Source organism: Ambystoma mexicanum, chromosome 9, assembly GCF_040938575.1.
Source record: "Ambystoma mexicanum isolate Mex_15411 chromosome 9, UKY_AmexF1_1, whole genome shotgun sequence".
NCBI classification, from domain to species: Eukaryota; Metazoa; Chordata; class Amphibia; order Caudata; family Ambystomatidae; genus Ambystoma; species Ambystoma mexicanum.
In genome coordinates, this window is record NC_090931.1 from 271,759,122 (window position 1) to 271,831,210 (window position 72,089).

The 72,089-nt window shown below is 45.5% G+C and overlaps 1 protein-coding gene across 1 annotated transcript; it reads right to left on the reverse strand.

Moving 5' to 3' along the window:
- Positions 1-12,584: 12,584 nt before the first annotated feature.
- On the reverse strand, positions 12,585-35,319 carry WSB1 (WD repeat and SOCS box containing 1). The gene is made up of 10 exons (XM_069614611.1): positions 35,193-35,319; positions 33,998-34,121; positions 28,995-29,163; positions 27,035-27,303; positions 21,822-21,953; positions 20,770-20,870; positions 16,632-16,804; positions 15,920-16,033; positions 14,069-14,176; positions 12,585-13,602 (listed from the first exon to the last, which is right to left on the reverse strand). Exons 2-10 carry the CDS (start codon positions 34,035-34,037, stop codon positions 13,440-13,442), a joined length of 1,269 nt encoding a protein of 422 aa, XP_069470712.1. The 5' UTR covers positions 34,038-34,121; positions 35,193-35,319; the 3' UTR covers positions 12,585-13,439.
- Between the last annotated feature and the right edge of the window lie 36,770 nt (positions 35,320-72,089).

A 72,089-nucleotide genomic window follows, 5' to 3' on the forward strand; every position in this document is an offset into this window, starting at 1 on the left:
ACCAGCGCCGAGCAACGGCGACAGAATCGCAAAGAAGTTATATCGAATGTATTGATTGTTTGTTCGGTCCGAGCAGACCCTTGTCAGGCTCGGCCTAATGTTGGGGCGACAGGTACTTCCAGTTGGGGTGGAGTATGGGGAGGGTACGAGGGAGTTTGTGTTTAGGACAGAGTTTATTTGTTTGGTTTGCTGCTCTAAGATCAATGCGCGCAATAGGCTGGGGTCGGGTTCCAGGGGGGCGGATAAGGGGCAATGCCCGGAGATACACACAACATTACCCGGCATGTCCGATTCCCGACCACCATGACTGACCACACCGCTGAAAGCAAGAACAGGTCTATTAAGATAATGACCTGGAATGTGAATGGGCTAGGCAGCAGTATCAAGAGACGCCTTGTACTCCAATATTTGAACCGTTATACGCCCGATGTAGCCTTCCTAACCGAAACGCACCTGGCGGGCACAAACTGCAACCTCTTCAAGCGAACTAATTACCGCATCGCGATACACTCAGGTTTCTCCATGGGAGCTAGGGGGGTGCTGATCCTCGTGCACAAACGACTTCCACTGACCCTCTCATCCGTCACACAGGACCCAGGAGGTAGATTCGTTCACATAACCGCGACTCTTTGGGAGCGGCCTATATCCATGCTAGCCGTATATGCACCACCTACCTTACTCACTGCACTACTTGAAGATATAACGCCAATGTTGGCGGCGGACTCCTCGAGCTTGATGGTGGTGGGGGGAGATTTCAACGAGGTCATGCACCCAGAACTTGACCGAACACACATCCGCTCGAGAAATCCAGCTACGCATACCAAACTAGCCACGTTCGCCGACGCAATAGGCCTGAAAGATGTGTGGAGACATTTGCATCCTGGCACGAGAGAATACTCTTTCCTCTCCGGAGCACACGCCTCATTATCTAGACTTGATTACTTTTTTCTCCCGATCTCCGAATTACATCTAGCAACCGATGCACACCTCCTACCCAGAGGTATATCGGACCACTCCCCGCTCGTAATGGTGCTCAATACACACAGGCCGATTCCCCCACCCACGTGGAGGCTAAACAATTATTATCTGGGCTTCCCCGACCTAGTCGAACATATCAAAAAAGGAACAGAATCATACTTTGAACTGAACACAACCTCAGTGGATAGCCCTGTAACATTGTGGGAGGCATACAAACCCGTACTGAGAGGGGAACTCATATCCCAGATCGCAGCCCATAGGAAAAAACACGCCGCGGCGATCCGGGCGGCCGAAAAGCGAGTACAAGAGGCAGAGGTAGCTCATCTATCCCAAGACCTCCCAGAATCCCATCGCGAATTACAGCTAGCACAAAAACAGTTTCAAAACGTCGCCCTGGACAATGCCAAACAGGCACACGCAGCGATGCGGACCAGAGTGTACGAAACCGGGGATAAGGCAGGCAAAATGTTGGCGTGGCTGGAGAGGCGTGACGAGGGGCTCCGACATGTTAGAGCGATCAGAACACAGGGGAATACACTAGTGACAGCGGACCGTGACATAGCGGAAGAGTTCGCAAGCTACTACAAGGAACTCTATGGACCGCCAATCTCCCCCATTGACACTACACCCATCTCGGGAATCACCCTTCCCTCCCTGACACCTGAACAAAGAGCCCTGCTAGAAACCGACATATCGGAGAATGAATTGTCTGCAGCCATAGCCGACCTTCAACCCGGGAAAGCCCCGGGACCCAACGGCCTTCCGGTCGAGGTATGGAAGAAAATAGGCACGAGCGTAATTACACCACACTTGCTGAAAATGTATGAAACCTCCCGAAACAAAGGGTCCCTCCCACAAGACCTGAGACAGGCCACCATAGTGGTCATACCCAAAGCGGACAAACCCCCAGAGTGCTGCAGTTCGTATAGGCCCATTTCCCTTATCAATACAGAAACCAAAATTTTAGCGAAAACCTTAGCCAATAGATTGCAGCAAGTTATACCCTCCTTGATCCACCCGGATCAGTGTGGTTTTATGCCGCAGAGATCCACGCGGATGAATATACATCGATTATTCATGGCGATGGAGAATGCGACCACCATCCGAGACCCGTTGGCCCTGTTGGCCGTAGACTTCGAGAAGGCCTTTGACTCTATCAGGTGGGATGCGATCTGGGAGATAATGCAAAGGATGGGATTCGGGCCCCAGTTTATGAGCTGGGTTAAATTATTGTACAAATCCCCGCTAGCAGTCACGAAAGTGAATGGTCACGTGTCAGGCCCCTTTGAAATCGGCACAGGAACCAGACAAGGATGCCCACTGTCGGCCATGATATTCGCAATAGCGATTGAACCACTCGCTATACTGTTAAGAACAAACGAAACATGGAAGGGATTTAGATGGTCAGAAGCCTGGGAAGATAAGGTGTCCCTATACGCGGACGACTTATTGGTTTACTTACAAGACCCGGTCAGATCCTGCCCCATAGTGACTGATTTACTGCAGAAATACGGCTCCTTCAGTGGCCTGAAAGTAAACTGGGACAAATCCACCTTATTCCCACTTAAACAAGAGGGAGACTCGATCCCGCCCCAATGTCCCTACCGGGTAGAAAGGGAACAATTCAAATACCTAGGTATTCTAATAACAAATAAGCTGACTGATTATGTGCCCAGAAACCTGTACCCAGTCATGACAAGATTTGCAGAGGATGCCCGTCACTGGTCATCCCTCCCGCTGACACTACTGGGTAGAGCTGCACTCTTCAAAATGATGACCCTACCCCGCCTACTCTACATATTACAAAATGCCCCATTACACATCCCTTCAAACATATTTAGGAAAATAGACCAGACACTCCGCAGACTGCTGTGGAATAACGGTCATCCACGCATAGCCCTAGCTACACTCCAAAGATCCATATGGGAGGGCGGAATAGGACTACCCCGAATGCAAACATACTATTGGGCCAGTCAATTGATGAAAGTGAATGACCAACTACACGGCGACACCGATGCACCACACAACAAATCTCTAGAGTCGGACACTCCTGGAAAACCCATCATGCTGTACCTTTATAAGAAAAGAGACCGCGCGGCTACTCCCAACATGCGCGCACAGCTAACACAAATCTGGACAGACGCACACAAGTTCGTGGGATGGGGCGACAAACTATCGCAGGCCCAACCTCTGTGGAACAACAAGAACCTTCCAGGTGTATACACGCTCCCCAGGTGGCCGAACTGGTCCCGGCAAGGTCCGCTCATCTTGGGAGACGTTGTGAAAGATAACACCATGGTCCCTTTTGCAGAGCTGGCTCTCCGACTTGGACTTCCCCAAACCGAACATTACCACTATGCTCAACTACAACACGCACTACGAAACATCCTCCCCGAAGTGAGCCCCCTACCGGACTTCACCCCCATTGAGAGAAATCTACTCCCGGAACCAATTACCCGGAGAGTGACATCGGTTCTATATAGTGCCATAAGTTCCTTTGGCACACCAGATCTACTGTCACTGCGGACCAAGTGGGAATCGGACGTGGGGGCCATACTGCCGGAGGAATGGGTCATGACATTGATGTTCCCTAGGGAGATAGCGATTTCATCAAGGCTTAGATTGGTTCAATTAAAGATATTACACAGAGTATACTATCCCAGGGTGGCCCTACACAGATGGGGAAGAATAGATGATCCGAACTGCCTGCGATGCAAAACGGAAGAGGGTACCTTTTTCCACATCATATGGGATTGCACACATATACAACCACTTTGGGAGGCATGCTGTGCGGAACTCTCTAGAGTTATGGGGAAAACAGTTCCCAGAAACCCTAAGCTACTACTATTGGGGATAGATGATGAAATTGACCTATCTAGATATGAAAAACTGCTCTTGTTCACCACCACCGCACTTTTGAAAAGGAACATTGCTCAAAAATGGGGCTCGGACCAAATACCGAGCTATGAACAATGGAGAACGGATGTGGATATCTGTGTCGCAACGGAATACAGAGTATACGCGGCCAGAGGATGCCCGGCAAAAGCCCTGAAAGTGTGGAGGAAATGGGAAGATGCCCAATGAGGATTATAAAACAACTGGACGCTGCCTGCGGGCTCAACTAAAGCTGTCCCCCCCCCCTTTTTTCCTTTGCAAACATATGTGTACAACATCTGAAACAGCCAGTAACCCTCTCCGGCAATGCGCATGTATTGATTGTTTACGTTGTTTATTTGTTTAACCTTGTTTTTTCCTAAAAACACCAATAAAATGTGTTATTAAAAAAAAAAATAAATCAATGACCGCCATATACTACATTTACCATGCCTGTTGTGCCTATACCCCTACCTGCCTGTATTACTAATGCTCTGTATGCCGTACCCGCACCTTTAAACTTGCCTATGCCCACACCTGACTGTAGCACTACTGCACGGTCTGCTATGATAGTACAGACTGATAAGCCTGTGCCCACACCGGATTGCTGTACTACGGCATGGTCTGCTATGATCACTCCGCTTGATGAGCCTGTGCTCACACCAGATTGCTGTACTACTGCATTGTCTGCTATGATAGCTCTGCTTGATAAGCCTGTGCCCACACCCGATTGCTGTACTACTGCATGGTCTGCTATGATAGCTCCGCTAGATAAGCTTGTGCCCACACCTGATGCCTGTAATACCTCTGGTGCCAAGCCAACCATTAATGATGTGCCCTTGTCACCACCTGCCTCGGCTGGTCCCACCATAACGAGCATAACACCACCATCTATGCCCACACCACCAGCCTGCCCGAGTAATGTCATATGCGTTGCAAGCTCCTCCTGCTGCTCCCAAGCCGCCACCACACCCCACTCTTAGGTGTGCACTGGTCAACGCACGCTCTTTACCCGCTCATGCCCTCGATATCCGCGACCTTATCATCAAAGACAACCTCGACCTCCTTATACTTACCGAAACCTGGCTTAACGAAAGTTCGGGACCAGCTCTATCTCTCGCCATCCCTGCAGAGTACACAATCTTCAGGAAAGATTGTGCTAACCACAGAAGTGGGGGCGTGGCCCTTATAGCTAGGGAAACCCTCAGTATTAGGGAAACTCAAGGACTACTTGGGCATAACGGACAACCTCCCGCTCAAAATTGACCTCTCCCACAACTGCACCATTACCATGCACTGAGTTCCAGGACTCCCTCATCCTCTCCCTGTCTAACATTAAAAAGACATCCCAAGTCATAATCCTGTGCAACTTGAACCTAGGCCTGAAAGACCTGAAGGATTGCCATGCCAAATCCCTCAACATAGCTCTATCCACCCTAGGATTCTCGCAAACTATCTCTGAACCCACTCACATCAAAGGACGTACATTGGATTGGATTAATCATCATAAACGCTCTATTCTAATCACCGCCAACACTCCAATTCCTTGGTCTGACCACCATTATATTCAATCTGGCCACCAAAAAAGGGCACTCGGTGCCTACCATCCCATGTCCAGCAGCCCTCGCTAGCAGCTCACGCAAAACGGACCGCCAAGAATCTTGCACCATTTCTAATGGAGCCCGCTCTGCAGGCCCCATCTTCTAATGACCCCGAAACTCTAGCCAACACCGTTAAACACATCGTCACCCAAGCTGTTGATGCCATCGCTCCACTTGCCTTAAAGAAAGCTAAAAAAGTCAAACATTCTAACGCTTGGTTCTCTAAGAAGCTGCTTGAACAACGCTCAGAGAAAAGGTCTGCTCTCTCTGCCTGGAAAGCCAATCCATCCGAAATTATGAGGAATGCCTTTAACCCTTTAAGTGCAATGGGTATTTCCCCCCAGTGCCAGGGCCTTTTTTGGCGATTTCGGTATGTGGCCATTCAAAGCCTTGTAACTTTGTTACACAAGATCTCGGCCAAATTCGGCTCCTTTTTTTCCCCACATGTAGGCGGTCGTAACGCCACCCAGGATTCCTAGGTTGCTGTAGGGGGGGGGGGGGTGGGAGCAAATAAGGAAAAAGGGGGAAATGTGTTTTTTCAAAAAATGCCAATAAAATGATGTACAAAGAAGCCTGTGGTTTTTTCCTTGTAAGAGCTAGGAACAAATCGTTTGCTGTGCTGAATTCCCCAATTTCCTGGCTTTCAAGAACAGGTTGAGTGGAAACAACGAAAAAAAAATATTTAGATGTGGTTATCAACTGTTTTGTGAGAGGTAGGCGATTTTGGGCATTTTTGCCAATTGGACTTGCATGGACGGAATGGAGGAAAAGGGTAGGAAAGCCGAATTGGATGACAGAAAAGCATATATTTCTGAAAAGTAGACAAAATTCCAAGTTTAGGAAGGGGTGATTTGCGTAGGTCAGGCAACAACTAGGTAGGGGAAAATGCCATAGATAGGGGGAAAAGCGGGAAATTGACTGGAAAAAAAGTATGTGTTGGACATGGTTGGCTTGGTATGGCTTCTATGAATTTTGAGAAAAGCAATGCTCTGCTACATTCCCCCGACTCTTGCAGTTAGGAAAGCACACATTTTTTGTAGTGTTTTACAAAACAAGCAATACCACAAGCCAAACACAGCCATGGTACGCAGGAGGTTTATGCTCACAGCCTGAACAGACGCACTTAGCATGTGTAAATCGGGAAAACCAATGTGGTGAGGAACGGCAAGCATCCATTTTTGTGACTTGTGCAGGTTACAAAAGTGAAAAGTGTATGGTGCATAAAGCAGCGACTAAATGTAGGCCACATTTGGGAAATGAAAGGGTTGTGTGACAAAGGGCACCAGAAAATGGGTCAAAACGTTATGAAAACCACACAAACAAAACAAATGTTATACCTTCCTGCTTTCCCACAGGTATCCCGATGAACTGTACCCCACATGTGTGGGTGCACCTACCTGGGCGCCAAGGGAAAAGCCTAAAACACAGGTAACCCCAAGTCTGTTTCGACACCTGAATTTGACACTTTCTCCAGACAAGTACAACATACAGATATGGGCCTCGGGTGTCCAAGCCACCAAGGAAAACAGGGAACCCCATGCATTTCCGAAAAGAGGACACCCGTAGGAATCCACAGAGGTATGATTTGTGCAAATCGGCCCAGAATTTATTACCCACCCCGCAAATTCAGAAATGTGTGAAAAAAAAAAAATAACACATTTTCCACACATTTCACTCTGCACACCCATCGAAACACGCTGCCAACACCACATGGCCTACTGTCCCGCATTCCCACAGGTGTCCCGATGAAAACGGTCCCTCACATGTCTCCCCTTTCCAATGACCTCCTTTCTGACAAAATCCGTGGTGGCTAGGGCCCCAAACCCCCTCTCCCTTCCCATCACATGTTTTTTTTAATTTTGCTTTTTTTGTTATGCCCCCACCCCTGGGGGCAGATGGTCACCTGTCTGCCCCCAGGGGTCATTCTATAGGTGCCACCCATAATTTGGGTGCCGGGGGGGTGAGGGCTGCTGCCCCCCCACGTCACAAACGTTTCCCTGGCGTCTAGTGAGCATTGCTGCCCGTGCATAGAGCGCCTTGCGCAGATCCGCGAGCAGCTATGCTGTCACACAGGGTATCGTTGGAAAGGGGTGGATCTCCCCTTTCCAACGATACCCACCTCGATCTCCAGCTTGAAATACAGCCAGCGATCGAGGGGGAGAAATGTGAAGACTCGCCTTATGTTTTCACTGCAGCAGCCTGAAACGGCTGCTGCGGTGAAAATTACTTTGTTTCACGCCGACATGCATTATGCACGCCGATGTGAAACTGAAGGTAATCCAGTCCCCTGGCAGTTAGGGGGGACCACCCCCTCACATAGCCCAGGGGTTGGATTACTGTTTTGTGTGATCCCTGCTTTGCAGGGATCACACAAAACAAGGTGCCAAAAAGGACGAGATCTCTCGTCCTTGACACTTAAGGGGTTAAGGCCATCTCCAAGTCATACAAAAACAATGTCACCAAGGCTAAAGCTGTATCATTTAACTCTAGGATAAATTATGCTAAATCAGGATTCAAAGAAGTTTTCTCCATCTTTAGAGAGCTGGAAAAACCATCCACCCCTCCCACCCACACTCCTCAAGGATGAAAGTTAGTTTAATAGCATCCAGTCAGCCATGCTAGACAAACTCAACACCCTGCAAACTAAAATCCTTGGCCATCAAAAAGCTCTCAAACTACTAATAGCCAACCAGCACAGCAAAGTGCCTTTAGCCTCTAAACCCAAGCCCTCCCCACCGTTTGACTTTAAAGATATTACTGAATCCGAGGTCATTACTGAATCAGAGGTTATCACCTTGCTTAAGTCCATCAGACCTTCGAATTGTAAGGGGATGCCTGACCAGCCCAACTCAAAGACCCGGCACACACCCTTGCACCCTTCTTTACCGCGTTCATTAACTCGTCCTTCCAGGCAGGTTAAGTTCCTATTGGACTCAAGGAAGCATGGGTACACCCTCTCCTTAAAAAAAAAAAATAAATAAAAAAAAAAAAACATCCCTTGACCCAACTTCCCGGGTAACTACAGGTCCATCACTACTGTCCCATTCCTTCTAAAAATATTGGACAAAGCAGCATACTTGCAAGTCCAAAAATTCTTGGAAGAGAAATGCCCTCCTCGGTTTGCAGCAATCTGGATTCCGCCCACGACATGGCACAGAAAAGGCCCTATTAGACCTAAAAAAAATCAAATGGACGATCTTCAAGATGCAGGCAAACCTGCGCTCCTTTTGATCCTTGATTTATCTGCTGCTTTCGACTTGGTCGATCACAACACCCTCTGCCACCATCTCGCAACCGCTGCCAACTTCTCCCCTAAAACTTGACTGGATTACCTCCTTTCTCCAAGAAAGGGCCATTAAAGTCTTCTCCGAGTCAGCCTGTGCCACCCCGAGCCACATCAAATGTGGAGTTCCACAAGGATCATGAATAGCACCCACGCTATATAACCTTCACAAGGCCTCTTTTCAGCATGCTTGACTCCCTGGGCATCTCGTATACTAATTAAGGGGATGACACAGGTGCTAATCCCACTCACGGGTGATTACGAGGCAGATATGACCAATCGCAACTTCATCTACTCGACGATCCAATCCTGGATGGCGGACAACTGGCAATGCCTCAATAGTGAAAAAACAAAACTTCTGCTGATCGGTTCGCCCACCACCCTGGGTAACCTATATCAGCATAACACCTCCTTCACTATTGACAATATTCCCGCCAAGGTATCTAATAACGTCAAAACACTTGGAGTCTACCTGTATACTGATCTTACCATGGACAGACAAGTGAATGCCATTGCCACCTTGTCAGCATATTACTCCAAAATTATCAACGCAGCCAGACCTTTCCTATCACGGCAGAATTGCCTTACCATTGCTAGGGCAATAATTGGATCAAGGCTTGACTATTGCAATGCCCTCCAAGCAGGGACCTCTTGCAAAAACTTGGCCAAACTCCAATTGGCTCAAAACGCCCTCAGGGCGGCTACTGGAACTTCAAGGCAAGATCACATCTCCAAAATTAGAAGGCAGGCTCACTGGCTCCCTGTCAAGGAGAGAATCATCTTCCAAACCCTCTCCCTCGCACATAAATGCCTCCATGATCTTGCACCCCCATACCTTGTCCAAAGAATTGTTAAACACACCGCCACAAGACCACTTAGGAGGGGGTACACCAACATGATTCTCATGCTCAAGACCAAAAGAATCTGCGCTGGGGATCTAGTTTTCTCACTATGGCCACCTCCCACTGGAACGCCCTTCCCACCCACCTAAGAATGATTGAGTCTCACCAAGCCTTCCGCAAAGCAATCAAAACTAAGCTCTTTATATGAATACTGCCGAATGCCCACTGTGTAATATTTGTATGTATACTAATGTACCTGTAACCAAGAGACCTCACGGTCGCATGTGAAACAACTGAATCTAAAAATTCTGCTAAAATTCATGTAACAGCACCTTGATGCCTCTGGGCTGCAAGTACGCTATACAAATGCAAATAAATATAAATTGGGGCCTCCATAGTCTTAGCCATTTCTTGCATACAGCTACAGCTGGCCACAAAACCATTTATGTTGGTGCCCATCCCTCTAAGTAATATGCAGGTCGGATTTCGCAGTCTCCCGGCCGAGGACACTCATTGCAACAGAAAGCAGAGATGCAAAGATCTTACTCTCTCCATGTCAAGCAGAGCTATGGGACAGTAGTTTGTACATGCAGATCTAGCCCCTCATTTGCAAATTGGGACCGTCTCTACTTCTGCCAAGAAGTCAGTATTAGTCTTTCCTGCATTAGGTTTTGATTCCATAATTGCAAGCTAGAGGCCCAAATTGGGGAGGGGGGACGGAGGGGTCATCCATTGTGTTACTTCTTCCGTTAGGCTAACGGAAGTAGTAACGCAATAATGAAGTAGACCGGCCAATTCAGGCCTCTATCTTGCATTTATTCTAACAAAACCTAATGGAAAAAATCTCATATTAAAGTCCGCCTCCAATTCTAGGGCAGGACTTTTCCAACCATTGCTGGCAGGAATGCACGTCACTTTGTGACTGCCATGTTGCCAAACCCTAAGGCAGCTGCTGGACAGCTCATCAAAGTCGCAACTGTGCACTAGGCTTTTTAAGCATTATGAGAGGGCTCTGGCAGAGGTTAGTCTGCTCACACAGAATACTGTAACAGTGAGGTAGCGGCATAATAGATGGTACCGGGCCATGGAAAATGTACGTGTGGGCAAAATGCGATCAGAGGCCCCCCAAGTGTATCCACGGCTATCGGGTGTATGCCAGAGGACCTGACCAACACTCTCCCCAACAGTCATGTCATGTGAAGGCCTGAAAGGGGACGGGAGAGATGCATGGACATACCTATAGTTCACTGTAAAGTTCCAGGGCACTACTGGTAGTCACATTGAACGAGGGGATATACAATACAACCAATCGAGTTTGGGTCGTTTGGCAAAAAATATTTAAAAAATGTGGTGAGAAGCAAGTCACAGCACTACTGCAAAGTACTTTATAAACCAGCTTAAGCCAAGTAACAGCTTGGAAGATTACTTAACTATAGCCAGGGAGGCACCCGAGTACTTCAGGAAGGGCTCAGCAAGATTAGCAGCTCTGCAGTGTCGCCACTGGGGTTAGGCATCAAGAGCACCATGTCCCAGTACACGCAATTTCAGGTTTCAGTCCCATCTAGCACACCATTTAGGCTTACAAAAGGGTACCTCACATTCACACCAGGTTTGCGATGCAGCTGAAGTAAGTTGCCCTACAGTTTAGGGGGCCCTTCCAATTACTGTTGCAAGGTGGTTAAGTCACTGCGATCCAGGTGAGTATGAACCTAAAGGTTTGCTCTAATGTAAGGGCTTCAAACCAATGATTTCCCTGAATGATGTAGGCGACTGAGTCCAGTACTTGCAGTCGAGGCATGGCTCCTAGGGACAACAACAAAAAAAGTTACAAAACACACTAGCCAGTCATAAGCAGTTGCAGCTCAAAACAGTTTGTGGTGGTGGCCTGACAAGCACGTGGAAAATATGTAAACCAATTGGGCACAGAGTCACAAGCTACTTAACTCTACCAAGCAGGGGACAGTACTTCAGGGGAGCCCTGTAGCATGTGATGAAAAAGTAGCTGGGTCTGAATCTATATGCTTATGGTTTGTCAGCTGGGCTTAGAAAGATGTTTCTGGAATTTAGAATATTTAATTGTGGCAGCTCACGAGCAGGGGCCAGATGGGATGAACATGCCTATGCAAAGTCTTTCAAATGATGAATCACGTTCACCGAGTTAGACATCAAAGACAATCGGATAACATTACCTGTGTTGCCCTGCAAAGCAATGTATATTGGTCTTTCATGTGCACCCGGGTAGCACACCAAGCAGGGCTTTAGATTAGTAGGATGCTGCAACCACAATCTGCCTAACAAGACTCCAGCAAAACTGGATATAATGTGGGTGATGTAGTGCAATTATGAACTGTGGTGCTATTTTTTTTCTTTTAAAATGTAACACATTCCAAATTAGAGATTGAATAAAATTCTAATTCAGTGCTCAATCGAACCAGAATTACATAGGATACAAGAAGTCGCAGTGTCTCAAACAAAGCAGATCCAACAAATAGGAGTTCAGTCTTGTAATAGTCAACATATCTTTCATAGAGTTTAAAAAAAAAATGATAATGCCCAGATCGAGGATGGACAGATTTTTACTTCAGGACCAGAGTGAAGAAGTTGTAGGGCACCCTAGATATCCTGAGATGAGACAACCATAGCCATACAACCACCCATCTAGTGTATCCCAAATTATACCTCGGTACCTATGGTTTCCAAGTAGTCGATTATAATCATTGCATCCTCTTGCTACTAGACTGGGGCCAGTAACAACTCCTGTGGAAGTACTCGCACACTTTATATTTCCTCCTTGCTATTCTCTGCTGTAAGGATGCATCATGCACTTGCTATGCTCTGCTGTAAGGATGTACGCAAAAAAACATTAACACACGGTAGACAAGGCAGATTTGTTTTTTCCATTTACCACAAGGGCTTTAATGGAGACAATTTACTCAAAACTGTGAAAGCCAAGCCTCTGACGTTTTACTTGGAACATGTATTTGAGTCCGAAAAATGCAATCAACACAGATCTAAAAAAAAGTTTATTTCTTACAAAATGAACACAAATAAAAAAGCATTTTATGCATGTTTATATTTTACAAATCTGCAAATGCAGATAAAAAGCAGACGGCAAGAGCAAACATGTTGCTCATCTTTGGCAGTTAACCAATGTTACCCCCTGAAAAAAAGACACGCTAGAAACAGCAAATATGTACAACGTGACGCTAACAAGAATTTTTCAAGTGATCAATTTTTCATGGATTGGACATTTATGGATAACTTCCAATCACCCCTGTGCCAGAATCCTTTCAAACCAACTGATCAAAATTACTACGTTTACACCAATAATAGAACCAAAATTGTGTGCAGGACCAACTGCAATTTATGCGGCATCATTGGCCAAGCTAAGTTCAATATACAATTTAAATTTGGAAATGAAAGTGTGAAGCACTCAAACGTTTGTGTAGATAAATAACAATTATGTCCAGTGTTCTCTAATGTGTTTACACGTCTAAGTGAAAATAAAGTTGCTGGTCTAGCTGTACAGAAAAGAAAATTTGTTACAGAACGATTTGTATGGTAACATTACATAAACCAGTTAAGCAAAAAATACAACTTCCAGCAGCTTACATACAATTATGTACAATTATGTACATGGTTTCACAGTTATACAACTATAGACAACCAGTCCGCATAAATTGGTAAGAGAATTTTGTTGCGTTTCAAATATACTCCCATAAATAAGGTTTTAAAGCTCAAAACACTCAATGTCGTTAAATACTGTATTTTTTTTTCCATACTTCAAATCTTTAATAATGTAACACTGTAGGCTTAAAGCTAACAATGCTGAGCAGGATAAAGATTATAATGTACTATTTGCTAAATTGTTTGGTAGGAAAGAAACTCCATCATTTTGACAGGGATGGGGAGCTCCTTCACTTTACTAGTCGTCATCACTCTTCTTATCGCCATGCGGCACAAATGCTGAAGGTTAGAAACATGCTTTGGAGTCGACCAAAAATACACATTCCCATCTTGAGTTCTGTAAAATAATGGAAACAACCTTAAAATGTATTCAATAGCCGCCTCGAATTGCAGCATTAATATATTCTAGTTATGCTAATTAGATTGTATACAGAACCAATCACAGTAGTAGTAGTCTTATAGCATCCTATGCTTATCCAAATAGCGGTTTATTGTGCCCGAGTTGTCAATGTACAGGTGAAAGGTTGGGGCGAGAGGGGGAATCTAGCGGCACATGGTGGCCATAAGTCAGGGCCCAAAGTTTGCACTGACCACTAGCCATTGGCAAGTGATCATTTACTTTACTGCAGCATTGATGTCCGGGAGCAAAGGCAATGGGTTCGCTAGTGGCGGCTGTGACAAACCTCCGGGATTTTAATTATGCATGTAGGCAACATAGTTTCGGCAAGCTGAACACTAACTACCAACAGGCTGTCCAACTACTCAGTGAATGTTAGACTAAGCATACATAGAATAATACATACCCAGCAGCTACAACGCTGCCATCAGTTGAAAAGGCACAACAGAGCCCGTTGCTGAGAGGTGCAACTTCTACAGGACGAGTTTCGTCAATTCTCCAGAATCTCAACATCCTGCCACAAATGAGGGGTAAAATATGGTTAGACACTGATTTTACTATCACCAAATGGTCCAGTTTGTAAGACACCATCGTCCCAGTCCTCGAATTCATGTATACAAATGTTGAACCCATCACCCCATCCTAAATCGAAGTGAACCAGTGCGGCTTGGAAGCATATATGTTAATCATGCAGAGTATCAATAAAACCTGAGTAAACACTTAAAATGCATCCCTGTGTTAACTAGAACACAGATCACGATTTAAAGTTGCATTGCAATAAGAATCTGCTCATTTAATCAATTTAAAAAGGTGAATGTGTTATGTAAACACATTCAATGTGGGCCATTGGCAATTAACAGTTAATAAATTGCGGCTTTGTAAAACGAAAAAAAGCTGTAAAAATTAAAACCTTTTGCTGCTCCCATTAGGTCAGAAAGAGGTACTCTTAGGCAAAGAGAAATCCACACAGGAACAACGCAAGGGCTTCAACTAAGATTGAGAGAGATGTTACTTTCTATTTGGGGCTTTGTGGGAAAGGGCGAAAAACTGCTCATTTCAGACTACTGTGGATTATCGCTTAAAAAAGCGATCGTTATCCTAACTTACAGTAGCCTCCAATACCTCCAAGTAAAATGCCACATCATATAGGATGACTTCACATCAGGTATCGGAGATAATATTCCTGGAATGTCCTCTAAGCAGAGAATGTGGCCTAAAGAGTTAGCCATGTTCAAGTTATTTTGCATTGCTTTACTGGGACCAAAATAAGCAGGTAGGACACCTCATCCGAAACCCTAGTTTCCCTGCCTGAGAAGGTAAAACTGCACTGGCTCAATGCATTTTATTTATCAGCTTCAGGTGCAAACTACGTTTCAGGACGGCACGAAATGTTAGCTATAGGTGACACTATTGAATAAAGAATGGTCAACAAAAAGAAAGGGTCCTGCCGAAGCAGAGACATAACAAAAATAGTGGTGTAAATGAGAAGCAGGCTGGTGCGAGATACTCACACGGAATGAAAATTGAAAACAAAAATCGCTAATTGTACAGTAGCATGTAAAACTTGCCATAACCGCAGCCATTCAGGAAAGGAAATCAAACACCTGTGGCACTAGCTAACTGTACTAAGCCATAAAAAATGAAGTAAATAGAATGTTAACTCATTTGATGGGAATTCGGTCAGGATTACAAGCGCATATAGCTTTATATACGTATGCCGCTATGTACGCCCCCTGTCCTGCTAACGTGCCTGGTCGCAGGCACTTTACTGATAACCACCAGATCACGCTCACTCTCCTATACACAGTCAACTAGAACACAGCTATACTATGACAAAATTCAGCCTGGCTGTTCTCATACTAATATGACCCCCCCCAAACTCCTCATCATCCTAATAAAACATAGCTAGCTGAGCACACATCGGCTAGTTTAGGCGTTCTCCTCAGGCCTAACGCAGCCAGAACTCCGGCGTCGACCCTCCAGACTGAACACATCCAACTGATTCCTCAGCACCACACCCACCACTAAGGAGCAGCTAACATGCAACAACCACACCAGCTGCACACATCCAGTGCACCCATGCACCATACGACACACTCTCTCTACTGACAAGAACTCCGGTTCCCGAGGGCGTTCAACCACCAGCGCTTTGAGGTCATACCAATATATAAGGCGCTATATAAATGCCTAGTAACATCAACTGCAGCCTCTAAATATACTTTTGTCTGGTGCAATTATGAAGGAAAACTGTACTTACTGGTCATCAGCAAGGCTTGCAATGTGCATGCCATCATGACTGAAGGAGACAGATTTCACCCAGTGTCCATTAGATCCTCCTGCAAATATTGGGGATGGAGGCGGAAAGAGATGCCTGCGAACAAATTAAGTTGTTAACGCACAACTCATGCAAAGATCTCCACACACACACACACACACATTAAAACTTCTACTGCTTACATCTTTCAAGTAATAGTGTTTGTTATCAAAAACCAGCCCAGTGGAAAGCATGCTTTCCAGAAAAGTAGTAACTCGCTTCAGCAGTGGGATGCACTTAAAATGCCACCATCAAACGTGTGCGTGAGGCTCCACAAATCCAGGAGTTAACTAAAATCCAAATGCCAAATGTGCTCAGGCAGGGCATAGATCCAGATTACCTTGGTCATCCTTACAACGCATAACTGGAGTCAACTAGAATTTCATTTGAACACTGTCCTCGATGTGAATGAGATTCAGTAACATTTCAGAAGGTGGAGGTTATACGGTTGAAAAATTGACAGATCCAAAGTCTCTTGCAAGCTCCCCTGGCCCACTCCCTAATCTAGTTAGGTGACAACGTTGTACATTTATCACGTCTCAACTAATGCACTGAATAAAGCAAATGGTCCTCACATGCACCGGTATTGGATAGCGAAACCAGTATTGTTAAAAGTAACCATTAGTATTGACTGACAATAACTGTAGTTACTCACCCAAATTCTAAGAGAACACATCCTGTATGTGGATCCCAGACAAACACTCTGGTGTCATAAGAGGCAGTAGCCAACAAGGCTCCATCAGGAGAGAACTCACAGGCCACTACATCATTGTGATGCCCCTCTAGTTTACGTATCAGAGTGTACTTGTCCATATCCCAAAGCAAAACCTGCAATGTAAAAGGTTTATGTTGGAGCATCAATCGGAATTTCAGGATCACAAACATTTAAGAATAGAAATTGTGAATTAACTACAAGAATTAAGGAATATGCTCAGTGTCATATCCAACATAATGGAAGAACTAACGTTATAAGCAGACACGTGCAAAGTAAGTTGTGCAAATGTTAATTCTATCAAATTAAAATTGAAGAAAAAAACATTTCGAATTTAGTCACGAAAACAAAACGTCATTTTTACAAGTCTAAATAGAAAAGTAATAGAAGCACCCTTCCACCCTCCCATTTGTAATTAAACTAAAAAGTAATAACTTTATTTCAGTTTGTACGGTAAAATGGTTACTCCAGCAGTATCCCCTTTGAGATATAAGTTCACTCGTTTATAGTAGGCTTGGGTCACCAGTGATTGTAGGAAGAAAGATATTGCAAGAAAAGATTTCACGGCCAGAAGCAGATACCTTTGGCATACAGCATACATTCCGATAAACTAGGATTTATACCAATCAGGATCTGAGAAAATGAACCTCTACGAAATACGGATTAAAAAATAAAGCACAATATGAAAATGGAAGAGCAGCTTCACGTTGCCATGTTCCACAAGATATTTAAGTGCAGTGCTTCTGGAAAGTTACAGGGTGATTAATGCTCCGATATAGAAATTAAAATGGAGCTCGTATTTAATATCTTAATCAGACCCTTCAATTCGGTTACTACCCAAAAAAGTTAGACCCAATAAATAAGTAGCATTGAAATTGTGATACTTGAAAAATAGGTTAAATAATAACTGCATTTAAAAAGAAAGTAAAAGCAGAAAGTGGACATCAACCAGCACCTGCGTACGTACAGTACACCTTGCCGCCGAATGCAAGGTTACTTCGTCCTATGGCAAAGCTCGTCCCCAGCCTGGTAGCCAGAGATGTCACTCTTTCTGCCCGGCTAACACCACTGTGCGCCAGTGCATGGTGCCAGCTTAACCTCAATCACACCCATTTTGCTGCCACCACCTGTGACAGGGAAAGCAAGAAGCTTATGGAAAACACACAGCCTGAAATATGAAATTAAACATCCAGAAAAAATATCTTGCCAATACGGTTTAAACTACACTAACGTAATATTTATAACTAAATAGCAACATTTTCACACAAAAATATCGAACATTTTACCTCTCAGTTAAAAAAGTAACAGGTTCCTACAACTAACAAAACAAAATTGAAACATTTGTCTTTTAAAATGTACTTGCCACCCAATTAACGCATCTGAAAATGCTGTGTTTTGAAATATGCACCCATGGCCACTTGACATTGTGTCTGCATTTTTCTACAAGCAGCCGTACCATCAAAAACCATCTATTCGATGTTCAGTCAGCAACAGACGTTTAACCCAGATTTGTATAAGTCTTAAGTTGAATCTCATGTACATTGGTGCACTAATGCCCAGGAACATGCTGCTCCCTGTATCGCCACAATGTTACTCCATCAACTTGTCATCTTTCTACACATTTTGTAACCCCTCCCAGTATAAAGCACCCATTTATAAGGAATGCATGGGGCTTTTGTAACTGCTAGAAGTATTCTTCCAACTCTCAAAATACAAATATTTAGGCAAGAAACGAAGGCAAACAAATTATGGATTTAAAATGCCAATCATATAGGGATCGCAGAGATGCCATTGCCAATACGTTTTGTCATGCCAAGTGGGCCATCCACTGTAGTAAATGGTAATACAAGCGTCACATCTAAGAACCCCTTGAATTTAAAGAGAAATCAGAAGAGCCAAGAGGATAGATGTCAGGTGGCAAAGTGAAATCTACCTTAGAAACTAAGTGGAATGCAGCCTAGCCACGGTAAAGCAGATGGAAAGCTAAAACACCAGTTAGGCTTGAATCGCACGCGATAAGGCTCAAATGATTTATAAACTAAGACTGCTACGATGAGATGGAGATCCGATTGCTCTCATATAGCGAAAAACATGCAACTTATTCTGTCAAATGGGGCTTAGGCAGGGATCGAAATTAAGATTGGATAAGCAGGAGCAAAAGGCCAGGAGCTACCACTGAGGCACAAGAAACGAGTACATAAAATCCTGCAAATCTGACTCCCACAGAAGATGCCATCCTAACTATTTGTCCATTATTTATGAACTCTTATGCTTTGAAGGAGTGTCCCAATGCTCTTTTATAGATAAGTCACAAATACACAGTGTCGTGCGTTTATTCAGCATCAGTTGACCTGGGGAGCCAAAAGGTAGAGCCTGGAAACAGTTTGCATCAAGCTATATAGGCTACAAGCTGCCCTCAACGTTGAACCCTGGGTTAAGGCCGTAGACTCCTGTCTTGCCAAAGTTCACATGGTACAGTTTCTAGAAAATAAGTTTGGCAAAGTGACTATTGTTGGTCAGGAAGAGTATCAGATTTTTTGGGTGGTCAAAAATATTCACAGTTCAATACCAAGAGGGTGCTTTTTGACAAGAAGACATTGCACCGGAGATTGCTATTATTGCCGTCTGGTTTGCCACAATGAGCTTCTTGGAATAAGCAGAATGGTGCTAGAACATAAGCTTTATTTGGGGAAATAAACGCAAGCACATCTTGGGGCGATCACAAGACTAATACGAACTATAGGGATATAACCCAACGAATTGTGGAGCATGGAACAATCAGTCAATTTAATATTCCACAAGAAATGTAGAAAAGACGAGGCACAATTTACAAATGCCTGGATATTAATAACCATACAAATCTGGTCACGGTCTACCGAGCTTTCAAACAAGATGAGAAACTGCCTAAACCAGTTAGCATTCACAAGAAATATTGTAGCATTGAGAAACTGGAGACATGTTTTAGTAAGAGAAAAGACTTGGCCAGCATCAAAATAATTCAGATGGTTAAAACACCTCTATGCAAAAAGAAGCTGTCTCAGACTGCCCTACAATTCTGCATTCACATGGGTAGAATTCAAATTAGACTGGGATGACAGTAAGATTTCCCAGGTCCATTGTATGAGGCCATTAGCAGATGAACTGAATGATCACTGCCTTTCCCCTTGAAGGGGAATTTAACAGTCCAGCGGTAATTAACCCACTGGACCATACGTTGTATAACCAACCATGAAGCTAGCAAGCTTATTTTGGTAAAGTGGTTTTTCCCAAGCAGAATTTTAAAGAATAAACAAACTTTTGTTTATTAAAACTCTGGGACTGAAAAAGGAGACAAATGAACGAGTACCCAGTCCACAATAAGATTGGTTGGTATCTAAGAGCAAGAGAAAATTATGTTATGCCATCAAGCAGAGGAAGCAATCATTTAATCAGTCATCAAAAGTTAAGGTCAATTACCAGACAAGTGCTGAAGAACCTGGGGTTTGGATATTACAACATTTACTAGAATAAAAGCTTTGGTAGTACTGCTGCTCGCAAAGTCGGAAAACCCAAAACAGAAAACTTAGGTTAAATATCCATTGTTGGGTCAGCCAAGAACCAATGCAAGGTCAAATGACAACTGCATAGGAATCAAAACGTGCCTTTTTAATGCATGCGCCAAAAAACAACATTCCCAAGATGCGTTTACATTTAAAAATTATAAAAACACTAGAGGCCAGTATTAAAGTCTAGCATGGACTAAATATGAACAAAGGCTACGGAAAGAGATTGCTTCCTGGCAATAGCAGGCAGCAAGGCACATGTCCTTTCCATGAAAAATATATATTTTTAAAAGTTCACAGAAAAGTGCTATAGCAACCGTAAATTTAATCCTTCTTGGGGACTAGTTTTGTCCAAAGTATTAATTACTAAGAGAAAATGACCCAGATTCCGAATTTAAGCAAAAACAAACATGTAGTCGAGTCATTTCTACCATGCAGCTTGCAGGCTAATATCCATGCCACTGAGCACACATGTCATACTGCGATTTCAAAGATTTACCCCATTTCAAAATGTACAAAAATAAAGCATGAACACCTACAGCTTTGCCAGCTCCGACGGAACACAGGATAGTCGAGTCAGGGGAAAAGGCACAGCAAAAGACCCAGTTCTGATGACCCCTCAATACTTTCATCATGTTTCCTGCAAGAAAACAAACAGAATCTAACCCTTGCATCCAACCATTACTTTGAGAGCATAAACACATAAATGTAAATCTGATTCCATATGCCAGCCCCTACCGAGGCCAGACATTTGAGGTCCCTGTAGCCATTAGCAACAAGATCGTCGTTTGCACCACTGCGAATGGCTACAAAAGGTATTGTAATACATTTACCAGTGAATCTAGCAGAGTCCGTGTTAAAATTCCCGATTATAAACGCCCAATCATATCACAAAAGAAAATAGATTTATACTTCTCTCGGCATGCAGTCACCTGCTAACAATCACTCGGCCTCAGTCCAATGAAAACATATGGAAGCAGTGATCGCTTGAAATGGAACAGCCGGTGCAAAGATACCATACTAGATAGTACCGAGAACATGCATGCTTTTCTTCAGTGCACACCAAAAAGGCGATACATCCGAGTATGGGATAAGAGTGGTCTAAAAATGAATAGGAATTGAAAAACGTATTCATATATTTTGAATGTATGGAGGACATGGTGTGCCAGAAACGTTGCACAGTAGATTTGACAGTCCTGCAAGCATCTTACAAAACTTTCAAGTAGTTAGTTGACAAACAAATAGCGATGGTGTGTGCAAGCAAGGGATATACAAGTCTAATGCATTGGTGGTAGGTATGGGTTCTCCAGGAGGGTGTTGTGGAGCTTGAGACCAAATTAGATGATACAATGTTGGCTGGGGTGTTTTTATGTCACGAGGAAGGCTTGAGTAGCGGGATATGGAGTTAAGTGGGGTGGTGGGAGGCAAGATATTAAGATGAGGAAAAACATGTAACGCACTTCACACATTTGCAGGTCACGTCAGTATTCCAAACATTACCCCTATGCCTACAGAAAAGTAATTGAAAGAAATCCTTTCAGAGGATCAAACATTACTGCTAAAAAATACAATGTATGACATTCATACCTACCGTCATCCTTCAGGTCCCAAACGCGTAGAGTCTTGTCTCTTGAAGCAGAGACTAAAATCAGGCTTCCATCAGGAGCAAAAGTTAAATCCCTGACGATTTCAGTGTGATCCATCAAGTTAAGGAGGAGTTTTCCTGCAAAAAATAGTTGAATTACTGATCTCGCTTAACCCAGACAACTCTGGCAAAGGCAAGCAATTTTCAAACCAGTGTCGAGGTCAATGCTTCTTTTCTATCAGATCACAAGGCAACCAAACAGCAATTTTAATTCCACCTTCCCAGAGGTACCCTCCTTTTCCTCACCGCCACCCCCACCCCCACCCATAAACTCAGTATCTCTAGAGCTGTGCTACTCTCTAGACTGGACTATTACAACAGCCTAAATCTACTATTCAACCCCTCCAACTAATCCAGAATAGGGATTCAAGACTTATCCTTGGCCTTTTGCCCAGAGACTCTCTCCAGCCCTAAAATCTCTCCACTGGCTCCTGGTTGCTGCAAGGATTAAATTCAAAGCCCTCTGCATCATCCATAAGGCTGTCTGGGAACTGGGACCACATGATCAAACTTGCCCTCACCAAATAATCTTGTTCCAGATCTCTCCGAACCTCAGGCTTCAACTCTGCTTGTCAAGTGCTTCTCTAAGCAACGAGCAGGAGGCTGATCACTTTCCTCGGCTGGCTCCCTCCTCTAGAACAGCCTCCCCCTTCCCCTCAGTCTTGCACCAGATCTCCTCAAATTCTGCAAGCTCCTCAAGACTCCTCTTCAACTCCCTCCTTCCTCCTCTCCCTCCCGTGTTAAACCCTTCAGTTGCTGAGATTGGGGGCCTGGGCCCTTGGTGTCCTGCCCTTCGGTCCAATTGCCTACAGCTTCAGCCCTGCACTTGCCTTTGGGCTCCCTCTGGCCGGTGTTGTCACACAGACCGGCACTTTGTGCTTGCAGGTGACTCCTCTCCTACCATAACAGTTGCCCTGCCACTGGGTCTATGGCACTACCCCCCTTTACTCCTCCCCCAACCCCCCATGTAACCTCTAGCTCTTACTGGGGCTTCTCTCTGCACTTGTACATTCCGAAAGTTCACAAGGCCTAGTAGGACCGCCTCTGCTTTTGCTCATCATTTTACTCCATTGTCTTTAGTTCCTCTTTTGTCCTGTGGGTGCTTTGAAACACAATGTATTGATGTACAAGCGCCTTAAAAATGCACAGTAAATAAAAATAAAGACGCCAGGCTGTGACCATTGTGGAACCCTTACAATTTTGAAAAGAGATGAGTGATTCCAAGTATCGTTTTTTTTCTCTTCACAAACATGCAAGAATAGAAATTGTGAACTACCTACAAGAATTAAGGAATATGCTCAGTGTCCTATCCAACATAATGGAACTAACGTTATAAGCAGACACGTGCAAAGTAAGTTGTGTTAATTCTATCAAATTAAAATCAAAGACAATCTCGGGAGTCTTTCAGGTTTTACATCTTTCTAGTGCAGAAGCTGAAAATGTACTCATTTTTTATGCCAAGAAGGCTTGGCTTTTGACAGTGTAAATTGGACCTTCTTGAATGTTACGCTTGGTGAATTGATGCTGTTGGGGCGTTACCATTAGATATTAGTGCTAGAGTTTGGGTAAATGGGTTACTGTGAGCTCCCTTCAAATTATTCAAAGGTACTAGTCAACAATGTCCTTTATCGCCTTACCTTTTTAACTTGGCTTTGGAACCGTTTTGGCTTTATATGCGAGAATCTCGGGAGTCTTTCAGGTTTTAGGATGGGTGACATTGAAGTTAAGGTGTTGGCTTATGTTGATATGATAATCCTTGGTAATTCTGAAACGGGCGGGAATATACTTCGAGATATGGTTGAGGAGGTGGGTAAGCTCTCAGGATACAGTATCAATTGGGAAAAAAACTATAGTATTCCCAGTCTGTGACACCTGTACGGGATCAATTATTAAACTGGAATTGGGAAAATAGTTCTGTGAAATATCTGGGTGTGTACCTTACTAGAGATATGAAGAGGATGGTTGGGTTCAACGTTGATAAAAATCATTGAAATTCTTAGGAAGGACATTCGCAAATGGGAAAGACTACCACTGTTGGTTTGGGCTTAAGTCATGCCACCAAGATTGTGCTCTTACCCAAGATTGTATACATCATTAAGTCTCTTCCATTGAGAGTTTCCCCCAAATAAATTATTGGTCGGGTGGATAAGGTATTTCAACAATTTTTATGGGGTGCTAGGAAAAGCCCAAGATACTGAGATATCTAATGATTCGAGGGACTTCAGAAGGTGGTTTTGGTTATCCTGTTGAGAATTATTTCAATGGCTTTTTATTAAAGAAATCGTCTGTTTACTTCTCTATGAATAGACCTGTGGTTCCGCTTGGGGCTAGAATTGAGGAAAATAGGTGGAGTCCTTTTCATGTGAAGTTTATACTTGTTTGGTAAGTTATCTCGGCAAGTTGCTAAATTGCAATCTGATGGTCACTAAAGATGCTATGGTCTCTTTGGTTTCTGGTGGTGGACGAGGATTTTTATTTATATGAGGAAGCTTCCATATGGAAAAATCCAGGTTTGCAGATTAATAGGATGTGGAGTTGGAGAAGCTGGATTAATAGGGGCATATTATTGTTGGGAGACATCTGGTATGATGGGAGTATGAAGTCTTGAGGATTTGAAGGTTATATTTGGTCTACATCAGAAGGAGTAGGGAAGATATAATTTGTTGGCAAGGAGTCAGATGTTTGACCTGCCTCCTAGAAATCCGTTAGCAGTGATTTTGAAATCTTCGAGTTGTGTGAGACATCTTGAATATCTGATGTTGTGTTGGATTGCTAAAGTCTTCTTAGTTGCTGTCAGACTGATATTGATTGCGAGTCTGGAAGACTAGGAAAAAGCCGTATGTGGAAGATTGGTTAGTTCAACTGCAAATTCCTTGTTTTGAGAAATTGAGTAGACTACACAAAGAGGATATTTATGATGAAGTGTAAAGTAAATTCAATGAGTTTTATGCCTGATGCTCTGTCAGAATATTTATATATATTTTTTTAATTCATCTATTGCTTATTTTCTTTGGGCGGTGGGAGGTGAGGGTTGATGTTTGTTGTGTCTTTGATGTATTCTTGTTAGTTAAGTGTAAGCAGCATTTAGGATAATTAATGGTGAATGGTCAATTAATGATTATAGTGTTTTTTTTCGCACTGTATTTGACTTCTGTTTATTACATTTTATATTTTGTTATGCTCTGCATGTTTAATTTATGATTGTCTGTTCTGAGTTGTAATTACTTTGAAATAACCTAAACAAAGATTAAAAATAAAACCATGGAAAAAAGGGCTACATTCAGATCTCTCCCAATTGTAAAATAGGTTATCCCCTTCCATCATGCCCCTTAAGTGAAGGCTCCCCTGGTAGTTGGATGGGCTCAGAATGGAGAAATGCCTCCATGAAAAATCATGCCCAGTTAGTGATTGATAGGACAATGGTCTTTGCCTACAACCAGTTTGATTAGATAATACAGTACAGTACAGAACAAGTCACTGCCGACTTTAAAAAATGCCATCCCGAGTTGCATTCAGAATGACACGTTGCAAACGCTACTGGTTCAATGCAAGAGGCTGTTGTGAAACGCCAGACAATGACCTACATCTTCCATATGCCATCTGACGCCACTAGAGAAAATCCCCATAAATCAACAGATATTAAGTCAGTGGAGTGAGAACGCAATGTTCGTCAAGCTCAATATTACAAGCATATAAACCAGCCCAACCAAACAATCACCTTCTCCTCAAACTTACAGCACTGAAGCTACTAGACCCTTTTCCATTCTCAACATTTCAGTTTTGGCTAGTGCAGCAGTAGTTAAAACAGCAATGTATTTTAAATGCTAATTTGTATAAGCCGCATTTTTTTTCTGAACGCTTTTCAAGCAGTCACTTTCTGGAGGTTTTAAATCCGAAAAAGCTTCGAAGAACCTTTTTGCAGCTGGATAGATTTACACAGCCAGCATTTTAATTTCTAAAATTGTGTCGACAGCTAACCAGGGGTTTGGTCACAAATGTTGCTGCCCATTGAAAAGCATAAAAACGTGCAAAAACTATGCCAGTTCAAACGTGGCACTGAGCAAATTGCTCGTTAAGAATGAAAACATGTGGTGTGTCCTCAATGTTAAGGATGCAGCCCAAAAAAGGCTTGCCTTCCAGCTCAACATCCTGCTCGATCGTTACAAAGTTCGAGGAGAAAAAAAAAGTGTTTTAGATCCACGCACCAGTGACCGATTCCCTTCAAGGGGCCGTCTTGGGAAGATACTTGCCCTGACCAATCGCTGGAAAGTTATGGGACCCGCCCTTGTGTCCAGAGGTTCAAAATTAATTATTAGCCAACAGCTACATAATTGACCACCAACTACAAAGGAACAGCAATTCCAGAAAGGCAAAATTTCACACAAGTAGGCACTATAGATTTAAAGACTACACGATGTTCCCAACTGGCTTAGAGTTATTTATGCAGTCATGGGATGAAAACACTTCCTGTCCTAAGGATTTGTAACAACCAAAAATGAAGGTAATATGCTAGCCAAAAGATAGGAAAACCACCACTATGACAACAGCATTAAAAAAATGTAACAAGGTCTGCAGAGGCTAGCAAAGGGAGAGGGAAGCTGTTGATAGCTTCCTGGTAACAAAGTGACAGGGTCCACATAATGCATAACTAAACAGGGTTCGAAATTGAGGAGAGCTGGGAGCTATTTAGCCCCTTCTTATAACATAGAAGAGCCAGGCCAACTGATGCCGACCAAACAACTTGTGAATGTAACTGTGTATTTGGGACAATCTGTAAATAAACAAAGCACAAGGGAACAAATAATGGATACTATTATATGTTTGCATTTTATGTGTTATGTGAAACGCTGTGTACTAGCTCCTTGTTCCCAAGTGGCAGCTCCTGGCGACTGCTAGATACCCAGGAGCTGCTTGTAGCTCCTGCTTATCCAATCTCAATTTCGAGCCCTGCTAAAGCACCTGGAAATAGTGAATGCGGTTATTAGTGAACTTTGTTGTGGACTAGGAATGCTCAACCCCCATTGTAGGGAAAGGCATTTTGGGCAAGAGTGCACAACTGAGTGGTCATATGCAGGTATTCAGTTTGACCTTCATGTATTAGAGAGGAACAACAAAAAGGAAGCACATTCACAAAAACTTCAAAAGCCATGTCAGTTTACCTGTGTACACATCCCATATTTTGATGCGCCCATTGTTCAAGCCTGTGGCAAGTAAAAGCTGGTCCTGCCCAAACTTGAATCGATGCCATTCTATGTTCACACATTGACTCTGCTTTTCTGGCACCGAGGAACCAAAAGCAAGACTCCAGACTATGTCCCCGCAATCAATTGTATGTTCACACGGTTGAGTCTTCAGGCTACCATCGCTGTTTTGTCTGGATAACTTGGGGATACAAGAAGTGATAGAATTCTTGATGCCACCCGCAACACTGAAAAACAGTTGGAGAAGCGACATGACCAAATGTACACGCTTTACATTGTAAAACTTGAAATGAAAGCTGTGCAACTGTCCGCCAACGCTACCATGCAATGAAGACAGGCCAAAACGTGTGAAAGGATTAGTGGACACGAGTGGGGCACAAACCAGAGCCCTGCTTACCAAGTGCCCAACATTTTGCACAAGATTTTTCCTATATTAGATATGTAGAATGCCCAAACCAACCTGGGTGGTAGCTACAGAAAAATGCCAAAAAAAATGCTCTTCCTCCTGCCTCCACCTTTTATATTTTACTAGGAAAGTTACAGGTGTTGTCGATTCAAATACATCCCCTGCCCCCAAAGGATTAATTTTCTGAAAAGCAAATGCTCAATTGTCCTGTGCACTCAACTGAATGAACTTTGCATAGTTCACTTCAAAGTTAACGTCATATGACGTCACTAGCCCTAGTGTGTTAAGCTCCCCTCACCAATTTTAATAAAATAATAAGTGTGCCCTGCCCCAAAGCACCACTAAAAAGTCAGCACGGACCCAAAACTAATTTAAAAAAATAAAATAAAAACATTGAGTTTTTAACGTGCTCCAATGGTTTGCATGCAGTGCTCAAGACCAATTCAGCTTGGTGAATTAAGCACTCACTCTGCACTTATTTTCAGCCTATAGGAGACGGGTTGAATTCAGGCTGTGCAGACTAACCCTCATCCTCCTTAAATCTAAAAAACGGAGTACTATTAAATGGGTCGGTTATGGCATCTATTGCTACATGGGCCTAGGAGTTGGATCAAAAACTGTATTGGGGACACAAAACCGCATAACTACAAAAAAAACCCTAACCTACCACAAATGATCAATGCAGTGCACAGAAAAGAAATATTGTTTAAACATAAGTGAAAATTGAAAGGGGCAAGCAGAAACCAGTACCTTTGCTCATTACATGTTTAACTAATCACAAATTAAGCAATTGAAGTGCTTAGTTTAAAAAGGCACAAGTCTGAAAAATGACATTTGCTAATCTTACATTATGTGGGCTGTGGCGGGGCGGGATCTAGCGAATATATGTTATTCCCATTGACTTTTTTTTATCCCAAAAAGCACTCTGAACCAGACTGAAAATATCCTTAGGCTCCTTTATCAAAACTCATTAAGGGAGGACAGAAAACAAATAAGACCTTTGCAAATGTTTGACAAAAACACACCAGAATCCAAGCATGTGTTAATATCAGAAACGTGTACAATCCCTACCGACCATGAACAAAATGGCTCCAATTCTGCATAAGCCATTACCTCATTGTGCCACATGCCCTAGTCCTCAAAAGATTGAGTAGCACTAAATATAGGATAGCAGTAAGAATGACTACTAGTGAGCAATCTATGCATTGTATACCGGTCTATACACTTTAGAACAAACAATGCAATGCTTGTGCAAGTGAACTCCCGGTGTCCATATTAAAAGAGCCTCACGTGTACAGCCAGGAGACAATTATCCAGTAGCAGCGGGGGTCTGCGACCTTTGTCTTTCCGGATGTTTTGGACTACAAAACCCATCATGAAACCGCTGCCCAGCAGTAGCTGGAGAGCCGTGGGTTGCACACCACTGTGGAAGAGGGTGAACGACAGCTAATGTGTTTCCATTCAGAAAAGAAACTACAGTAGTTAGTTACACTTATCAAAACAAAGTCTTACAAGTTGTTAAGGCACTGGGACCAAGGAACCAACTTCACTGTGCGATGCCCTTGAGACCACGCAAAATAGGAACCATCCGGAGCAAAGGCAACAGTCCAGTTTTCACGCCCATACTTCTGGGCGAAAGGGGCTGCCGGTGTTACGAGTTCTCCTATGGCGCGTGTTCTCACTGAAAAAACAAGAAACGAGTTAGTAAGATGGGTACAATGCAAACATTCCCTCCCCCCACGTGAGCAACACGTCTAACTCCTGCCAAGTTGCGTCAAAAGAACGACTACATTTAAACATTAAGAGTAGGCTACTGTAGTGTGCAAGATAAACTAACTTTTGGAACCACACTTCATTCAATGCTTAGTCAGATCAAGTTATGCGTCATGAACCCTTTTCCAAAGGCGCATCAATATATATTTTTGAATTAGGAAAGAACGTATTCAAGCAAAGGTGTGCGCCCGACCACGATGCTTTGGGAGCCCGTTAAGGCGACGCCCTGCCCAGAGCAACATTACTAGTGAGCAACAAGCCACGCTTAAAGCGCAGGGGGCGGGAGTGTGGAGGCGTCACCGGTATGTAGAATCAATCATCATGGGGGAGTTCATTAGCGCACCAACGTGAACTCGCGGCTTGAGGAGCCGCATAAAGGGCAAGCAACAGTCGATAAGCCAACACTAACCACGAGGGCGTGGTGTCCCACTCCTGAAAAAAGGGGCGGTGGTGTGTGTGTACATGAGAACCTGTCCCCGAGAAATGGCTGCGATTCCGCGAAGTAGCCAGGCTCGTCCAGCTCGTGCTATGCCCGACTCAACTCATAGGCTTTAGTTATATTGGACTAAACGCTACGCTTGTCAAGCCGCCTTCATAAAGATATTACATAGGCACCCAGCATAACGCCTGGTTACTCTTGCAAATCAGGTAAAATAAGTCTAACTAAAACGTCCTTTAGGATTGCCGACAGTCTCATCCGAAACCGCCCCCAATAGCAGAAGGTAACTGCATAACAGCCAAGCACATGTGGCATACACGATGTACACATCTGGAATGCTTATATTGCAGGCGTGTTTCAAGAAAGACGGTCCAGCGGTATTGCTAACGGGTGAGGTTATCAAAAAAAATAAAAAATAATCAGCAGTTGTGAATCGGTGTCATTAAACCCAGGGAAGGAAGTGGGGTGGAACAAAAAGGAGCTGGGCTCCGGAACGCCGTTCAATGGAGACATGAGGCATAGTAAAACGGGTCAAGCTGTGTTGGTCTTGTACTTTTGCACGTATTTGACTGTTATGGTGAATTGTCTGAGCGAGGACAGCGTCCAGTTTGCATTGCATGCTCCGAATTAAGGAATGCTTCTATTACGATCAGTCATGTTTGATAAATGGGCTTCCGACATTCAGTGCACCCGCATATGACCCCCCTAGCTATGCTCCTCAATTACACCCACGCCACTCGACAATCCGTGTAACCGCCAACCCAAGGGCAAGTTCCCCAGTCATTGTGTCTATTCCCAGCACTGATTAAACTCCATTGTTTCATCAGCAGCTACCTTGACAGGAAATCCAATTAGCACATTACATTGAGTTTTGACCTCCCTTCAGCCGATCACAATGCAGTCCATTACTACCGATATGGACTGCATTCAAAACGCTGCCACTTCATAATCAGGCAGAACAAAACATTCTCTGCACTTACACATTTGCCAAGCAATCGACGGTAACATCCAACTAAACACACCAGAGTGAAAATGCGTTTTTTACTTAGAGAAACACTTTATCACACAAAAGCATGCTACAACTAAAACTGTTGCAGTTCAACAAATACAATGTATATCATATTGTTAACTACTACAACATAAAAGCACCTTTACTAAAAGGTTTTACTTAGTGTGCTTACCATTAACATCTTCGAGTTTACCACCACTACTCCAAAAGCTAAATTGTTATTACGAGAATGTCCTAATAACCTATAAACCTCTGGAAATGTCACTACATCTTGGGATAGTGCCCCTCCCCGAATTATAATCCGAGATTAGACCATTTGCCAGTTACATACTGCCTTTCTGGCAGCCTCAAGCCATCACACCTCCCTCGCACCTCGTTGCCTTTTTAGTCCAGGCATCCCCGACATAAACACCACGGTATTAAAGAACAATAAATAGATTCGGACATTGTGTTTCGGCCCTCTGCTGGCTGCCTGCCCCGTAATAATGTGCATATTCACTACCACATCAGCCAATTTGACTTAAGGGCAGACTATTGCTACGGAGAACTAGTCCGTTTTAAATTCGATAAACCAATAATTTTCAAGTTACAAATGCACACAGTATGCTGCAACGTAACACCATAGGTTGTGCAACAAAATATCCCCCCTCCCCGACTCCGAAGTGACACGCAAGCAAGTGATAAACATGCAGGTTTCATTTTGTCCATTAAAAAGATGTACGCGTGCATTTTTTGTAAAGAAACATGCCCGTTAGCAACAACTCCCCACCCTCCGGAACAATAGTACATCCAGGAGGTCGAGTCCCCCCCCCTGCTGGGCCCTGGGGAGCAACATCTTGCCCTTTGTGGCTGCCCCCATGCCCCGGACCGCCACCCGAGCTTCCCTTGCTTTCCTTAATCCCTCCTCCCAGCCCACCCCCTCCCGATTGGTGGATCCTCTGTGCTCGTTGGGCCTAGCGGCCGCACTGCACCCCACTTATCTCATTTACATCTAGAGGTGCAGGCGAGTGCCTTCCCCCAGGAACCTCCTGGGCCCTGGGGAGCAACATCGATCGCCACCCACGCTTCCCTTGCTTTCCCGTGTTTCTTTCTCCCTCCTCCCGGCCCCTTCTGTGATGGCGGAGCCTCTGTGCTCATTGGGCCTAGCGGCCGCACTGCACCCTACTTACCCCCTTTACATCTAGAGGTGCAGGTGAGTGCCCCCCCCCCCCCAGGACCCTCCTGGGCCCTGGGGAGCTACATCTTGCCCTTTGTGGCTGCCCTCATGCCTCGGATCGCCACCCGCGCTTCCCTTGCTTTCCCTGCATCCCTCCCAGACCGCCCCTTTTCCCCTCCCAGCTTGGGTTGCTCACTGTTCATAACCCACCTCCCCAGGACAGCCCTCTGCCCGGCAGCCCTTAGGCTAAGGGCCCAGGCAAGGGGCGGCTCCAAAGAGTGTCTACAGCGAAAGCCAAGGAAGTCAGCTGACACCAACAAAAACTTTAAGTGTGGCATGGGTGGGGTGTAGAGCAATTACTCTACTCATGAAAGCCCCTGCCACTCTACCTTACCTTTCCGTAGCGTAGACTGCCATAGACTTACACAATGCATACTCAGAGAGACTTGTGACCACTGTAAATGTTGCCTTGCAACACATACTAACTTCCTTGCCAATGTTAACCAGTGCCACATCTGGAAGGAACTAAAGATTAGACTGCGTCGCATCTGGGTGGGATAATTGTTAGCATGTGAGAGAATCATAACCTTAGCTTGCGTCGCAACTAAATAGAAATATGAATGTTAGAATGTGCCACACTTAAATGGAATTCTTAACCTTAGCCTGTGTCACATCTGGATAGAAATGTTAACTAGTACCATACCTAGAGAGAACTATGCAGATTAGCCTGTGTTGTGTCTAGAAACAGTACACAACAGCTACCGAATGGACCCACCAGGCTGAGGCCGCCAACAGCACATCACTGCTCTCTTGCACTTTTCCAGCTTATTCCCGCTAACTCGCCCCCTCCTTTTTTTTCAAAGCTGCCAGAGCGCCACTCCGGTGGCGATAGTGTGCGGTACAAATATCCTTTAACATACAAACACAGCACGACACTGGCTGGTGCGCAGCCAGCAGCAAATCCAGGCGCTGGCTTGGGAGGGAAGCAGAGGGCAGAACACAGCCAGGAGCGCTGAGTGAAGATGGGCCCAAAAGCGAGAGCCTGTCAAATCTCTCACCTCGGAGAGCAGTCTAGTTTATAAAATATGAACTAGCAGCAGCAATAAACCTGCGTTGGTAAAGAAAAGAAGCCCGCACGGCCCATGTATCCCCCCCACGCCCCATGATAAGGCCGCCAAAAAACACATTCTCGACTTAAACCCTAATCCTGCATCACGTCAATTGTTTCAGGACAGCTTGTTTGAGGGAGGGTTACCGAGTACAGAGCAAAGTCAGATCAGATAGTGGGCATGAAGGCACTTTGAGGCAGTGGCGTCGCTAAGGGGAGGCCCGTTCCCCCTCTACCTAAGGTGAGCAGTGACTGTGTTCTCTGTTAGTGGTGTTATTTGTAACAAATGTTATTTGGAGCAAATGTCTGCAGATCACATGGCAAAACTCCTTTTGTCTCAAAGGGAGCAGTGATGGAGCAACTTGCAGCCCCTCCCATCAGAATGTAGCCATGAGAGTGCTAATGATGGGCCATCAGTCACTGAAAGGGTTCGTGCCTGCCATCTGATGGAAGGGGGGGTACAGTGTGGTGTTGGTATGCAAGTGCTTGTGACGTCACACAACCCTCATAGGTGCCCCCTTACTTTTGTTTTTGGCCCCCTCTGTGCCCCTCCTAAATTTGATTCCTGGCGACGCCATTGCTCGGAGGGCATTGGGTTATCACTTATGACCCCAATGCGCATAACCTGTCTTTTAAAAACGAGCCTCCAGACCAAATTCCCAAATGCGGAGGCTGGCCGCCACCATGAGCAATACGCTCTCTGTAGCGTATTAGGCAATGTAGAAAACATAACATTCACGTAACAACCCACACACCAGTACTATACAAAGTCTCGGAATTCATGTGTGTGCTCTAAAAAAGGTAAGGTGCTCATGCAAACGGAATGAAGACAGTTCATTAGGACACAGTACCTTACAGAACCTACCCCCTACATAAAAAGGCACAGCAGCGTTTTAGGAGGCTGAGGTTTAATGCTGCTGAAGGGTTGATTTGACGTTAAGAAAATAAAACAAAGCCTATGCAGTACATTATATACGCGCTAAAAATTAAACTAGAGAAAAACATGTTCTTTGATTTCTCTAGCACTTACCAACGTCATCTTGGTTGACAGAATCGGGAAAGCTGGCCATCTAACTGGAGCCTCTACACCAGAAACCAAAGCCGACTGGAAGGGGTTGGACGATGAGCAAAAGGACACGAGACTGGAACGCTGCCTGGAGGGTGGGGTAGGGAGAAGACAAACGTCAGGCACATCACGTACACCATGGGTGATCCAAGGGCTGGCGAGGACGGCCAGGGCGTAAGAGCCTGGCAGGGTCAGATCTGGCAATTTATGGGCATATATAGGCCAGCACTCGCTCCAAGGAGAGCGAGTCATGGCGAAGACCCTGTGAAACCAGCCCTACTGTGACACGAGCACACAGAAGTCCCGGGAGGATAGCTCGGCGGCAACGTGCTCGCCTTGGAAACCCCGGGTCCGCGCTTAGAAACCTCTGGGTATTGAGTGCGGTGTGTGAGCGCTTCAAAAATGCTAAACAAACATGCTAAATAAAGAATCCAAACCCACGACTACATACTCAACCCGCGAAGATGGGAGTAATGAGGCTCAAGCCTCAGTGCCCAATAATCACTGCTGGTGGATAAAACCTATCAGCAGAAGACAGAAGCAAGGGCTGGCTAGTGGAGACCACCCATCTTTCCAGCCGGCTTTAATCGTGTTGGACACGGGCACTGGTAGAAGCCACTAGAGGGCAGACGCGGGGCGGACCAACGCTGCTCTAGGGACGGCGGAAGGCCACATACAAGGAGGGCGTGGGGACGGGCTGCTTGCAGTCAGTCCCACAAATGCCGACTTCGGGGACCTTTAGAAAACCATGGGGGGGGGGGAACCAAAACAAAATCAGCAACTGGACATAGCAATGGGTGCTTTTCTTTTTTTTAAAATAAGATTTCAAATAAAAATATAACTTCCTCTTGTGCAGCGTGCTCACGCGCGTACATCGACGGGAGAGCAGCGACGCATCAGGGGGGCAACACGAATTCAGCGCGAGAAAGAAAATGATAAAAAGGGGTGTGGGGTCCGACCAATCCCTACGTAGATCTGCCAGTTGGTCAATAATGGTGGGGGAGGGGCGCAAAGTGTCAAGCAAGACACGCGCGGTGTCTGTCGTCGCATTTTTTTTTCAGGAATACGAACAGATAGAGCCACATAAAAAAAAAAAAACGAGACGAAAATAAGAGACTCGAAAAGCCAGCGGCGAGACTTCGCGCAGAGAAATACCGACCTTAATCCCTACCGGAGATCCTGCCGCACACTGACGCCTGACGCAGCGCGGCGACGGGTCTAGCATAGTAAAGGGGCGTGGCCCGCAGACGTCAGGCACTAGGAACGCCGTCAGGCACAGGGCCCGCTGATGAGGGCTGGCCCGCACCACGTGACCACAGCCGGGCGCCGCTGCCATTGGGCGGGCTAGGAGGCCCTGTCAGCCCAACCCCATTTATACCCGCCCCTGCGAGACCTTAATTAAGGTAACAGGAGTGCTGCAGATCAGTGTTGAGAGAGCGAGGGAATGAACGCAGCAGCAATTTTCGGATGGTAAGCCTTTAAAACATGTGAAAGGAAAATTTCCGTGCAAAATGGACCAAAAACATATTCGAAAACGACTCAACCGGTTAATGACTTGATTTTGAGCTCGAAAATACAGATTTTTCCAAAGTAGCGCCTAGGGAAGTCGTGATTTCTGTTGGTGAGGTGAAGTATTGTACTTACAACAGCATAGAGGAAAAACCTGAAATAACCAGACGAAGCAACCCGTTCTATGGTGCAAGGGAGAAGGCGTGTCTTAACAATCATGTGATCCTTTCAGCCAATCATTCCCCGGCTGTGCTAATAACTGCCTGAGTCTGGAACACTCGACTTCTGAAATGAAGCTGTTCCATGTGTAGTCCCGGCAGTTTTCTTCAGTCCACAGGAAAAGCTTGAAACCAAATTCTATCGGAGTTCTTGGTTTCCTGTATTCCTTCCTCTTTTTATCTTCATGCTTCCCAAGCAAGTATATTCTGGTTGGGACTTGGGAGGCTATGGGGCAGGCTGGTTTAAGAGAGGTCAACCAACTCTCGGATTATACTTTCTTCCTTTACTGAAATCTTGAGCAGCATACAAAAAATGTTTAACAGTATCAAACATGAAAGAGAACAACAAAACCAAAACTTAATTTCCCACAAAAACATCCCAAGGGTGTAATTCGTTCTCTTTATGTCCATGAATTCCAAGGTCACATGACTCCATCCACCAATACCATCCAACACAGTCCCTTATCCTCTGCTGTCCTACTGTGTCCTTCCTCTTTCTTTGCTGCTCGGGTAGCCAGATAAGGGCCTTTCTCTGTTTACATATTTACGGAGTGTCTTATATGTGGTGAATGAATTAATGTATTGATATTTCATGATAACTAGGTCATAGGTTAGCGGAGCGCACACAGTGTTAAGATAGGATTTGGTGGAGAATATCCGCACGGCAAGGAGAACAAGTGGTGACCGTGACGGGGCCTCGTAGCTCCGGTGGCGCAACTTCATAAGCTCAGCAGCGGGGGCACTGTGGCATGCGACGACAGAGGAGCGCGACGGGACCGCAGAAGTTCCGGCGCTCTGTATTCGCAGCGCTAAAGTGTTTGGCGAAACGCAGTGCTGAGGATAAAGTGGTTTTAGGACATTACTACTCGTTACGAATTATTACGATCAGCTGAATGAAATAAGCAGCTGAACGTGGCTCCATTGCGCCATCTATTGGCTGACCAATTTATTGCCCCCCAAAGGGGCCTAATTGAGAGTAACTGCTCCGTGCAGGTACAGAGGCAGCAGCCAAAGATAACAGTAAGTGCTAAGCACCAGAGAACGGGCATAGACCCAGGAAAACCTGTTTATCACTACTCGCAGACCCACTTAGCTGCATTAATAAATGGCAGCAGACCCAAGGTACCTGCAGATAACTCACCAATAGTGTATATGCATAGCTCCAGTGAAACCGAGGAACCCAACACCAGCAGACAGTGGTCTGCAGCTAATAAGACTAGAGCAGTACAATGTGTACTGGGGTCAGGTGTGGGCGGCGTAACACAGGGCAGGAGCCTGGTGGAGGATCTCATTTCATTCTCTCGGGATGGAAACCCTGAGAGGAGAGGCCCCCGAGAGGTTTCACAAGGGGCATGGGGGAAGAAAGAAGGCCTGAAAGGTCCGCAGCAACCTCACACCCCAGGCTCGCCACACAAGAGTAAAGGTGGCAAAAAGAGAGTGAGGTCTTGGGAGGGGAGGGGTGCCGTATATATACGGAAGACGAATCCTATTCAGAAATTGAGGAATGGGACTATTCGTCCGTATGTAGCTCGCAAGGAGCAGACACACCCTCTTCAAGCCCCCCTGTAAGGCTGGGAAGAAAAGGAAAAGGGATGAGGAGATGGGGGAAGAGTTTGATCCCGACTTGCTCATTCACCCCAGGTCAGCGGAGTGCGAGCCACCCGCCAAGATTGGCAATTACATAAAGAAGAGAATAAGGTGCTCCCTATCCAAGGAAGCCAGAAACAAGCTAAGGGCGGAATGTCCCAGGCCCTGGGTCCCAGATAACATGGCTGAGACGCCAGAGATTGATGATAAAATGATGTCCTTCATGGGGCGTTATGGCAGGGACATCAGGAAAGGAATTGATAGGTCATGGAGAACCTGCCAGGACAAGCTCCTGGATGTCCTGGGGCCATTGACCAAGATCTGGCAGATGGCGGAAGAGGCCAAGCAACCTGAGCAGAGAGTGGACCATGAGATATTGGCAGGCCGGGCTCAGAGGGCTATATGCCTGCTTGACAATGCCAACAAAGCGGTTACGACAGAGAGAAGGAGGTCCATCCTGGTAAAGATTGACCCAAAGATGGGGAAGTTGGCCACAGCTGAGTCAACCTCCAACAGTAAAGGGTGGCTGTTTGGGGACACCTTTATTAAAGAGATGGCAAAAGTTGCCAGCACCTATGCAGCTATAGACAAGATGCAGGCCTTGCTCAAGAGGGTATTGAGCAGCAAGGTTTTCGGCATGGTTGGCAGAGGTAGGTGCCGTTCGGCCAGCCGTTTCTCACCCTTCAAGCCCTACGCCAGCAATAGAGGCGAGTGGAAAAATCAACAGGAACGCCGACCTAACCCCTTCTTTAAATCAAGGGGAAGGGGCAGTCTCTCTCTCACTCACTCTCTCACTCTCTCACTCTCTCACTCTCTCACTCTCTCACTCTCTCTCTTCCCCCCCAACTAGTAGGGGGAGAACAGCTCAGTATTTGTCATGATTCCTGCCCCTCATGTCCCCAGCCCTCCAAGATGTCGGGCTGGAACCAGGCCACGATCACCTACATGGCCCTCGAGGGCCTCTCCATCCCTCCAAAGACCCACTTGGAGTCAGACTTGGTGCTTGTGGCACCAGACTCACTCACTCCCCCCCACATATTTTGGTTCCCAGAACTGCATGTGCAGTCTAGTCTTTTGGGTGTGGTTCAGCCCAGAGACACCTGGGATACCCAGAGACTATTTAAGCCATGCCCAGGCTGGGAAACATGCTTTCTGTTTTCTGCACCTGCAGCGTGACACTCACCGTGTTCGGATCGGTCTCCGGTAGGCCTGCATCTTTCTCCTGCGCTCAGCTCCTACAAGAACACCGCTAGGAAAACAGCCTTACCTTGCGGCGCTTCTGCCCATCATTCATCGCTCCTTCTGTTCTGCGGGCATCTTCGGCGTTGTCATTCCCATCCCGGCATGCCCCTTCCTAAGGGAAAAGAACAGAAAAAAGGTACTAGTAAGCATTCAGCAAATCTTCGCTTATTTTTAAAGACTGTACGAGCTTCAAACGCTTACCTGAATCCCAGCCGCTCTGGGGGAACTCTGTCTCCGGAACTCCTCATCCATCTGCAAGAGGGAAAAGACTCCAGGTTAGCTTGGAAACATCTAGAGGCGCCGCATACCGCGCTTACTCACCGCATTTCTTCTTCATAACCGGCATCCACGCTGAAAATGTTGCAGCACCTAAAAGACACAGAAAAAGAACTCATTTCAATACAAATACGAAAGGGTCGCATCAGACTCTCACTCCCCTTCAGCGCTACTCATCTCAGCAGCACGCCGCCATCCCTGGACGCTGGCCATCACCTAAGGAAGGAAAGGAACGAAGTTGGAGAACTGTCCAAAGACTCATTATACTTACCTGTCGGACTGTTGCCAGTGAAGTAACTAGGCAGCAACGAGCCCGCATCAATCAACGCGCCCCTGCGCTGAAAGCAGGACAGAGAGCACACTTTCCAAGAAAACAAGGTGAGCTGTGGATCAAAGGGAAGGGTTGGACCCCGGGGAAGAAGGGGTTCAAGCACACAGAGACAATAGGGAGTTGAACTCTGCCAATCCTGTGTTTCAGGCCAGTCTCCAGTCGAGTAGACTCCAGCGAAGGGTTCGAGGTCGTAAGAGGTCCGAACAGGCTGAGTGACGTCCCCGTGGATACCAGGTGAGCCTTACAGTATTTCGAGAGATGGTCAGAATTGTCAGGAGATAAATGGGTCAGAGAAACGGTAAGAGTTTTCAAGTTAGATGTCTGGTGGGAGCCGTTCCAGAGTGTGGAACCGAGACTCATAAGGTCATCACTAGAGGACAAAGATCTGTTAGACCGAGAGATCGCAGAGCTGGAGAGGAAAAGAACGATCGAAAAAGTACTGGATCCCAGGCAGGGTTTCGTGAGCAACATGTTCCTGGTCAATAGCAAAAAGAAACACAGACCCGTAAATAAATCTGAGGAACTTGAACGGGTTTCTGGTATACAGGCACTTCAAGAAGGGCATCCATCTACTCGGGGATGTGTTACAGAGAGAAGACTGGTTAGTCTGAATAGATCTCAAGGATGCGTATCTGACGATTCCAGTAGCACAAGAGGACCAGAGATTCTTGCAGTTCTTGTGGAGAGCAGAGGTGGCAGTTCAGTTGCCTACCATTTGTTCTTGCATCAGCCCTTTGTCCTTCACGAAAGTGATGCGAGTGGTGGTAGCTCATCTCAGGGAGCAAGGCATCAGGTTAATAATTTACTTGGACAACTTTTGCCTGATGGGGCAGGACAAGCAGAGGTTAATAGAGCAATCGGAGCAGACAACCCGCTTATTGCAGGAGTTAGGTTTCCTGATAAACTGGGAGAAGTCAGTGTTGGTTCATGTACAGACGATCGAATTCTTGGGGTTTGTCGTGACACGAAAGCGGCAACACTCAGCAAGCCCATGGGCAAGGTAATTACAATCAAGAGGGAGATCAGTTCGACGATTGCGAAAGAGGAAATATCGGTGTGGCAATTAGCAAGACTAGTGGGGAGACTAGCGGCGTCCATCCAAGCAATCTTTCCGGGACCATTATGTTACAGGGCACTGCAGCGCCTCAAGATTCAGCACCTGAGGAAGGGGTTATCTTAGGAACAGAAGGTGCCAATCTCCACAGAGGCGAGAACAGAGCTGTGGTGGTGGTACGACCACATGGAAGCTTGGAACAGGAAATCAATATTCGGCTCTAACCCAGACCTGGTCAGAGTCGGATGCCAGCCGCCAGGGCTCAGAAGCTCGGTGTGGAGAACTAACAACGGGATGAAGCTGGTTGGGGGAGGAACTAGAGCTCCACATCAATTGCTTGGAACTTCTAGCGGGTTCCTTTGCAGTGAAGTGTTGGACCCCGGACAGGGTGAACTGTAGTGTACTGCTGAAGATGGACAACATCTCAGCGGTACAGTACATAAACCGGTTAGGAGGAACGAGGTCCAGGCTGTTGTCGGAGATGGCGAAAGATTTCTGGCACATGTGCCTAAGGAACAAGGTCAGCGTCACAGCGGAATATCTCCCAGGACTACAGAATGTAGTTACGGACTGCAACTTGAGGCACCTGAGGGATGCCAGCGACTGGAAATTGGACAGGTCGGTCTTCGAGACCTTGATGGTGTTGAGGGAACCGTGCAATGCAGATCGCTTTGCGTCCAGGCTGAACAGGCAGTTGGAGAGGTTTTTCAGTTGGAGACCGGATCCGGCAGCAGCGGCGACGGGTGCGTTTTTGCAGGCATGGGGTCTGGATGAAGTGTACGCGTTGCCTCCTTTCGCTATGATCCCGAGAACGATGGCACAGGCCATTAAGCAAAAAGCATCGTTTATTTTGGTAACGTCAGACTGGAGGAGCCAGGTGTGTTTTTCGGATCCTATGGAGATGTCTTGCGAAGACCCGTTAGTGTTACCGCAGTTGAGGGAACAGATTGTGAATCCAGTGTGAGAGTGTCACCCACTGAACCAATCAGGAGAGTTGATCTTGATTGCATGGGTGATTTGGGGAATGCCTAGCAGAGGCCAGGCCTATCAGGAGAAGCTGCAAGGTTTATCGAAGAAACATGGGCACCAGGAAAGTATATAGACTGGCGTGGTCAATGTGGGCTAGCTGGTGTGCGGTATGGCAGATGTCACTCAGATTGTGAAGTTTTTGGCAGTGCAGGGTATGGCGTATAAAACAGTGAATACCTGTAAATCGGCCATTTCAGCAGGGCACCCGAAGATTGATAATGTAGCAGTAGGAGAACATACTCTGGTATGCAGACTCCTCAGAGGGGTGAGGATGTTGAAACTCCCTTTACCTAGATACACCCAGATGTGGGATGTGAATTTAGTATTGAGCATGTTCTTGAGCTGGCCGGATAATGATAGATTAACCATGAAAGCATTATCGGCAAAACTCATGACTCTGCTATGCCTTATATCATGTAAGAGGGTATCAGATGTCAGGGCTTTGGACATAGACAGAAAGGCGTTTAATCCAGAGGGGGTAACCTTTCAGATTAGCAGGAGAACGAAAACAGGCTTGGATTTGGTGTCCTATGCAGCTTTCACAGACCAACCTAAATTATGTCCGGTTAGGTGTTTAAAGAATCTGAGGAGGTGACAATTTCTCTTAGACCCGCAAATGTTTCACAGTTGTTTATAGCTTTGAGGAAATCATTTAAGGGAGTACAGAAACCCCCCTCCAGTCTTTACAGGCCCCCCACCGCAGGGGGTGCAGGGCTCCCGTTACTCCAGTGCATGTTTTGACTTCAGCCCCACGTGTTGCTTTCAACAAAAACAGCGCACGGCTTCCTGAGCGCCAGTCAGACCACCGGATCCTGGTTCCCTATCTGTTATTGCAGCCATTGGCCATGGCGTGCACCACTTTAGTGTCAGAGGGCCTGCATCTAACGGCCCTGCAGTTCAGGGTGCCTCCCCCTGACTTTCTGCCATAAACACCTGTCGATCCTCGCTGCCCCAGGGGCACTACCCTGGGGACCAGGAGCAGGTCTTAAACTGGGCCATGCCCAGTCAAGTCTCTGCTATTGCCGGTCCCTCGGCAACCCAACAACTGGCGACAAGGTCTGAAAAGCTCCCACTTGGGGAGGTACCAGCCACGAGGAGCTCCCGTTATTCATGTTGGATTGTGTCCGATAACAGTTCAGCAGATCGGCGAGGTCCCGCGGGACACAGGCGCTCGCTGACTGGAGTCCCCAGCGTGGGCTCACATGTGCCACACAAAGCAGGTCAGGGGCAGTCCTGATGACTGATGGTCCCACAGCAAGGATTGTGCACACCGGAGAGCTCTGGGTGCCTGTAATGGAGCCGCCATCGCCAGGCAGAGGAAGGTGGCGTGAGGGTGCACTGATGTAATGAAGGTTCCCACCTCAGAGTTAACGGCCTGCTGCTGCAACACTGATGGTGGGCACCACACAGCCCAGAGATGGTGCGGCTGACACAGCTGCAGTGGGTGAGAGAGTGACTTACTCCTGTAGTGTGAAATGGAGCTGCCACACTCAATAAATAAAAGTTCCCGCTTGGGGGAGCCAGTAAAAGTGGGTTGCTACCGCACTAAGGTAAGTGGCGGGGTGCGCCGCAGCTCTGAAGATACACAGCTCCTGCCTGGGGTAGAATGAATGCATCGTGTTGCCACAATGCAATAAGTCAGATCTCCCACCTGGGGAGTGTAGACACACCACACCACAGCACAGAGACCCTGCCTCTGGTGTCGTGCTGCCTCCCGCCCACTCATTACTGTAATGATGCAGTGCTGTCCTTTGATGCTGGAAATGCATTGGAGGCACAGGGCCTTCATATCATTGTCCTGTACTCCCTTATGTGTTTTCTGCACATGGGTCCAGTGGGGACACCTGGCAGTGTGGCTCTGCCTCTTTTTGGTTGTGGTGAACAGACCCTTGGGATACACTTATGGCACCCATGGGTGGGGGCACAACACTGTACTCCTGGTGTATGTTTTCTGGCACCTGTGTGTGGCCCACAGAGCAGGGCATGGGCTGGTGGCAGCTCCATGCTGAATTTGACAGGTGCTCTGAGTATCCTCCATTTTGGGATACCCAGACTCTGCCATAGGAATCCGTGGATTCCTGGTAGGAGACAAGATTACCCCCGTGGTCCCTTGATTTCTATTACCTGATTTCTATTTCTATTAGTCTATAGGAGTAGGCTTTCCTGTTTCATCTAATGACTCTACCTTTGATACTGACAACAACTCATTGTTACGGTTGTGTTACCAGATGTGTTCTGGGGGTGATTGGTGGCTCGGTAGAGACACGACCCAGAGTTGTGTTGAATTCTACGGTAGATGACGACCAGTCTGGTATTACCTCCCATACCCCCCCTCCTGTCTCCTTAATGCCAGACGTGGCATTTAATGAATCTGTCACCCAACACATGAGGAATAACTTGCCAACGCAGGGGGTGCCATTGGATAAAGGTACAGGTGACAGGTTATCGACTACCCCAATATTATTTAACACCTTTAACCCCACCTTTGCTGATATCAGTGATACAACTAAAAGTGGGGACCAGCCTACTATGAATGAAAGGACAACTGGAAACAGAAGTGAAAATCAAGGAGCGCTATTAGCCCAATTAGAAGCTGGGGTATCATGGGATGTCCTGAACTTTTCAGTAAAAATTGTGCTTCAATTTTGTAGGAATACCAGTTATGAAATTAGGAAACAGGCAGAGCAAATCTCTGCGCTACATGAGGGTATTGCGAAATGCTCAGTCATTGCAGCAGATGAAGGGACCTAGACTGCTGAACTCACGAGTAGGGCACATTGAATCTCAATCAAAGGAAGATCAGATGTTAATTCCCTCTCAAAGCATGCTCCAAGGCAAAGAAAGCATGAAATCTCCTAGTCAATCCCCAGATAATTGTCTCACACACAAACAGCAAAGAGCTTTGAATAAACAAACGAAGCTAAAAAAAACTAGAAGTAAAGAAGTGGAAATTGAATCTTCGGAAACAGATCTACTATTAATTTCTACTACACTACCCAAAAAGAACTCGCAGAAATTGACCAAGCGCAGCAAGACGCAGAAAGCGATCTTCAATGAGTAATGGAACTCTGACCAGTTGGCTCATTCAGGAATAAGCTGAAGTTGATCTACTCTTGCAATCTAATAATATTCAAGGACTGTGTGAGAATGTTGGTATAAATGAACTACTGCTTATATCTAATTCTATAAGTAATAAGAGAGTGAATGCTGAAGCTGGAAATAATAGAAATGACCAATTGGGTTTGGGTGAACCTATTTTGCCACCCCCTAAATCTTCCAGCATGGACATTATCCCTCTCGAATTACGTAAAGTATCAATTGTATGAGATCAGTTTATACAGAAGGGTCATATTAACAGAAATTAGCTTTTAGCACTGTGTAATAAAGTTCCAGCTCTAAGGATCCTTAGTTCAGCTGATTCTTATTTTATTGAACCTTTGAAAGGTGGGGTCTCAGAGTGAAGCCGTAGTCCATGGTAGTCTCCCAGTAACTGCAGTATTGATATGTGAACCGTTGTTACCGTTCTTGGGTTATTCGTTAGACAAACCTTTTATTTTGGAAAGCAACATATCTGCATGCAGATGCACCAATGATCAAAATAGATATATCAAGCCATGTATACCAAATGCAAAAGATTCGGCGGGAATTAAGTTTAATAATGCTCAGGGATGGAGATGGCTGAAATCTATGTTTTAGGGGAGTGAAACTCTGATAAAATGATTCCTAGATGTGCTGCTGTGGAACACGAGGTGTCACTCACTTCATACAAGCAGGTCCTTTATTAAAGATGCTGGAAGATCAAGACATTTTATGCTACAAGAAACTTGTCTGGTTGATCAATTCTTCCTTGGTGGGTTCAAGATATATCAAATAGAAGCGATAAAGGGGCAGGCAGGTCGACCCTATGGGGGATTGATGATTGGGGTTAAAAATACATTAATGTCTAGGCAAACTAATCCAATTCTCAAAGAGGGGGGGAAGGTCTTGATTGTTGAGAGAACCTGGAAAAGGAGATCTTGAGAAAAGAAAGGTGCTAGTGATTAATGTATACGACTCTCCCGGTGTATTAAATACTGACACTATTTTCACATCTATCGATGAGGTACTGAATGGTTGGAGGATTGGAAATGAGAAAAAAATATATTCTTGTGGGAGGAGACCTGAATGCCAAATTAGGAGAACACTCGATCGATGAGAGCGGATTTGGTGTTAGCTCCATGGTATGTAAAACATCTAACCCTAAAGGGGGAAAAAATGGTTTAGGTTCCTAAATGAGTGGGACTTGGTGGTTTTAAATGGCAGAGTCAGTGGTGATATACCACGGAAGCAGATGTGGCAAATGGGTAACAGCAGTAGCACCCTGAATTGTATTGCCTGTAGTGCAACTTTGGTTGAGAGAGCACTGAGTATGTCGGTATACCCACACACCACCAGTGAGCATGCTATTTTTCTGGTAAACTGGGGGTTCAAATTAAATTGTACTGTAGAAAAGGGCCTGGCAAATCTGAGAGTTTCTCAATGGGGACAGCGTCTTTTGTGCTCGGATAAAAATGTAGCCATGGCATGTGACTTAGTAAAAAAAGAGCTGTGTGATACCAGGTTAAATTTATTTGCTTTATCCCGTAATAATATCGAAGGTTGGCTAAAGTGGATAGCCAACGCAGCAGGTAAATGTAAGGGTAAAAGTCTGTCCTTGATTGAGAGAGTACATAAACATAGTTATGACCCGGAAATAAACAAGGTTAAAAAAAAAGGTACTTAGAAGAGAACTGCCAGCTACAAACTTACTTAAGATTCCATCAAATTTGATAAAACAGGAAATAACTAGATTTTGAAATTGGTTTCGAAGAAGATCCTGGGGGAGGAAACAGCTAATTTATACTCTGAGGACTTGTAATGTAGGGGAAATGTGGAAGTTCTTGTCAGGGGCTAGATCTTGTAGTAAGCCATCTATCTTAAACCCTATTACTGAGAAGACCTGGATCTCACACTTGAAAAGTAAAATGTGGCGCACCACGAAGCACCAGTAAGCACTGTTTACTGGCAGGACCGGCTAGGAGGAGTGTGAGGACCTTTCCGTATGCTGTTGCTGCCGTGCCGCCAAGAGGACGTCTTTGGCTGCAACACCGCCATTGCCTGGAGGTGGTTACCCGGCGTTTTTGGATTGTATCTAAACACCATTGGACTTGTTTAAAAACACAGATTGATGGGTGTTTATGTACAGACTCTTAGTCTGTACCTCTGTACTACTGTAAGAAGTACTAGGTAATTCAAGTATCTTACCTTGCATTTTTTTTCCTTGATTTGCAGCGAGCATCACTGGCTCCGCCTCCTGCCTGCCCCGATTGTCTTTTTTTTGTTTGTTTTCTCTACTAATACCCATGGTGCAGCGCACCACGAAGCACCAGTATGCACTGTTTACTGTTCACTGTGAGCAGTGCGAGGTGTTGGTTTAATGTTTCCTTTTTTTTCTTTTTTGTCACTCATTACCCCTAGTAGAACATGATTGGTGATTCACTGTAGTGGAAAAAGATTTAGTGTTGGACTTTTGGCTGGTAAGAATAAGTTGTGACTTAGTTGGTTTTGTTTTTATAACTGTGCTTTTTGATAGACTTAATTGTTCCATTACTTCTCTTTGGGTCACATTGCTTAAGTGGGTAATAACGTGTATTTCAATCTACCTTTTGTGATCCAAAGATGGGGAAAAAAGAAAGCTGCCTTTGCAATGAAAGATATTAGAGCTGATTTTTTTCAATGCTGTTAGCACACGTCGTGCGAGTCTGGCGCGGGCTGCTGCCCTTCCTCCTCCAGTCATTAGTGATGAGGAAGAAGCCCAGTTGCAATGTGCGCTGGACTGTTCTCCTAACTGTAAAACTATAGAGGATGTAATGGATCCCTCGCAACCCCTATTTGCAGATGAGGAACTACCTGAATTTATCTTGGGGAGGGATATTATTGTTGTGGAAGAGGTTGTTTTGGAGGAACCTAATGTAATGAAAGAAAGCAGTTTTTGCTATGACAACTTTGCTGATAACCCTTTTATTCCATCTATGGAGGCAAGGCATGCGTTAGTTTCGGATGCTATACCTAAAAATCAGGTGACCGCTAGGGGAGCAGGATCTGACTTTATTGCAACTTTAAGCATATTTAACAGATTACTACTATCGGAGATGAGAAAACAGACAGCTGCTCTGACCAATTTAACTACAGAGTTTCTGACAATGCCTCAGTACATAGCTGAGGCGTTGAATAAAGAAACCCCCATTATTTTGGCCCTTGTCCAAGGGCTATTCAGGGATAATGTCAAAACTGTCTTGGATAAATCTGCCTCATTTGAAGAAGAGATCATTATTATTTTATCTACACAAGCAGCGGGGGGCGGTTTACTCCCAGAAAGCTCAACTATTGAGACACAGGCAGAGGTCACTGATATTGGTAATAAAAAAAAAAAAAAATGGCTCCTTGAAGACTCTTAATAACGACGTCTTCGAGGTGAACATTTCCAAACGACAGAGTAAGAAATTGGCCAAACAAAAAAAAAAAAACAATAATGCGGCAAGAAACAAAATGTCGCAAAAATATATGAAAAAAGTGGATATAAAAGAGTTAGCCCGTGAAGAGGGTGCTATGCTCTCGGACCCTACCTTGATTCAGACAAACTCGGGGGCTAATGTTTTGACAACGGCTATCATGACTGGACAAACAACTGATGTGAAATGTGCTCAAAGGGGCGCTTTCACAGAAGGGGAGAATACTTTGAGTGAAGCCTTAAAGCGAAAATCAGATGTCATGTATCAAATTTTTAAAGGAGTTCATTCTCTGGACATTAGTAAAGAAAATCAAAACTCAAAAGGTGTCTGGGGGATTAAACACCACGTAGGTTGTACTACTAACAGTGCCCCCAATGTTGTACCAATGCTGCACCCTATATTAGTAAACTGTGCAGGTCACACTAGAGAATCGAATTATGATAGGCAACCTAAGGTAACCACTCGTGTGAAACAATCTGAAATTTCAGTTAATACTGGTTTGGGCAGTGTGGATTGGTGTAGCAACAATGGTGTTGAGAGAACAGACAGTCACTCTAATGTTAACAACGATGTGTATGGGGAACGTGAGTTTCTTCTTTCCAATGCCAATCATGAGACAATTGCTGGTGCTCTGGGTACTAATGAAGAGGCAAAAGAGAATGATTTAAGGCATATTATTTTGAAGGTGTTGGGTGAGAATCAGGCCTCTACTAATAATTGTACCTTTAGAACTAACCAAGCTAGATTGCCAAAAGGAGAGGTCCCCGTTTCAACTCAGGGGAATGCACCTGGAGGGCCGTGAAGTGCTGACCACAAAGTCAAATTTAATGAATACAAATCTGATATTGTGGATTGCTTTTCTGATAATATGGACACCGATTTAAGACAACCTGTGTTTCCTGAAATCCTGGGTCTGATTTTGAAAGTACTATTTAAAGATCTTGGTCATATCTCATTAAACGGAACATACATTTTATCTTCATTAGCTATTATACCTGAGCTTAGTTTGATTACTTCTGCGGATATTACTTTGGTTGATTTTATACACAGATTTAGATATGACTATTTAAGACTTGTTATTCCTTCTCTGTTGGTAAGGTCTCTGTTGCTAAAGGAGGCCGAATTACTTCAAAAACTAGGTTTTGACATCTATGAACACAAAACTCAAGTGCCACTACAACAGAAGCCTAGGTTGCGTGTGGCAGAGCAATCAGAATCAAGCCAAGCTAATAAGTCTTCCGATGATGAATCAGATCTGAACAAGCAGGAATGGAGGTGGTTGGCCTTGACTATGAGGGAATCTATCGATTCACTCAGAAAACTTGGTAAACCCCTCTAGCTCCTGTTTGACCCTCAAACTGGTGAGCTGGAATTCACGGGGTTGCTTGAATCTCTTGAATAATGAAAAAGTTATGAGCTATTTATCGCAATTTGACTTTGTTCTTCTTCAGCAGACTTGGTCAAGGGAGCAGCTGTGCTGGGAAGGGTTTACTGTGGGTACCATTTATGCACATGGTTCCAATAAGGGTCGCCCAAAGGGTGGTCTACTTATAGCCATCAAACAAACTAATCTTCTCTCCAAAATGGGGTAATGGTGTCTGGAACACCACTTTCTTGTGGCTGCATTTAAACTAGGAATAAACAAAGATGGTCTTTCTGTCCTCTTTCTTAATATATATTAGAACCCTAACAATTTGACTGACCAGCAACTTGGAAGGGAACTGACATAATTGGGAGTAATAATAATTGATTTCTGGCGAGAGACAAACCTGGGAGGTCATTGTTATGGCTGGTGATATGAATGCCAACTGTCTTTGTGAACAGCTATTGGGTGATGAAATGTTGGCAAACGCAGACCAGCATTCACGGGTGGGTGGTAACAGTATTTTACGTGGAAAGCTGTAGATGCATTTTGCGGAATCCTTGGGGTTAGATCTTCTTAGAGGAGGCCATCACACTTGGAAAGCCAGAGGTCTTGAATCAACTAGAGACTATATTTTTGTCTCTTCTGGTATTTTTACGAGTGTATGTGATTTTGAGGTTCTGGACTCCAGCACGAGTTCTCACCTTTAAAATGGCCTTTGATTTTCAAACTCCTGTTAATGAAAAGTATACTCATGTGGTGATGCTTAATCAGCAGGGAACAGAACTAAATGGTGCCACAAAAAGAGTGTGAAGTTTACATCAACAATGATAAATGATTATTTATCCATGTCTGAGACCCATCGTGGTGATTGTTAGTCATCTTTAAATTTCTCTAACTACATTAAAAATACCATTGATAACCTGGTTACTGTGCCCGAGACGGGTAAGAAATTGAAGATCAAAAATAGATACCACACGGATACAGTGGTACATGCACGTAAACCTTTATATAGAAGAGAACTCAGACAATTAAAAAAAGGTTTTCTACCTTCTGAATACAACATGAGAAAAAATAAAATTAAACAATCTTATAAAAACTGGCACATTCAATATAGAGCTTCTCGAATGCAGCAGGATGGTGAGTTAATGTTGAAAGCTCTACGTGGACTTGGTTGTACTAATTTTTGACATTTGATAAATGAAACTGAAAAACCACAACAGGATATGGCTGTGAATGTCATTAATGAGGATGTATGGCAGGGCCATTTTTCCAAATTATATAGTGTTAATGATGTGACATGTAAATCAATAATTTCTGAAAGTCAGCCATGGTCTTTGAAGGCTTCAATTTATGATATTATAGATCTTATCAAGAAATCTAAAAACTCAGGAGCCACTGGACCAAATAACTTGTCCAATAAATTGCTAAAAATGGACCCTGTAATAAGGGAACATTCTGTCAACTTTGTATGCCAACATCTTAGAGACCAAGGCTATTCCATCTTTGTGGAAAGTTTCATAGTCATACCGGCTTTTAAGAAAGGTTCACGTATGTGTCCCACTAGTTATAGGCCGATAGCAATTGCTGACCCAGAGTCAAAAATATTCTGCTCTTTGGTCTTAAGGGAATTGCAAGAATGGATCACAGCCAAATCCATTCTTGATTTAAAACAAATAGGTTTCGAAAAAAATATTGGAACAGATTGCGGGGGTCTTGTGTTGAAAACTTTAATAGCCGAATCTATGAAGAAGGGGGAGAGACCTCTATTTGTGGCCTCGATGGACCTTAGTTACGCCTTCGATCTTGTAGACCGGCAACTTTTGTGCCTAAAGTTACAAGAACTTGGTATTCCACTTCATTTACTCCAGATTATTATTGCCCTGTACACTGACACTAGTTTGAAGGTTCGCTTAACGACAGAGGGTTTACTCTCCAAGGTAATCATTATTCCGAACGGACTAAAACAGGGTTGTATGCGGGCCCCTACGGTTTCTAACCTTTATGTATGTGGTGCTCAAAACGCCCTTGGTAGTAATGGTATGGTATGTCTAAAATTGAATAATGTGTGCATAGCCTGGATGGCTTATGTCGATGATTTCTTCTTTTGGATAAAACCAAAATTGGATTACAAAGGCTACTTAGAGCCTTTGAAATATTTATAAACAATCTCAAACTTAAAATCAATCTCGCAAAAACGGTTATTGTCCGGTTTGATAAAAATAATAAAAAAGAGAGTGCCTTTTCTTGAATATGTGAAGGAAAGAGGATTAAGGCACAACCCTCATTTAAGTACCTGGGATTTTATTTCTCTAACCAGGATTCCACTAGTCAGTTGACTGCGGCATCACTCCACTGATTTTCATGAAGGAACGCCGGCTCAATCCTGAGAAATCGGACTGCAAACTTATACCGTGAACGCGGCAGAGGCATATCCCGCCCACGGCTCCAGGAGAAATCACGCGACGGCCGGGGATGCTGGCTCGTGCGCATTCCGGAAGGGGGAGGGGCCGCGCTCCGCACCTTTCTGAGTTGCCGGTGGATATATCCTGTTGGCCCTCGATCCTTTTTCTGGGTATACATCCGCACGCCTGGTCCGGACGGAACATTGCTCTTTTCGCCGGGATTGTCATCCCGTTCCCTGTGCCGCTACTGCCCCGCGGATTGATCCTTGACCGACCGCTGGGTCTGGCCTTGACGGTGGTGGGCCGGTTGCGTTCACTCGCTGGGGCCTGCCGATAACATCATAAGGTGGGTGCCCTGGGGCCTTTCTCTTATATACTCGTAAGCGGTGCACGCCACACTCCTAAGTGCCAATGATCGCCAACCACTACCTATCACTGGGCGCCAGAGCATGGGCAGACGCAACGCAACCCAACAGAGCGGACACATGGGCCGCAGCAAGAAAAAAGTATGGGCTCCAAGAAAACTGGTCCGATGGACTCCTTTGCCAGTTCCCAGCCGCATGGGCCTGCCGAGACACCCACTGAGCCCTCGGGCAGCCATCTGGAGTCTCCAATGGATTTGAGAGTGGACAAACTACTAACGATGGTCCAGAGTGGATTCCTGGCGGTGAACAGCAAACTGTGCTCGCACTACGGAGGTGGAGAACCGGATTGGAGTTAATGAGGACTCGATAGCACAACATAGCCGTGATATCTCCCAGTTGAAGGGAGACCTGCAGAAAACCATGAACAAGTGCAAGGACTTGGAATCTCGCTCCAGGAGAAACAATATCCGCCTGGTAGGAGTAGCCAAATCCTTTGGTAAGGGCTCCATGGAGCGCCATGTGGAAAACCTCCTGGAATCCCTCCTGGGCCCCGATGCTTTCTCCGATCATTTCCTCGTGGAGCGGGCCCATCGCACCCTGGCCTCCCCTCCTAAGCCTGGAGCGCCGCCCCGCACGATCATTGCCCGACTTCTGAATTATAGAGATAGAGACGCTATCCTGAGGCTTTCCAGAGAAAAAGGATCCCTGTATTACGAAGAAAACAGGATACACATATATCCGGACTTTCCGACCAATGTGCAGACACTGAGAAGATCCTACGAACCGGTCAAGAGACAGCTGAGACTACGCCAGATCCCATATGCGCTTGTCTTCCCAGCTAAAATGCGCATCCAACACGGAGGCCGCGCACACTTTTTCGACAATCCCAATCCCCCTTCCCCTGGGGAAACGGGAAGCTAACCGTAACCTGCCGCCCCGGCGGGTGCCGGAACAGGAGGACCACGCTGGCTGAAGGGACTTGCTCTACACTGCCTTACCACAAGTTTGATAACCCGTCGACGGCGGGGTGGCCCTGTCCACCATATATTGTTGTAGGGACGTGAGCCCCCCACACGGTGTTCAGTCACGTGAGTACAGCTCACACCCCCAGGAGACTTCCCAAGTTATGGTTGATGGGATACATCATCGGGTTGGGGTTGATGATGCGGGTGGGGGTTGGAAGGGGAAGCGGGTAAGAGTTTGTCCTGGTGTTCTGCCAGGCATGGTTGGGAATATTATAAAGTTAAAACCAGGGGACTGTTCTTCAGCGAGACTCTTCCAAAACTTGAGATAGTGGCGCAATGCTTGGCAAATGCCCCCTTTGATAGGCAGCTATGGAGCAGACTAAGGGTTGGTTGAACATTCGACTACTTTCTTGGAACATTCGGGGTCTCAACAACCCAGTCAAGGCAAGGAAAACTGCTGCATACATTACACGCCTTGATTCCCATATCCTTCTGATACAGGAGACACATGCGATGGGGAGTATCAACAATAAATTCCTTCCACGGTGGGGCCCTCATAGGTACTTCACAGAATATTCAACACAATCCAGGGGAGTCCTGACGCTTATACACTCCAAGCTGTGCTTCAGGTATCTTGCTAGTAAGATAGACCCTTTCGGTAGATACGTGTTGGTACGGGGGAGGTGGCGGGACGGCAAATCCTGTTGATAAATACATATGGTCCTAATATTGATGACCTGCTATTTTATTGTGCAATCCTTGACATGATATCCACATCGACCGAGGCGCAAATAATATGGGGCGGAGATTTCAATATGATCCTTGATCACTCCTTGGACCGCTCATCCACGTCCCCCAGGGCCCCGTCCAAAGCGGCTCTTGCCGTTAAACAGATGATGGAGCAGACTAACATAATTGACGCATGGCGCACGTTGCATCCACTTGAGAAGAGAAGAAATTCACTTTCTACTCATCTGTTCACGACTCCCACTCCCGTATAGATTATTGGCTTATTAGCTCGTCCCTCTCCGCTGAGATCAATGACTGTGCAATACACCCCCGCACGCTCTCGGACCACTCGCCGATAACACTGAACATCAGCCTGGGTGACTCCCCACCTCCGGCTAGAAGGTGGAGGATGCCCTCTGCAATCCTTAGGGACCCCAATATCTGTGAGGCATTACATAGTGAAATCAAGGAATTTTTGGAGTTGAACGAGGGTTCTGTGAGCACCTATACTATCCTGTGGGAGGCATTCAAGGTTTGGGTTCGGGGTACTATATTGGGTAAATCTAAAGGTATGCTGAGAGCGGTGATGAGGCAACTGGGTGTGGCTGAAGCCGCAATAGATGCACTACATATGGAATATAGTGCCACATTGAACAAAGAAACCCTGTCTAAGATACACGCTTCCCTCAAGGACTTAGCCAATAGGGAAGTTTTGTACATGGCTGCCCCGGCTAAGGCCCGCAGATACGGGGAAAGCAATAGGGCGGGGAGATTTCTGGCAACACGCTTAAAACAGATAGGCACCCTAATCCAATTGCTAGTATTCAGAACCCAGCTGGGGTCACGGTAAAAAAAGAATGCGATATCAATACTACTTTTGCTGATTTTTGCTCCATTTTATACTCTGATCAAGATGTTAAAACCAGGGAGGACACGTTCGGATATCTTGATCTCCCAACACTCACTGAAACGACGCGAAACATTTTAGATCAACCCGTGACTATTGAAGAACTAAAGAAGGCCATTAAATCTTTAACTGGTGGCCGGGCCCCTGGCTCGGAAGGCCTGACTGCCGAACTGTACAAGGAATTCCAAGGCGTATTGGCCCCACTGTTACGGAAACCATGTAGACCAGCACAGGATATGGCCTCCTACAGGCCCCTCTCCCTAAACAATACCGATGCGAAAATCTGCGCTAAAGTACTGGCCACCAGGCTCCTTCCGTACATGCCAATCCTGGTCCACCCTGATCAAGCTGGCTTCATACCAACTAGATCCATGGCTGTAAACCTTCGATGACTGTTCAATGTGCTGGCGCAGATAGACCCGGAGGCTAGGGCGGCCGTAGTGGCCCTCGATGCTGAAAAGGCCTTTGATTCCGTCTCCTGGACATACCTCTTCCTTGTACTCGAGAGGTTTGGACTTGGACCGTATTTTAATAAATTCGTTCAGCTGCTATATACTCAACTATCCGCCAAGGTCCTAACCAATAACACCCTGTCCCCTTCTTCCATCTGCACAGGGGGACCAGGCAGGGCTGCCCATTTTCTCCCATTCTGTTTGCCCTCACTATTGAACCAATGGCGGAATACATTCGTCAACACCACTCGCATAGAGGACTCAGGATGACTGGCCCTCCCCAGATCATATCTCTGTATGCGGATGATACCCTGTTGTATGTCCGGGACCCACATGAGAATGTGCAACACATTATGGCTGACATACACAAGTTCTCGGAATACTCGGGATATAAAATCAATGTCCCCAAATCCGAAATCTTTCCTTAGACCCCTAATACAGGTAACTTATCTTGCATCACAGGGTTTAAGCCTTCCCCCACGCTGGTGAGATACCTGGGCATAATGGTGGCTAGAGATAGACAGCTGCTGCACTTACACAAACACGGCAAACTACTTCTCACCCTTTCGACCAAGCTCCACCTATGGGCTAACCTCCCTCTGTCCCTATATGGCCTAGTGGCCCTCCTTAAAATGGTTGTATTACCCAAACTCCTGTACCTCTTCAATAACATCCCCATCTGGCCCAGTAAACCCTTTTTTGTCAAACTTAGGTCACTGGCATCTTCCTTTATTTGGAACGGTAAAACTGCTAGGTTGGGGTGGGATAAAATTGTGGAGCCATACTCACAGGGCGGTATTGCGGCCCCTGATTTTGAATTGTATTGCATAGCAGCACAGGCACAATTCGTAAAGCATTGGTTTGACCCCAAGGACACTGCCCCACACATTCTTCTCGAAAAGCACGCAGTCTGCCCTAATGATATACATTCAGTCCTTTTGAACCCCACCTATAGCAACAACTGCCCTTTTGACCCAGTATACGTCAATACACGGGCGTGGTCCAGGGTCTATAAAGGGATTGGCCTGGAAGTCCCCTATGGCCCAGATATACCCCTGTGGAACTTCTCCAGTGTTTCCCCGACCTTCGACAGGGCCCTTCAGCGAACCTGGGACCCGAATAAACTCTTCAGGTTACGAGATATGTTCCCTGATGGCACGTTCTGTGAACTTGCAGATTTCACGGGGGCGGTCGGAGGGGCTCAGCTTAAACGTCTTCAATACTATCGTATGAGAACCGCTTTTGCTGCCAAATGGCCCTCCTTCCCTTTAGAACCCCAGGCACATTAGTGTATCGGAGCCATGGTGACGACGGACGGTCATGGTAAAGGAATCTCGTCGCTATACACCCTGGTGCAATCGCACTCCCCCTCACGAAACACTATCAAAGGAACCTGGGAGCGGGATGTGGGTACTCAGATCGATGACGTGAGATGGGCCCGATATTGTCAACTCACCAAATCGGTCTCCATGAACTCTGGACTCTGACTGATCCAATTTAAAATACTGAACCAGCTACGTTACTCCCCGGCTAGACTGGCTAAGTTTGTGGAGGGTTGCACAGGGACATGTTTGAAATGTGGTGCTCCTGATGCTGGGGCATATCATATGTACTGGTCGTGCCCTGTTATCGCGAACATTTGGCGAGAAGTGGCTGAGCTCCTTGAGGAGATAACAGCGATCCCAGCCGCCCTGTCCCCCCTAAAATACCTGCTTGATGACCTTGGGAAGGTGAAGGAGACCACAAGGAGACTATTTAACATCTCATGTATTATTGCCAAACGCTGCATCCTTAAATGCTGGAAATCCACTGCAGGGCCTACCCGATCCAATTTCCTGAAAGACTTGTGTATGGTGAACGATGACGAGGAACTCTTTGTTTTATCAGTTCCGACACCCTGTCGTCCTAAAGATATATGGTCGCTACTACGTTTGTATCTATGTGATTTGATGTCCGATGCCGATGTAACACCTACCCCGTCGCCTTAGGTGACGATACCTGTCTTATTGCCACAGATATATGCCACTGTCGATATTATATATATGCTATACTGTACTGTTTATGAGAACTGTCTTGCTGCGAATTGTTCCCCTCAATAAACAAAGTTTAAAAAAAATAAAAAAGAAAATTTTCTATGGACCCTTTGAGGGAATTTTATAACCAGAAAGTTATAATGGAATTGAATTATTTTCTAATTAACTACATGCACATCTGACCACTATTGAAGGAAAAATCTGGAGAGCTGTGCTATGGTTTTTGCCCAAATGTATACCACTGGCCCTAATAAGATATAAACTGGGTTTGCACTCTTTCTTCCTATGCAACTTGGAAGAGACTATGCCTTTGGAAAAAATGTAAAACATTGATGGATGAAACTTTGTATACATGTGCTTATCAAGAATCATTGAATCCTTTCATGTATGCGTTAAAATGTGAAAGTGAGACTTGTTTGAAAGAGCTAGGTCTATCTATGATTTCATTATGCAATAAGCCGGGAAAAGTGAAGATCAGTTTAATGGGCGTTGATTGGCAAAGAACGAAAGGCAAAATTTTAGACTCAAAACTTTATAAATTTGCCTGTTCTACTTGGAAATGGCAACCTGTCATGGAAGACTATTTGATCAAATACCCGTGTAAGCGGCTGCGTAATGATTTTATGCGCTTTCGCTTTAATGTTTTACCCACTAATCAAATAAAATGTATTAGAAACCACACTTTAGAAGGAGATCCATGGTACAGATTTTGTAAAACTGTTGGTGTTGTGGAAACTTTGCAACATATTTTATTGGTTTGCCCCTATTTGAAGACTCAAAGGTTAGAGTATTTTGCGAAATTTGAAGTCTCAACTAATGAAGTGAATAGAACAAGAATTGCACAAGTTTAACAATCTGTGTAACAACTTTTTAAAGAAATGTCTGTGATTTGAGTTAATGAGGGTAAAAAAGGGAGGAATAAAAAAAGGGGAAAAAAAAGAAGAAACAAAAAAGAAGAAACTTTGGAAAATGTTAAAACTGTACTTTTGGAACGTGTATGTAATATGATCGTGATGTGAAAATTCTGATACAACATTTGTAAACTCTGGATTAATCCGTTTGGTACTTTTTTATTCTTGCATTTCTTTTAACTTTTTTATAAAATCAATGTTTGATATATTTGTGATTTTGTAAAGGTTTGTAAATAACCAAAACATTTAAAAAAAAAAAAATAAGTAAAATGTGTATTGAGATGGAGGAAATTTGCCCGGAAGAACAACCGGAAGCTTTATGGCCGCTGCATTTCACTAAGCAAAAAATTTGCCAACACTTAAGTGCATTAAAAGCTTCTAGAGCCCCAGGCCCCAACAGTTTCTCGACTGCGGTACTGAAGAACAAACCATTCCTTTGGGCTGACGCCCTTTGTCCTTTGTTTACTAAAGTGTGCAAGACTGAAATTATTCCCGACTCCTCGAAAGAGGCCATATTAGTTCTGGTTTTAAATCAGGTAAACAATTATGTCCTGCCAACTACAGGTTGATATCATTGCTTGATGTCAGTGGAAAGGTTTTCTCAACCTACGTTCTGGAGCATCTCCAGGCCTGGGTTGATAAAGCTGAGATTTTACATCCTTGTCAGAAAGGTTTTAGACCAGGTTCTAGTACCATGCACAATCTTAGAGTACTAGTTACATTTATTTCTTAAGCCCGCTCAGTGACTGGCCCATCTCTGTATATAGTTTTTGTTGACTTTCGCTCAACTTTTGACCAGGTAGATCGGTATACAATATGGGTCAAATTAAGGGATTGGGGTGCCCTAGTTGGCTTTTGGATATTATCAGGGTGCTACATACTACTGTCCGCATTAGATTAAACGATTAGGGGGTCTTGTCTGGTAAAATACCTATAAATAAAGGGGTCAGGGAGGGTAGTATGCTGGCCCCACAATGCTTTAACATCTACATAGCAGATTTATTAGCCAGACAGTTAGCAAGAGCGGGCTGCCCTCCTAAGATTGGCAATATCAGGATTGGAGGCATTTTATATGCTGATGGCCTGGTCATTTTTTTACCATCTGGTGACAGGTCTAAAGGCTATGCTTGAGGAATTGGCTACATACTCAAATGCATTTAAACTTCTGGTTAACCTTAGAAAAACTAAAGGGATGCCAGTCTCCTCTTGAAAAATCTACATGGTGAAACTGGATTCCCCAATGGGTCTAATTGAATATGTGGATAGCTATAAATGCCTGCGCCTGGAGATGTCTAGAACTAAAGGATATACCAAGATCATTGACACTAAGATAGATGACTAAGGCAAGACAGATCACAGGGGTTTGTAGAAAGTTTGTAAAGGACCACTCAGAGTTTACCATGACCGGGGTACGAATGTTATACAATTAGCTATGCCCAACTGTGTTATATGGGCTTGAGGCCCTTAACATGAAAGACCTGAAATGGTTAAACAGTGTAGAAGCGTACTTCTGGAGAATGGTTCTACAGTTACCTAGGTCAACCTCCATAGAATATATTCATTTGGAATTGGGACTAGTGTCACTCGGAGCCCAATTGCTAATATGTAGAGGTTGCCTGATGTTAAAAGCCAGAACCTCCCCACCTGCCCTTTATTAAGTATTCTGGGTTCATTCTACGAATCTGAAAAGGAGGAAAGTAAGAATGTTAGCCATGCCAGGTTATTTAAAGAACTTTGTGAAGAAGTGGGGTGGTTTCCGGACTATAAGCTCTGTTCTAATTTTGAAATCTTAAAAGGCGCTTTGAAAAGAAGAATTAAGTATCATGATTGGACATGTAATTATGGTCAACTTAGTACCCTAAAAGGGTAAGTATATGTAGTGATAGTGGTGCATCAATATATAAAACCTGAGAGTTATCTAGAAATGTGCCCCGACCTACGAGCTAGAGATTTCTATCTCCGGCTCAGGGTGAATCAATTACCGATTTTAGCCATATGTGGAGCTAGGAGATCGATCCCCAGTGTTAGTAGATTTTGTAGGATTTGCAATATTCCTTCTAATTTGGAAACACCCAGACATGTACTGACGGAGTGTCCTGATTTAGGTCCTGTGTATATGACGACACTGGGCCACTGTGATGCTGGAAATGCATCGGAGGGATAGAGCCTCTGTATCCTTGTCCTTTACTTCTTTCTGTCGTGTTTTCCATGCAGGAGTTCATGTGGGACTCCTGGCGGTGCAGCTCTCTTTTGGTTTTTGGTGAACAGACCCATGGGATACCCTTATGGCACCCATGGGTGGGGGTACAACCCTGTGCCCCTAGTGTATGTTTTTGGGCACCTGTGTTTGTGTGACCCACAGAGCAGGGTACGGGCTGGTGGCAGCTCTGTGCTGAATTGACTTGTGCCTTGAGCGTCCTCCATTTTGGGATGCCCAGACCCTGTCATTGGAATCTGTAGATTTCTGGTGGGGACAAGATGGCCCCCGTGGCCTCTTGCCCTCCATCGCCTGTTACCTTGATCTTCCTGAAGTCCTGGGAAGCCCTGACTCTGTCCCTTCCCCCTGACTGGCTGTTGGGTGGAAGTTCCATATATGGTGGTGTTCTGAAGTCCAGGCCAGACTGGCTGGACTTCCTGTATGTTGTAGGTACGCCCTGTGGGTGGGACCTGGGTGAATGGAGCATGTGACGAATATGCACTTCTTGTGGATGTCTAGTTTCTGGTGTTTGACACAATGACTGAGACAGACCTACCCGAAATTGGTATGAATGCAGTGTGTAGTGGTGAATGGCTGGGTACTTGTCCCAATAAACATTCCTTGTTGTGAGTGTCTGAGAAAGAGGAGTATGGCCTGAATGCACTGTATGCCTGATTGGCCGACTGACTGCATGAATGCCCTTCTGAATGATTGGCTGCTGAGTGTGACCCAACAGTGTGGATGAGAGACGGAATAGTATATCTGGGGACCTCTCACCACTAGAAATTGTTCAGAAGCTGAAGAGAAACTGGAGTTGAAACTGAAGCTTAACCTTGAAGCCCTGCTGAAGGAGAAGTCTTGCTGCTGCTCTACTTCACCAATCTGAAAGCTGCTGTGTCTCCAAGGACTGACTCAGAGGGGACCTGGTTAGGCGCCCTCTTCCCGAGCCATGAGGGACCATCGTGCACTGCTAATCTTTGGCAGCGCTCCCTGGTAGACAGACCTACGACAGGCTGCCGACCGGAGATGGGGACCACCGGGGAATCGCATGGAAAAGTGCCCGGACACTATTGTCCATCAACGTCGACGACCGCCGTCACCGACCGGAGCCGCCATGCTCCCTTTGTCTAAGTAATATTTGATCCAAGGACGCTCTCGCCTGCACCGTCGACTGCTTTGTCCTGCCGGAGAAAGCTGAGGCTGCCGACGCGGCAAGGAGCATCTGCCGGTGGGTTTCCCGCCACCTAAAGACCACGGAGAGACGCCCACGACTCGACGCCCTTGCTGGGCCACAGTTCTTCAAACTCTTTGCGGTCCTGAACTATCGTCACTGAGGTGCCCCGGACGCTTCTTCCTTGCAGGACGCCAACGCTCTGTCGTTGACGAGCACCGCTAGGAACGAAGCTGCCACCTCACCGTCGTCGTTCAACCCTTTTCCTCGTGGGATCTCTACGATCCGTGGCTCCTGCCCTAAAGGGAGCCGCTCAAGAAGGATCCGTCGACGACCCGACGACGAACTCTGCTATTCCATGTACATTGTGGTTGTAGAACTATTGTAGAAGGACTTCTAGAACAATATATGGACTGGGCTTGTATGATATATCTTTATTTACAGGTTGCCCAGGTGGTGGGGGATCTCCACACAGAGATGTGTCTAGTGGTAGGGGCCAGTATTCTGCCAATTGTTCTAAACCAACTGGTTTCCTCCTATGTCTATTGTTGGTTACCTTTATTGATTGATTCGTGTGACATTTAACCAGAGCACAGTTGATGCACTTTAATGAGATCTAATAATAATTGTGGTACCACTTAGAACTGTATATATTTGCCATTATAGATTAACTAAGCACAAAGTGAGTTATTGTGATTGTATATAACCTTGAACTTAATTATATAAAGACTTTGTTTTAACTGATAGTGTGTGGACATTCCTTTGTGGGGGCTTGGGGACTACACTGTACTTAAGAACCAGCCTGCATCACCTCCTGAGAAGCTAGGCCTTGATTGCTCAACCAGCGCTACCCTATAGAGAATCTTGGCTGGGGTCCTCTGTGCCTCTCCTCTGCCATATAGAGAGCAGAAGTACAGACCCCCCCCTCCAGTCTTTACAGCCACCTTGTCCATAATTTAGATCACATTGAAAGTGAAGAATTCTGGACGTTTTGTATAAATTCTACCTCAAAACGGTATTGTTGGCTTTGTATAGAGTCTGGAGATTAGTTATGAAGATTTTGGAGTAGACTGATATTAACGTGAGATTAGACCGTGAGAATGATATAAGTTGAGGATTGTACACTGTATGCATTTGGTTTGTCAAAGATGAGGTGAAATTATTTAAAATGTTTGATTGTTCTGTTTTAAATGAGATATACTTTATTATTTTAAATTGGTTTGTATGTATTAAGAGTCTGAAAATGATATCCATGAAGTTACGTTGGTATTTATATAGTTTGATAAAGAGTTATCATTGTAAAAGTTCAGTTTCTGAATTAACATACAATTATAATAAGTAATTACCTGTTTTCCCAAAGTCCCAGGAAGCCCTGACTCTGTCCCTTCCCCTGACTGGCTGTTAGGTGGAAGTACAATATATAGTATTGTGGGGAAGTCCAGGCCAGACTGCCTGGAGCCTTCCCAATGACTGTATGTTGTGTGTACGCCCTTGGGGTGGGACCTGGGTGAATGGAGTGTGTGACGAATACGCATTCCATGTTGTGGGTGTCTGGTATATATGTGTGTGTGTGACACAAAAAATTAGACAGCCGTGCCCGAAACTGACATGAATGCAGTGGGGTGTGCTGAAAGGCTGGGTGCTTGCCCCAATCCACATTCCTTGTTATGGGTGTCTGGATGGAAGTGAATGGCCTGAATGCAATGTGAGCCTGATTGGCTGCCCGCCTGCATGAATGCCCTTCTGAATGATTGGTTGCCTGAGTGTGGCTCAGCAGTGTGAATGAGAGACCAAACAGTATATCTAGGGACCTCTCGCTGACCAACATTGTTCAGCAGTTGAAGTCGAAACCTGATGCCTATCCTTGAAGCCCAGTTGGAAGAAGAATTGCTGCTGCTTTCCTTTGCGAATCTGAAAGCTGCCATGTCTGTCAAGGAATGATCCCAGAGAAGACCTGGCTAGGAGACCTCTTCCCGAGCTAAGAGGGAACATCATGCAAAAGCTCATCTTTTTCAAAGCACACTGGAAGTCAGTCCTTGAAAGGCTGCCAACTGGAGACTGGGCCTGCTGAGAACCTGAAGTAAAGCACCCGGACATAAAGGCCATCGAAGTCCATCGTCGTCGACCAGGGTTCCGAGGTTTGCCGTAACCGCTGGAAGCCCGTTGAGTAGTGTTGCCCAGAAGGGGTACAGCTTGACGCTGTACTGCTCAACGACAGGAGCGGCAATGCTAACCTTCGCCTAAGACATTTTGAATCCAAGGGCTCCTCTTGCCATCACCGTTGACCGATTTGTCCCGCAGGAGAAAGTCAAGGTCATCGACGGCCGAGGAGAATCCACTGGTGCGTTTCCCACCACCTGAAGTCCTCAAAGATGCCAACGAAGATCCGAGAGGCAGTCGTGGTCGAGTCTCGATCGCTGAAGCCAAACGCTGAGGACCCGAAGCCCTTGCTGGGCCTACGTTTTCTATTGCTTTCCCTTTGCGGCAACAAACTCTTGTCATTGAGGTGCACGGCATCCCTCATCTTCGTAGGACGTCCACGATCACTCGCCGATGCCGACGAGCACTGCAAAGACCAAAGCTGCTGCCCCGACGACAGTGTTCTCCATCCTTCTTAGGAGTCGCAATGATCCATGGCTCCTGCTTAAAGGGAGACCACTCAAGAAGGGTCTGTCGGCGAGCCATCGAAAGAACACTACTAAACTCAGGTAAATTCGGGTAGTATAAAATTTTACTAGGAAACAAGACTGCTTAAACGTACATGGACTGTGCTTGCTAATACTTTTTATTACCGGTTGCCCAGGTGGGGGGGATCCTCGCACAGCATTCCTTCATGGTAGTGGGACAAAGTATTCTGCCATTTCTTTTTTAACCAACTTGTCTTCCTTCCTATGTCTGACGTTGATTCACTTTACTATCTCATTCGTATGCTATTTGAACTGTCAGCAGTTGGTGCATTTCAAAGGAGTCGAGAGTTAATTGTGGTACCACATAGACATTGTACATGTTTACCTTATTAGAATTGCTGCAGCACAAAGTGTGTATTATTGATTGTGTATATAAATTGAACCTTATTTATATAAAGAACTGTGTTATCACCTAACATAGTGTAAGGACATTCCTTTGTAGGGGCCTTGGGACTACAATGTACTTAAGAACCAGCCTGCATCACCTCCTGAGGGCTTAAGCCTTGATTGCTCGTCCATTGCTACCGTATAGAGAATCTTGGCTGGGGTGCTCTTTGCTTCTACTCTGCCATATAGAGGGCAGGAGTACAGAACCCCCCCCCCCCCACGCCTCCAGTCTTTAAACGTCCAGAGTCTGACAAGAGTGCTGTGCACATGGGAACTGCCAGGAGGTCCATCCCAAAGACCCCTTCCCACCACCTGAAGAACACAACCTGCGCCCACCGAACACATGATGATTTCTGCATGGGTGGGTCCAAGAACTATTTCCCAAATTGCACTGAGTTCAGTGACTGCTGATGTACTCTTGAGAAACTGGGTTCCTGCGCAGAGGTGGCGCACTTAAAGTGGACACAGTGAAGAGTCGTCCAGAATCTGTGACCCTGTGAACTACATTTGTGCCTAAATTGGACTCCGTAAAAGCAACATCCTTGATGCACCATTCTTTCCGGACTAGTATTGGGTGTTGGTGTGTAATGCCCAGTGCTCCGTGGGCTGAATTTCGAATGTCTGATGTGTGCTTTATGCCCTGTGACCCATTACTTCATCATAATGTATTAACAAGTATATTGAGTAAAAATCATGTTGTGTGAACATTTACCCATGGCATGGGATGCTGTGACTTGAGCTCCTCCTGGGCACATGCAAAGACATGGGTGGTGCATGCGCCACGTGATGCTTTCAGTAAAAGGGTTGCACGGCTTCCCGACTCCTTGTCCCCTGCCTGTTATTGCTGCCGTCGGCTACGGGGCGGCATGCCACTTTGGGATCAGAGGGCCCTGTGGTACAAGGTGCTGGCACCCCCATTCTGCCATAAAGAACTGCCGATCCTCGCGGCCCCAGGGCCACTAGCCCGGGGCCAGGAGCGGGTCCTAAACTGGGCCATGCCCAGTCACGTTTCTGCTGTTGCCGGTCCCCCAGCAACCCAACAATCTACATCATTGTCTACATATTTGCTGTGCTCAATTGTATGTTAATGTTAAAGGGCAATTGTACCGCACATTATCACAAACCAGAGTGGTTTCCTGGCACTCTGGCATATCTGAAAGGAGGGTTAATAGGGTATAGCGGGAATAGGTAGAGTGAGAGTTGTGATTTTCTGTTGACGGCGTCAGTTCGGTTTGCACCATTCGCTAAGCTTGGGTACAATTTGTGGGTCGGTACAATTCCCATGTGCTGTTGTGCATGGCTAGGTGTTGGTTGGTTGTTGTTGCAGTGCGGTGAAGTGCTTGCAGATTGCAGTGCAGTGATGTGGTTGTTTATGTCTGGGTTAGAGAGGTGCATATGGAAATTGAGGTTCTCAGAGTTGGGTTAGTCAGGGAATTCTTACATCATTGCTTTGGACTTCCGTGCTCATCATCTCTGTCATTCCTGTGTGTTGGACATTATGTGGTAGTTTAATCGACAGGCACTGCGCAGGGTGGTGGCTTTCTCGTGGTTTATGGGTATGAGATGTTGTGACGGCCTCCCTCCCCCCCGGGATGTAGGTTTGTAAACATCATTTGGGCCATTTTCTGGCTGAGAGTGGGTTTGCAGTCACTAGGAAGCTGTTGTGAAGCGAGACTGCACAAGCACGTCCTTCACAAAAGGATGACCTTAAGGGAAAGGGAGAGTCACGTGGAAGATAGAGGAGAGACAGGGGACAGAAAGCAATCTGTGTATGAGAGATTAAAGGAAAGTCTAAATGAATATGGCTCCACATAGTCTTTTAATGTAAAGTACATCCAACCTCTACAGGGACCTGCTGTGCAACAAGTGGCGACGATGGGGAATGCCTGTGTGGGCCTGTCAGCACTGAAGCTGTGGTGAAGTTCCCCAAAGCACAGGCAGAGAAGCAGTGCGATCCTGGGCATGGGATGAATGTGGAGTGCAAAAAGCAGCAACGTGCTGCGGAGGTCCCAGTGGAGAAGCCACAAGAGCCCTGGTGTGAGCCACAGGGTCAGTTAACTCTGGTAAGAGGCGTGCTCAACTCTGGGGGCAGAGTGCAGCAAAGACTGGGAATATGACAACGCAGCATGCAGAGAGAGGATGACTGAAGGAGCCGGGAAGATGCGGGAGCCGAAACACCTGGAAGGCGTAACGATCAAGGAAGTCGCGCACCTGTATGCAAGACAGTGCTGTCAGAAGTAGTACTGCAAGAGATACAAGTGAAACCTTGTGAGGTGCAGTAAGTGGAAGCAAATGAATAGTAGAAAAGTCAGGAGCAATTGGGGAAAGGAATCCAAATGGAGTGCCTTTATATGGAAAAAGGGCAAAAGCACAAGCCCGAGGAAGAGGTGCACACACAACATAACGCAATGAATGCCATGTGTTCACGAAGAGTGACAAGAGTGAGACGATTGGGAGCACGAGTAGGAGTGCCACAGAAGTACAGACACAAGGCACTGACGGAGCGCTAAGTCGCCAAGAACCGCAGATAAGACGCCAAAGGAGTGCATGCAGATAGGGACAAATTACAGCAAACACAAGCAGGACTCCAGAGTAGAGGATCAGGATGCCAAGAGATCACAGAGGCATACCAAGGGCACAGCTGGGAGACCCCATTGACGATAAGGAAAATACACGTAGACTGCATGCCAAGCCAGGACATGAGTGATCCTGAAGGAGATGAGGGAGAAGAACACGCCTGCTGCTGCTATCATGGTAGCCAATGCCCAGGAGGCTGCCAATCCAGCAGCGCAGGCAATCGCCATGGCCAGCACCTCCTCCAGAGCTTCGTTCTTACGGAGGCTGCAGTCTTTTCCCCTACAACCACAGCAGGACAGCTGACTGCTATAGGAGGAATGGCTGGAGGAGTTCAATTACTTTATTGAAACCGTGCAAGACAATTTAAATGACTGATACCACATCGATCAGATCTTCAGGATGCAGAAATGTATTTACGGTAAGTGGTTTAGGATATGGCTGCAGCCACCCCCATCAAAGCATCTCTTGTAACTGTCAAACAGGACCTTGCCAACCTGATCCATGACAAATCTAGAACATAGTCAGATTCCAAACCACTGACAGAATAAAGGGACAAGGCAGTGAAAGAGAAAGTGTTACACTCACCTGGTCTCTGTAGGGACGTTGAGGCACGGTTGGAACCCTCCCTGAACTTGACTCGTCTAGAACAGGCCTTACCCCCAGCTGCTGTAGTGTGGACTGCTCTGGTTGCTGGCAATGCCCTTGGGAGAAGGTAAGAGGCAATGAGAATGCTGCGGTTGAATTGCGATCCCTCTCAAACTCTTTGTTCCAGAATGAGATGAGCATGCTTTTTCCCATAGGATCTCACCTGTTGTTTTGTAAGGATGAGCTCTCCGTCCTGCTTCTCATCAGCAGGGGCACTGTTGATGGACCTAGTTGCGTCACTGGTCCGTGTGCGTGGCGGCCCAGACCTGCTGTGAACAGCCACTTTGAAGGTAAGAGTTCGTAACAGTGATTATTCCAGATCTGGTGCGGAAGATGTCCCAAAACCTGAAGAGAAGCGTGCAGAGCTGGAAACAGGTAAGAGAGCTGCAGACGGCGGTAAGCGTTACGCTGCACACAACAGACTAACGCGAAGCGCCTGCATTCGGATGGGGCTGGCTTATATAGCCTTGCCCCAGCCACTCCCCTTAAGCCCCGCCTTGTGGCCCCACCTTACCACTCCCACAGAGTTCTGGACGTGCCTTCCAATGCTTTTGAATGGCCACGCCCAGCCTGGATGCACGTGCCTTAGGCGCAAAGTGTGCAGAGCAGACTTTATGAGCTTGGCACCAAAGGCGCCAGGGCTGGGTCCATTTGGACCCTTTGGAGCATGAAGGTAATGGCCATGACAGAAAGGGGGGAAGGAGTTGTGGGACCCAACAAGGAAAGTACATCATAACACACCTCCTTACCTCCTTCCTTTACAGGGGTGTCAACAAGAACAAATTGATAATGAAACATCACATTTTAAAACTGATCACTTAATCAAAGCTAATCTCTCTTTATTCCAAATCTTCTCCTCCAGACACTGACTGAGTTCCCATAGTCTTTCTCAACCACTCTTTCAGATGAAAACCTCAAAGCACATTTCCTTATTTTTCTTGGAAGCAGCACTTTCATCCTAGCCCCATACTCAAACTCTCTACGGACACAAAACCTCCTTTCATCATATCTCTTTGGATAACTCCCATTGTCTGGTAATACGCTCTCTGATCTTAGAGTCAAACTGAACCAAACCTGACCTTTTTAGCCAACCAGGAGTTAGCAAAGTGTTGGGTTTGTGGCCCTGAACAGCTGAAACAGGGAGACCCCCATCGTAGGTTGTGGTGTAATCCTATAGTGGAAAACTCTCTGCAATAAAGCATGTCTCCAGTTGTCACTGTTGGCAACAGCCATTCTGACTCCATCCATGAAAGTTTGGTTGAAAAGCTCAACACAGCCATTGCTTTATGGGTGATACAATGCCGTCCTCTTATGTTCAATCCCTAATGACTTCTACCACTCCTCAAACTCCCTTGACGTGAACTGGGTCCGTTGTCACTAATCAATGAGGAAGGAAATTCTTCCCACAAAAATACCCCTTCCAAAAACATCACAATGCTGGTGGTGGTGACGTAATGTAGCACCCCAACATCTGGCCATTAGGAAAAGATGTCGGCAACCACAACATACCTGTCTCGTGCCCTTTGCAAGCTTGGGGGACCCAGTAAATCAATTGCTATCACATTCCAGGGTGCCCGTAGCACCTCGGGCACCACCATAAGTGGAACATGAGTCCTTAAACTGTTGTCACTACTGCTGCAACTCACACACTCCTTTATCGAATGCTCAATCTCCACATCCGTATAACATATTTTTTCCTGGAAATCCACATGTGGCCATTGTGGCCCAAATCAATTAGACAAGATCTCATGCCTCCTGGAACCAAAAGGTGATATCCTCTGTATACCATGCCCCTCTGAACAGAAAGCTCACCCTTGATGCGTTTAAACCATCTCATAACCGAGGGATCACAACTCAACCAACTGTCCCCACCTCTCCAAAGTTCCACAACATTGAGCTTTCCAGCCTGATACACATCATCATCCTCACATGCTTTCAACCATTCCTCTTCTGGTAGCGCATCTTTAACTTCCTCACTCAGCTCATCATGCGGCAACCTTCTATCTCTGACAGTATTGTGTGACAACGCATCAGCAATGGTGTTTTTTTCTCCCTTCCACATGTTCAATGAAATTGAGACCCTGAACTCTTGTTACTCACTTCATAATATGCAGAGACACGCCATCAAGCCCACCTTTGCTGAATATATTGACTAAAGGCTTGATCTGTCTTCACTACTAAACTCCTCCTGTAAAAATACACTTTGAACTTTTCAATGGCCCAGATCACAGCCAATGCTTCCTGCTCAATCACCAAATACTTTCTTTCTACATACCTCAAAGCCCTTTAAGTGAAAGCCACTATGGTTTCATTACCATTACAATCCTCTTGTAGCAACACTCAACCTACCCGAGGTTGCTGGCATCAATATGCACTATTGTTTTGAGCCTTTTTCTGAACCCTTTCAGCACTGGTGCATGTACAATACTCTCCTTAATATCCTGAAACTCCTTATCACACTCACTAGACCACAATAATGTTTCCCCTTCCTTGTGAGTTACCTCAACTCATTGGTCCTCCTTGCTAGCCCTTTGATAAATTTTGCATTGTACTCAACAAGCCCCAAGAAAGAGGAAACTTCAATCTTGGATTTGGGAGCCAGCATCTCTGAAATCCCTTGCATGGCACTGACTTTGGGCATCACACCTCTCCTGTCAACTTGTACCCAAGATATTATACTTCCTTTTTTCTGAAACAACCCTTCTCCAAAGTCGAGTCCGGCTTCACCCAACATCTCCAAAACCTTACGTACGCAACCTCATATCATGACTCTCTACATCATGACCCCATATCAAAATGTTGTCCTTGTAAAACCTCACCCCCACCAAACCACCAAGTAAGGTGTGCAGGACCCTCTGGAACACGCTCACAGCCGACACCAAACCTAATGACATGCACACACATTTGAACATCCCAACGTGAGTAATGAAAGTCGTCAAATCACACCACATTTAACAGTATGTGATGATAGGCCGACATTAAATCCAGCAACGAAAATACCTTGGCTCCAGACAAATCAGATATGAGTTAATCCATTTTGGGTAAAGGGAATTTATCAGCAATCACACATTTGTTGAGCCCTCTGAGCTCTCTTAGATCTATGCATAATCTAACAGCCCTGTTGCTTTCACGTGCTAAAACAATGGGGCTAACCCACCCGGACACCTCAGGGGGCTCAATGACACCAGCCTCCATCATCCGCTCAAGTTCACTTTCTACCTCCTTCTTTAGGGCCAAAGGAACTGACCTAACCTGAGCTGCCACAGGAACAGACCCTGGCTTGAGTTTAATCTTGTGCACGAACTTAGACAGACACCCTACTCTGTCTTGAAAAAACTTGAGGTGCCCAAGTGGAAATATCTTCACCAGACATGTTAGATGCACTTGCCACTGCACACATATTCTTCACATTCTCACCACTGATCACCCCCTGTATATACAGGCTGCCTAGCATTGGGATCAAGTGTAATACCTAAGGCAGCTTGGCTGCTCCATGAGAGTACTTGTCACATATATCTTCCCATTAGCCCATTTTCCTTGAAAATCTAGCTCTACCTGCATCTGCCAAATTATGTGGATGGTGCTCTCCCTGTATGCGTTGGCCTTGACTGAAGCCTCTTTGAGTACAGAGTTCCGAAAGTCCTTCTCCCATGTACCCTTGCTTATGAGATTGTAACCGGCACCACTATCAACCAACATGAGCACTTTTCGTCCATCAACACTTATCGAAGATCTAGGTTTCTCCAATCGCACACCAGTAACAGCATTTATAACCTGAATAACTTGCGCTCCACCCACAAATTCACAATCTGAATTGTCTTCACCACCTTCATTTTCATGAACACTCTCTCTAGCGGATGCCATTCTGCACCATTTGGCCAGGTGACCTCTTACTTTGAACACACAGCACTCCACATACATGGCTGTGCATTCTTGAGAGTTTCCGAGGTGCTGCAAACTTCCACATCGGAAGCATCTTTTTTGAGGAGTCACAAATCTCCCATCATCATCACACCCTTCACTCCTCCGAAAGCCGCTGTAATCCTTTCTTCCTGCTGGATTCCTGGGCTTCCTAAGGTCAATCACCTTCAAATAATTGAATTTCTTGTTCCTCTGCTTGTTACTGCTCCCTGCAGAGACGACACTGATTCCTACATGACTCTTTTTAATGCTGATCTTCTCGGTTTCTGCACTTAGTTGTTTGATGCACTCCGCCATATGTTCCACTTGCTTAGCAATTTCAATAGTACTGTCCAAATTTGGGTCCAGTTCTTTCAAAAGTTCCCCCCTGATCCGGTGAGCAGTGCATTTGATCATTAATTGATCGCAAATGTGCTTGTCATGGCAGTGATTAAATCTTATTGCAAGATCACGCAAAGCTGTCACAAAATCCTCAATTGCATCTCCATTCTTTTACTTTCTTGTCCCGAATTGGTACCTGGCCAAAATCTTGTTCTCCTTAACCTCGTAAAGTTTGTCAAGCTTA

Excerpts from the sequence above, each read along its gene's own strand:
- WSB1 (XM_069614611.1), bottom strand. The coding sequence starts at position 34,037 with ATGGCCAGCTTTCCCGATTCTGTCAACCAAGATGACGTTG. Across the intron at positions 27,304-28,994 it reads TCCCAGTGCCTTAACAACTT|TGTTGCGGGTGGCATCAAGA; the intron begins GTAAGACTTTGT and ends ACTGTTTTTCAG. Across the intron at positions 14,177-15,919 it reads GCAAGCCTTGCTGATGACCA|GATGTTGAGATTCTGGAGAA; the intron begins GTAAGTACAGTT and ends CATTTGTGGCAG.